This window comes from Macaca thibetana, chromosome 12, assembly GCF_024542745.1.
Source record: "Macaca thibetana thibetana isolate TM-01 chromosome 12, ASM2454274v1, whole genome shotgun sequence".
Taxonomy (NCBI): domain Eukaryota; kingdom Metazoa; phylum Chordata; class Mammalia; order Primates; family Cercopithecidae; genus Macaca; species Macaca thibetana.
In genome coordinates this window covers 126,166,712-126,238,800 of record NC_065589.1, presented here as the reverse complement: position 1 = coordinate 126,238,800, position 72,089 = coordinate 126,166,712, and the positions used below count along the sequence as shown (strand labels likewise).

The 72,089-nt window shown below is 49.1% G+C and overlaps 1 long non-coding RNA gene across 2 annotated transcripts; it reads right to left on the bottom strand.

The window, feature by feature from the left end:
- Positions 1-25,801: 25,801 nt before the first annotated feature.
- On the bottom strand, positions 25,802-68,480 carry LOC126932101 (uncharacterized). 2 transcript variants are annotated; one of them, XR_007718112.1, is made up of 4 exons: positions 68,271-68,480; positions 31,289-31,431; positions 26,904-27,623; positions 25,802-26,762 (listed from the first exon to the last, which is right to left on the bottom strand). It is a non-coding gene; the product is annotated as an uncharacterized LOC126932101 (long non-coding RNA). The 2 variants fall into 2 exon arrangements; XR_007718111.1 differs by lacking the exon at positions 68,271-68,480 and adding an exon at positions 31,551-31,683.
- Positions 68,481-72,089: the final 3,609 nt, after the last annotated feature.

Genomic DNA, 72,089 nt, shown 5'->3' with positions numbered 1-72,089 from the left:
GCCTTTCCTCTCTGAATTTGGGCCATCACTTCTCACATGCCTGACATACGACAGGCTTGCCTCCCCACCCCAATCTCAGAGCACCACCCAGCCCAGCATCTTTCAGGGAGTCAGCCCAGCGTGGCCACACTGGGAGCAGCATGTAGACGGTGCATGCTGGGCAAGGAAGGGAGGGGTGGCCAGGGCATGGCCACTCCCCTGTGCTCAGTCCCCCAGCCTTCCATTGATGCTAGGGTGAGTGCTCTCCCTCAGCAGGAAGCACAGAACAGCTCAGGTGCGGGATGTGGCAGGGCTCAGCACACACCCTGGGCAGAGGGGGTGCAACTTGCTTCCATCCATTTCCCCAGTATCTGCAACCCTTAGCACGGAGGCTGCTATTGGTGATCTCGTCTGGCTGATAACAAACCCTAGCCAAATTCCACCTCAGCCCCATCGGTGCAGGCTCTGCCTTCACCCAGCACTGAGGCCCTCTGCACTGTCCCCCTTACCGCCTTTGTGATTAGTGGGACGAAGCAAACCAGACCCTCGCATGGTGCACCCCCTTCATGCATGTATCCTGCGTGGCTGCAGCTCACAAGGCCAGAATCTTCTTGAGGTCCGGCACCTTCCTGTTGTCTCTTTGCCCACATACAGTATCCACAAAGTGATTGTATTAGTCCATTCCCACACTGCTATAAAGAACTACCTGAGATTGGGTAATTTACGAAGAAAAGACGTTTAATTGATTTCACAGTTCTGCAGGCTGTACAGCAAGTACAGTCGGGGAGCCTCAGGAAACTTACAATCATAATGGAAACAAACGGGAAACCAGACTGTTTTACCGCAGTGGAACAGGAGAGCGAAGGGAGAAGTGCCACACACTTTCAAACAACCAGATCTCGTGAGAACAGCAAGGGAGAAATTTGCTCCCATGATCCAATCGCCTCTCACCAGGTCCCTCCCCCAACATTGGGGATTACCATTTGACATGAGATTTGGGTGGGGACACAGATCCAAACCATACCAGTGTTATCCTATTTCTTCTGCAGTTATCACCTTGGTTTGTAGGTGTTCACTTTGACGTGTTTTCATAACCTATTTGCATGATACCTGGAAAGCCCCAGACCCCTGCCATCAGCAATGAGTCAGAGCCACAGTTCTTGGGTGCAACAGAGCAAAGGGAGCCACACACACCAATTAGGAGAAGGAAGGAAAGAAAAGGCCAGGGTAGCAAAAGGCCTGGTGCGGGAAGGGCCAGATGTTGGGAATGGCACAAGGCCAAGGGGCAGCAGGACAGCAGCGCCAGGTCATCTCCCACGTGGCATCTTCTGTCACACATGAGCTCATCGCAAAGAAGCATCTCGGCTCACACATGGTTCACCCTGGCCAGGTCTGACCCAGAAATTAGTGAGAGGAGCCACTGCTTCCGGGAACTGCTAAGAGGCAGCAGGCAGCAGGATGGCAACTCCAGGGTCCCTCGATGAGGCAGGACAACCCTGGGCAATAATTATGCCAGTGTCCACTGAGCTTTGAGGCTCCCCAGGAACAGGGGCACTGGGCCCTCCTCACAGAGTTGGTTTTAAGACTTTTAAAGAACATATTTTCTTTTATTATTATTATTATTATTATACTTTAAGTTCTAGGGTACATGTGCACAACGTGCAGGTTTGATACATAGGTATACATGTGCCATGTTGGTTTGCTGCACCCATCAACTCGTCATTTACATTAGGTGTTTCTCCTAATGCTATCCATCCACCAGCCCCCCACTCCCCGATACACCCCAGTGTGTGATGTTCCCCTCCCTGTGTCCATGCGTTCTCACTGTTCAACTCCCTTATGAGTGAGAACATGTGGTGTTTGGTTTTCTGTTCCTGTGTTAGTTTGCTGAGAATGATGGTTTCCAGTTTCATCCATGTCCCTGCAAAGGACATGAACTCATCCTTTTTTGTGGCTGCATAGTATTCCATGGTGTATATGTGCCACACTTTCTTAATCCAGTCTGTCATTGATGGACATTTGGATTGGTTCCAAGTCTTTGCTATTGTGAATAGTGCTGCAATAAACATATGTGTGTGTGTCTTTATAGTAGCATGATTTTTAATCCTTTGGGTATATACCCAGTAATGGGATGGCTAGGTCAAGTGGTATTTCTAGTTCCAAATCCTTGAGGAATCGCCACACTGTCTTCCACAATGGTTGAACTAATTTGCACTCCCACCAACAGTGTAAAAGCGTTCCTATTTCTCCACATCCTCTCCAGCATCTGTTGTTTCCTGACTTTTTAATGATCACCATTCTAACTAGTGTGAGATGGTATCTCATTGTGGTTTTGATTTGTATTTCTCTGATGACCATTGATGATGAGCTTTTATTCATGCATTTGTTGGCTGCATAAATGTCTTCTTTTGAGAAGTGTCTGTTCATATCCTTCGCCCACTTTTTGATGGGGTTGTTTTCTTTTTTTAAAAGAACATATTTTCCTAAAAGAAAAGCAGAGCAGAAATTAGCTCGTCCCAGGGGTGTGGCAGAGCACTTCCCACCAGTCAGGAAACCACCACCACATCTGTCGCAATGCCGGACGCCTTCTTCAGTGCCGCCTCTGCACATGCCAGGGAAGGCACAGGCCCACATGCACCGGGAAACATAGCACTTTAATCCGTGACCAGTTTTCCCACGGCAGCCTGGGTCCCGTGGGTTTGGTTTTCTTTGCTATATGCATTTATTTATCATTGCTGCGTGTACTGGGGTCCCCACGAACTCTTTCAGTCAATGCCTTTCTAGAAGGACTCACAGAACTCTGAAAAGCTGGTAACACCCACAGCTCTGGTGTATTACAGTGAAAGGACAAGAGATGTAGATCAGCAAAGGAAAAGGGTGCGTAGGGCAGGGTCCAGGAAAGGCCAGGAATTCCATGGGCAGTGCTGGGTTCTCCAGTTGCCATGCGTGACTGCGTGTATGAAGTGTGCCCATCCAGGGTTCCGGTGGGGTCAGTCACCTAGGCACTGGGAACCCCTATGACTGACCTCCGCTACTGTCCCCAAGCCCCAGAGGCCAAACAATATTCAGCACAGCTCAGGATCCCAGGCAAACAAAAACAGGCCTTCGTCATCACTGTGGGCTGAATTGTCCCCATGCTGAAGCCCTAACTCCAGTGTCTCAGAATGGGACCGTGTGTGGAGAGAAGGACTTTAAAGAGATGATGAAGGTAAAACGGGTCCTAATCCAGAACGCTATGTCCTTACAAGAAGAAGAGGTGAGGACAGAGACACAGAAGGAAGGCCACGTGAGGAGAGGCAGCCACCTCCAGGCCGAGGAGAGAGCCCTCAGGAGAAACTACCTGCCCACACCTCTACCTTAGGCCTGCGGCCTCCAGAACTGTAAGGAAGTGAGCTTCTGCTGTTGAAGCCCAGCCTGCAGCACTCAGCTATGGCGGCGCTGGAAAGCCCTGGACGGCTCAGCTCGCCACAATCACACTGTTAGCAGGGATTCTGTGTGGCCCACAGCCTCACATCTGCAAAGATACACAAAGACCCTCTTCTCAAGCAGACATTCCCAGGCTCAGAAGTTACCCCTCAGGAACCAGGAAAGGGCCAGCTCTGCAGACTTCTGGAAAGGCCAGGGTTTGGGCAACTCACCCCTGCAGAATTAACCCTTTATTGTACACTCCTGCAATGAATCACCACCACTTCAGCGGCTTAAAAAAAAACACAGTTGAACTGGTCTTGTCCCACTGGACCTAAATCAAGGCATTGGCAGGGTTGGTTCTGTACCCTCCAGGGCAGAATCCATTTCTTTGTGGAGGTAGGACGGAGGTCCCCATTTTCTTGGTGGTTGTCAAGCTTCCAGAGGCTGCCCCACCCTTGGCTCATGGCGCCTCCTCCGTCTTCAGCAAACTGAGTCCTTTACAGGTTGCACCTCTCTGACCCTCCTCTTCCGTCTTCCACTTCTTCCACTTGTTTAAGGACTTGTGTGATCAGATTGAACCCACTTGGATAATTCAGGATGCTCTCTCCACTGTGAGGGCCTTAACTTAATCGCAACTGCGAAAGTCCGCCTGAAAGTAAGATATTCACAGGTTTCCGGAATTGGAGTGTGGGTATCTCTGGGGGCATTGTTCTGCCTGCCACATGACGTCCAGCCGAAAGCACTCTGATGGAACAGAAGAAGGGTCCAGGAGTGACACCACATCAGCTCGGGGTTCCCGGGCACTTCCTTCTGGAGACTGTCTGGACCCATACCAAGTGCAATTGACCATCCAATGCCTCCTTGATATTTCTGGGAAACTCAAGGGGCTTTCTCAGTGCTTGGCCCCTCTACCCCTGACCGGCCCCTCCCACTGAATTCTTTCTCTCATTTCTGACTTGCAGCTAACCCATAATCATCGCTTGCCCATGAATGAAACATCAGCCCCTTCCCTTGACCTACACACACAGACAGGTGCATACCACAACCCCGACAGGCCTCCCTGCAGCAGGCTTTCCCTCAGGCCCGGGGAGTCCACCCTGCAGCCCCCGCACACTCGTGGCCTGAAGTCTCTCAGACGGACCACGGCGGCAGAGCCTCTTCTCTCCTGCCTCTCCCCTGCTCTCCTGGGGAGAAAGGTTCAAAACACTCCTCTCTTTCTCTGGGTGTGCATCTGCCTCTGTATCTCTCTCTGTGCTTCCACCTCTGTCTCTTTTTCTCTCTCATACTTTACGTCTGCCTCCAACCCATCAGCAAATCCTAGCAGCCTCTTTGTTGGGACTGAGTCCAGAACTCCCTCCCTCCGCCTTCACTGCCACCATCTGATCCGAGCCACCGCCACCACTCCCCTGGGCTGCCGTGGAACCTAACGAGGCCACTGCTTCCTCACTGCTCTGCGCAGGGACCTCTACTGCGTTTGGGGAGAAAGGTTCAAAACACTCCTCCCATGTGCCCACGGCAAGGCAACCTCATCCCCACGCCCAGCAGAGAATTTCTTGTTGTGCCTGTAGCTTTCAAACACCCCCAGCAAGGGCAGGGTTGGAATTTAAATGAGACCATGAGCCCCTTCTTCTTTCCAGCTCAGCCTGGAGTGGGTGTGAGGGGCAGCACACTCAGGGTGTATTGGGGTACAAGTGACAGAAGAGTAACAGTCACCATTTAGAATATTTGTTGGGTTTTGTCAAGAAAACTGGAAGTGAGTGACTCTAGGCTCTTGGGTCAGGGCCGCCATCACAGGAAACAGGAAGAAAGGCAGGAAGTGACGGAAAGAGCTCCTTCCTGTGAAGCTCGGTTGTTTTATGAGGGGACAGAACGTTTTCCCGGAAGCCCCCAGCCAACTTCCCCTCAGGCCTCATCAATCAGAACTGAGTGACACGCCCACCACTACAGGGGCTCCTGACAGAGAAACAGGATTATTGATTGATGTGAACCAATCATGAAACTCCCTTCTGCCTGGGGGCTCAGCTTCCCTGAGGACACTGTCCATCCTGATACCTGAACGGGATGGGGGTTCTTGCAGCAAGAAAGAGTGGTGTGGGGGAGGCAGCCAGCTCTTCTGCCCACCTGGAAGTGAGGGTGCGGCAGCCTCTCATGGAGTAAGCGTCGCCTGTGCCCCTGCCCTGGGTGCGTCGACCTAGGAGCTGGGTGCCAGTGAGCAAGAGGTGGTCCCTGCCTCGCCCAGGCCTGGGGCATGCAGGCAGACATGTGAGCAGGGGTGCCAGAGAGTGTCAGAGACGCAGTAGAAGTCCCTGCGCAGAGCAGTGAGGAAGCAGTGGCCTGGTTAGGTTCCACGGCAGCCCAGGGGAGTGGTGGCGGTGGCTCGGATCAGATGGTGACAGTGAAGGCGGAGGGAGGGAGTTCTGGACTCAGTCCCAACAAAGAGGCTGCTAGGATTTGCTGATGGGTTGGAGGCAGATGTAAAGTATGAGAGAGAAAAAGAGACAGAGACAGAGGTGGAGGCACAGAGAGGGATACAGACACAGATGCACACACAGAGAAAGAGAGGCGTCCATCCAGAGCAGCTCCCAGGACCCTCCTGGGCCGCTGTAAGGAGCCTGCACTCTGCTGAGTTAGGGAAAGGTGGGAGGAGGGCAGGTGATGTCATAGACGTCCAGAGACATCCAAGTTAGATGCCGGCTCTGGGGCTCAGGGGACAGCTCCAGGCTGGGGACAGACTCTGGTGGTTTCAGTGTGTCCTTGCTCTTAAAATCACGGGCTTGAAGGAGACCCTAGAGACGGGGGAGAGAGGAGGAGCAGGACACAGCCTTGGGCCCCCAACATTCCCAGGCCGGGAAGACACAGAGGCCAGGAGAGGAGGCAGCCCGGGGGATCGTGAAGGCGGGCAGAGCACTGAGAGGAGAGTGGCCAGAGAGTGACCACCCTGCCACGAGGGGGCCTTGGAGAGACGGGCTCCATGGGGAGGTGGGGCTGAGCCTGAGGGAGTGGCTGGGAGGACTGGACAGTGACCGGAGAGCTGCTTCTCGGAGTTTTGCAGTAAAAAGGAGCAGCAACAGGCAAAGTCTCGGAAAGGAAGGGAGGGTTAAAGAGGCATTTTGCTTGTTTATTTTGTTTTTCTTTCAATGCTAGAAGAAGCTCCTGTCTTGATGTAGAAAGCCTGCACTACTGCAGCAGAAACAGAGAGGTACAGGGAGTCAGGCTCGGCCACCCCCAGGGGACCTGCAGAGGTTTAACCTGGGAGGAGGAGCTCAGGTTTGTGCTCTGAAAGTCATTCTCTTTATCCCCACTCCCACCCCACCCTGGTGCACAAGAGAGTCCGGACCCAGGCATGGTCTCAAGGCCAAAGCCGGACGATCTTGCCAAGCACTGTAACAGGCTAAGAAGTAACAGGCTAGCAAGGCCCAGGAGCAGACTGGCTCTCCCAGAATACAGACCTCAGAATTCTGAAATGCCCTGGAATCCTGGCCAGCAGCACCTACAGGGATTTCTGACCTGCCTGTCCCCAAAACCAGAGCCCCCAGATAGTTTGTGTATCTCAGCCCCAAATCTGGGCAGGTTCCCAGGGTCACCACTATGAAGAAAGGCCTGAAGAGAAAGGGAAACTATCTCAAAGAAATAGATGTAATTTAGTCATGAGATCTCTTCCAATCACTTTTTTTTTTTTTTTTTTTTTTTTTTTTCCAACTGAGTTTCACTCTTCTTGCCCAGGCTGGAGTACAGTGGTGCAATCTCCACTCACCGCAACCTCCGCCTCCCAGGTTCAAGTGATTCTCCTGCCTCAGTCTCCCAAGTAGCTGAGATTACAAGCATGCCCCACCATGCCCAGCTAATTTTGCATTTTTAGTAAAGATGGGGTTTCTCCATGTTGGTCAGGCTGGTCTCCAACTCCCGACCTCAGGTGATCTGCCCGCCTTGGCCTCCCAAAGTGCTGGGATTACAGGCGTGAGCCACCGCACACGGCCTCAACCACTCTTAAAAGAGAGAGGAAAATGTCCAGTTGGTATTCTAGGGAGATTGAAGAAAAGAAGGAAAGCCTCCAAAACAGGCTGCCATAAAAAACAACATATCGGAGAACAGGAAAATCCTCTTACAAACTTAATGCCCAACGCCAAAACCACCAGCTCAATAGAGAAACGGGAAGATTAAAAACAAGAAAATGTCTCAGAATATAGACAGGACCATTAGTGAAATAATGATAAACCCTACAGGGGAACAATCTAACAACTGACCAACAAGAGTTTCAGAAACAAAAGATCAAACAAAACGGAAGCAGGAAAATTTATCCAAAAAGCAACACAGGAGAACTTGCTGGAGTGGAAGGAAAAAATAATTCTTTTGGACAAAAGAACCCATCCCTCATACAGATACAAGCAGCACAGCCAGATGTCGGCCACCCAGATCCTGGGAGGTGACACAGGACGCCGCGAGGTTCCGGGCAGGAGGGTTTCTGTGGCACTACAGTGCCTGGCGAGGGCAGCTGGCAGAAATGTGAGGGCACGACGAACCCTTTTATAGAAACACAGGATGAAAACAGTAACCCTAAGGCTCCCTTCCTTAGAAAGCAGTCGTTAATAGATTCCAGCAAAGTGAGAGGGAACATCAGGAAACAAGACACGGGATGAGGTAACAATGGCTCCAATCCAGAGACCGGTAACAGTAGTTCCAGGAGGGCAGCTACGGTCTGAGGACAGGCCCCAGGAAGGGACGGAGGACAGAGGCAGAGTTTTTAGAGGATGTAGAGAACTTTCAGAGAATGTGGGGGCTTTTAGAGAGTCCCTAGAAAAGCTACAGAAATCTTGAAAACTCCTGGGGGATGTAACAAAGACGGAATGCAAAAAGTCAGCTGGGACAATATAACAATAACAATTAAACAGCACCAGAAGCGGCCGGGAGTGGTGGCTCACGCCTGTAATCCCAGCACTTTGGGTGGCTGAGGTGGACGGGTCACCTGAGGTCAGGCATTAGAGACCAGCCTGGCCAACATAGTGAAACCCCATCTCTACTAAATTAGCAGGGCTTGGTGGTGGGCGCCTGTAATCCCAGCTACTTGGGAGGCTGAGACAGGAGAATCGCCTTAACCCAGGAGGCGGAGGTTGCAGTGAGCTGAGATTGTGCCATTGCACTCCAGCCTGGTCAATAGAGTGAGACTCCATCTAAGAAAAAAAAAAAAAGCACCAGAGGCTAAGAAAAAAACTTAGAAGAAAGGCATGGTCCAAAGGTGAAAGAAAGTCAAGCAGAGTGTGGTGTGATCTGAGCAATCATCAGAGTGAAAGGGGGTTCTGCCTGCCTGGCACCCAAGCTCCCCTGCCACTGACCTGCAGAGGGCCCAGCGGGGGCCACAGAGAAGGGACAACCATTCCAGCATAGAACTGGAAGCGTCCAGGGGAGGCAAAGGCCAGGCATTTGTTCTCAACTTTTGAATGTATGTGTGTACCAACATCACAGGAGCTTCACTCCTGGGTGAAGACAGATCTAGCCGTGGGTGCAGACAGGTTAAGCTGAGGAGGTGCGGGGAGAGCCAGTGTCCTCAGCGCCCCTGAGTGCAGCCTGAGCAACCTGCTTACGGCAAAAGAGTGACCAGGAAGGCTCCGGGACTTGGTCTGAGACCACAAGGGGCGGTCTGAGGAACTGAGAACAGCAACAAGGGGAGCAGGTCTTAGAGCTGTGAGTTCCTAAATCCTCAACACGCAAGGCTTCAAGCTCCCAGGGGGCTCTGTCAACCTAGACATGAGAACTGAAAACAGGGTGGCTTGGCGTGGTCTCCCAGGAGCAGGCAAGCCCTCCTTCTCCCCACTCACTCTTGGCAACTGGGGCAGGCAGGACTTGCATTGCCACTACTACCCCCATGTCCTACAGCGCTCTGCCACCTGCTGCCTCCACCGAAGCTCTGTGGTCCACACTCATTCCTCCATCAGCAAATCTGGGGGCTCTGCCCTTCCAATACCATAGACCCAGATCCAACCCCTTCTTCAGCGCTGTCCTGCTGCCAGCTGGTCCACACCCGCCCTCATCTCCTGCCTCCGAACGCGTGTCCATGCTTCGACTCTCCACACAGAGTGTCTCCCGCACCACAACGGCCAGAGTGATCATTCTATAAGGCAGGCCAGACCAGCACCCTGCTGGGTCTACACACGGGAGTTGCCATCTCTCTCAGAGTGGGGCCCACGTCCCCAGGCTGCCTACAAGGCCTGCACTTCTCCTGCCCCCTCCCCAGGACTTCACTCTGGCTTCCTCACTGCTCCTGAGACAAGCCTCAGGGCCTTTGCACTGGCTGATCTCCCTTGAGACAGCCATTTGCCCATATATAACGCTCAGGGCTCATTCCTTGCCTCCTCCATCAGTCAGCAATGTAGTGTCAATTCATCAGCAGGCGCCAGCTCCAAGTGCCCCTTATCATCCTTATTCGTGGAAATAAGATTAACTGGGAATAGCGGGTCTGTTTCCAGGGCAGAATATGGGAGCTGTCAAGAACCAGCAGTTTTCCACACCTGAGGGTGTGTACTCTCAACAGGAAAGCCTGGCCACACTCACTCGAGGCCCCGCCCCACCATTCCTTGGGAGGGGTTGTGGGGCAGGACGTGCCCCCGCGCTGGGCTGCGAAAGACCTCCCCAGCACACATTCCCATGCACCCGGGTGCACCCGGGACTCCCCAGCCCCAGGGCACTGCTGGTTTTTAGGCAGGACTCTGAGTGGAAAGGGCTGTGCTGTGCCAGGCTCCTGGACTTGGTGCCCTCAGGGCCAGGGATGATTGCTCTGCACCCCCGGGGCGTGCCAGAGTGACCTGGGACTCCATGCCTGGCTGAGAAAGTCCTCTCCCCAGTGCCGCTGTCAGTGCCCGGGCTTTGCCAGGCTTCCACACAGGCTGGCAGGCAAAGGTATTCTCAGCTGAGAAATCGCTGCGGCAACCATGGGAGGAGAAGGAACAGAACACGCAGGCTTCGGGCCGTCTCTCACCTCCCCCGCCCCCACAGCGCATCCCCGCCCCCCAGTCTGTCTGCCTTTGGGGTGTCCTCATTTCCCCCAGTGCCTCTCCCTCCCGCTCATTTTCCACCCTCCGCTCCTCCTGCTTAATTTCTTAAAATAGAAGAATTTTGAGAAACAAATTACAGCCTAATGGCAGTGTCAATTCCCATGAGCTCAGGAAAATGTAGAATTTAATTTTAAGTCTGAGAGAGCTTATTTACAGACTGCTTTTTTCCTTTGGATCCCAACAGCATTAGCGAGCTCAGTATGCCCGAGGAGGGAGTGGTGCAGTAGAGGTGCTGATGAGGCCGGGTTTCAAAAGCCCACTCCCTCGCCCTGAGTGGGCGGCCACAGCCCTCACTTCCTGCACTCTTCAGTCAATTTCAGAAGGAGCCTCAGCCACCTGCACCGGGCCCAGCAAACTGCGAGCTCCAGAGAAGCAAAGAACAACCTGAAGCCCAACAACCTGAAGAGGAAGTCCAGCCAGACCCTCTTATCCAACTCGGCTGATATTGGACCTCACGTTTTAGGAGCTTTTCCAGAAGTCTGTGACATTCCTTCCTTCCTTCATTCGCTCCGGCATGCATTTGATGTTTACCAAGCCTTGCACTGTTTTAGCCCCTGGAGGTATAAAGTGTCCGCCATCAGCAGCATATATTCTCCTGGGATGAGACAGAAGCAAAGCAAATAACCAAATAAATACATGTCCGTTGCAATGAACTGTCAAGAAGGAAAACAAAGCAGTTAGTAGGCGTTCAGGACTGGGGTAGGAGGGCTTATTCAGAGAGGCTGGCCAAGGAGGACCTGGACCGTGTAAACTTGAGCTGATCCTGGAAAGGAGTATACAGTGTGTCTGGGGAAGGCTGTCTGGGCAGAGGGAGCAGTGAGTGCAAAGTCTCCGGGCAGGAGCCTGCTCAGCACGTTCAGGAAACAAGAGGCCAGTGTGGTCAAAGCAGGTGCGAGCCTGGGCCTGGGGTTTCCAAGAGAAGTGGGAGCCGCTGGAGGGTTGGGGCAGAAGAGGGGCAGGTCTGACTTGGCATTTGCTGTGGAGGAGGAAGAGGATGGGTGCAGCTCCAGCCATCCCACCTGAACTCCTGCACCAGGCCTGGCACCCCCTGCCCCTCCTGGACTCCCATGCTGTCCCTGCTCAGGAAGAGGGATCTGGCTGTGCTGGCCTGGGAGAAGGAGGATTTTCACAACAACTTTCGTAGGAGTCTGTGTAATGACCTCAAAGATACCCACATGCTAATCTGAGACTAGGACAACAGAACCTAAGAATGCCACCTTCCATGGCAAAAGGGACTCTGCAGGTGTGATAAAGTCAAAGGATCTTGGATGGGGAAATTAATGGGCTTAAGGAAATAACCCAATATAATCATAAGGATCCTCATCAGAGGGGCACAGAGGAGCCAGAGGAGATGCAGGACAGAAGCAGAGGTTGAAGGGATCTGCTTTGAAGATGGAGGGAGCTGTCAAGAACCAGCAGGTTTCAACACCTGAGGGCGTGCACACTCACCAGGAAAGCCTGGCCACACCTAAGGGCGTGCACACTCACCAGGAAATCATTTCCACGCCTGAGGGCGTGCACACTCACCAGGAAAGCAATTCCACACCTGAGGGCATGCACACTCACCAGGAAAGCCTGGCCACACCTGAGGGCATGCACACTCACCAGGAAATCATTTCCACACCTGAGGGCGTGCACACTCACCAGGAAAGCCTGGCCACACCTGAGGGCATGCACACTCACCAGGAAAGCCTGGCCACACCTGAGGGCGTGCACACTCACCAGGAAAGCGATTCCACACCTGAGGGCATGCACACTCACCAGGAAAGCCTCTCCACACCTGAGGGCGTGCACACTCACCAGGAAAGCCTCTCCATAACTGAGGGTGTGCACATTCACCAGGAAAACCTCCCCACACAGGGCGTGCACACTCACCAGGAAATCATTTCCACACTTGAGGGCATGCACACTCACCAGGAAAGCCTGGCAACAACTGAGGGCGTGCACACTCACCAGGAAAGCCTGGCCACAACTGAGGGTGTGCACACTCACCAGGAAAGTCTCTCCATAACTGAGGGTGTGCACACTCACCAGGAAAGTCTCTCCATAACTGAGGGTGTGCACACTCACCAGGAAAGTCTCTCCATAACTGAGGGTGTGCACACTCACCAGGAAAACAATTCCACACCTGATGGCGTGCACACTCACCAGGAAAGCAATTCCACACCTGAGGGCGTGCACACTCACCAGGAAAGCCTGGCCACACCTGAGGGCGTGCACACTCACCAGGAAAGCGATTCCACACCTGAGGGCGTGCACACTCACCAGGAAATCCTCTCCACACCTGAGGGCGTGCACACTCACCAGGAAAGCCTCTCCATAACTGAGGGTGTGCACATTCACCAGGAAAACCTCCCCACACCTGAGGGCGTGCACACTCACCAGGAAATCATTTCCACACTTGAGGGCGTGCACACTCACCAGGAAAACCTGGCCACAACTGAGGGTGTGCACACTCACCAGGAAAGTCTCTCCATAACTGAGGGTGTGCACACTCACCAGGAAAGCAATTCCACACCTGAGGGCATGCACACTCACCAGGAAAGCCTGGCCACAACTGAGGGTATGCACACTCACCAGGAAAGCCTGGCCACAACTGAGGGTATGCACACTCACCAGGAAAGTCTCTCCATAACTGAGGGTGTGCACACTCACCAGGAAAGTCTCTCCATAACTGAGAGTGTGCACACTCACCAGGAAAGCAATTCCACACCTGAGGGCATGCACACTCACCAGGAAAGCCTGGCCACAACTGAGGGTATGCACACTCACCAGGAAAGCCTGGCCACAACTGAGGGTATGCACACTCACCAGGAAAGCCTGGCCACAACTGAGGGTATGCACACTCACCAGGAAAGTCTCTCCATAACTGAGGGTGTGCACACTCACCAGGAAAGTCTCTCCATAACTGAGGGTGTGCACACTCACTCACCAGGAAAGCAATTCCACACCTGAGGGCATGCACACTCACCAGGAAAGCCTGGCCACAACTGAGGGTATGCACACTCACCAGGAAAGCCTGGCCACAACTGAGGGTATGCACACTCACCAGGAAAGTCTCTCCATAACTGAGGGTGTGCACACTCACCAGGAAAGTCTGGCCACAACTGAGGGTATGCACACTCACCAGGAAAGTCTCTCCATAACTGAGGGTGTGCACACTCACCAGGAAATCATTTCCACACCTGAGGGCGTGCACACTCACCAGGAATGCGATTCCACACCTGAGGATGTGCACACTCACCAGGAAAGCCTCTCCACACCTGAGGGCGTGCACACTCACCAGGAAAGCCTGCCCACACTTGCCAGAGGGCCCCGCCCCCGTTCCTTTGAGGGGCCTCTGGGGCCTGATGTGCACCCCGCAGGGCCGAGAAAGGCCTCCCCAGCACACGTTCTCTGCATCCAAGTGTACCCGGGCCTCCGGAGACCCAGAGCCTAGGAGCGGGGGTGGCCTCTGGAACTGAGAAAGCCAGAGAACGCTCCCCTTGAGTCCCAGAGGAAACCAGCCCTGCTGACTTCTTTGCATCCACTGAGCCTCGTTTCAGCCCCTCTGGCCCCAGGATGGTGGGAGAGCAAATCTGTGCTGTTTCAAGTTGTTTCAGGTTGGCAGCAATTTGTCACAACAGTGATAGAAAATTAATACAGCCCTTAGATTGGATTCCCTAGAAGCAGAGCCCGGGGCTGAGATCTGCAGGCCCAAGGTGTATTGACAGTGAGCTTTTCAGGAAGCACCATGAGACAGAGCAGAAGCAGCACAGGCAGGGAAGAGCCCAGCAAGGCGTGAGCTCAGGTGAGGCCAGTCTCCACCCGTCAGGCCTGGGGAGGCTCTGGGCTTGAGGACAGACTGCTCTGAGGGGTTGGTCTCTCCTGGGTGGGAAGCTGTTCTCTGGGATCAGCAGACAGCAGGTGGGTGTGTGCAGCTCAGGGGCAGGGGCATAACCTCCCAGGCATGACAGTGCTTGCTCCAGCAGTCCTGGAGAAGGGGCAGCTATGCACACATCCTCAACAGCAGCCAGGGGACACTGACCCTGATGGACACCTGCACCTGGCACAACCGTACAATCACCTCCGTCCACCAAGTAACTATGCACTATGATCCAGGCCCAAGTCTGGCAAAGAAGGTACAGGACTAACTTCCCTGGCCCTAACCATACTTCTGGGAAGCGAGAACTGTTAATACCCCCATTCAGGTGAAGAAACTGAGGCATAAAGAGGTTAGGTAAGCTGCCCAAGTGCTCATAGTTGGTGCTGGAGTGGGGTCCGCACTGGCAGGAACCCTTGATCCCTACGCTGGCCGCCTCCTGCAGGTGGGCAGAGGATGGCACGGCCTGTGCTCAGGACGAGCTAGGGTGGGCACCTTCTTTCAGCGCATGATAATTCCTTTTCTCCTCAGCTAGGGAAATAGAACCACAGACATCCCTCGGTATCCACAGGGATAGGACGTGGGACCCCCGAGGATACCAAAATCCAGGGATGCCCAAGTCCCTGATACGAAATGGCATAGTATTTGCATGTAACCTACACCTACCCTTCCAAGTTCTTTAAATCATGTCTAGATTACTTGTAATACCAGATACAATGGAAATGCTATGTAAATGGTTGTTCTATTGCATTTTTATTTGTATTATTTTATTGTCGTATTGTTGTTTTCATTGCTTTTTCCTGATATTTTTTGTCTGCAGTTGGTTGAATCCATAGATGCGGAACCCACGGATAAGGAGGGCCAACCGTACTTGTCTTAAAAGACTGATTCTTGGCAGGGCGCGGTGGCTCACGCCTGTAATCCCAGCACTTTGGGAGGCCAAGACGGGCGGATCACAGGATCAGGAGATCGAGACCATCCTGGCCAACATGGTGAGACCCCGTCTCTACTAAAAAATACAAAAAAATAGCTGGGTGTGGTGGCGCACACCTATAATCCCAGCTACTTGAGAACTGAGGCAGGAGAATCGCTTGAACTCAGGAGGCGGAGATTGCAGTGATCTGAGATCGCGCCACTGCACTCCATCCTGGCGACAGAGTGAGACTCTGCCAAAAAGAGACAGAGAGAGAGAGAGAGAGAGAGAGAGAGAGAGAGACTGACTGTTTACAAAGGAAAGAAAGAGACTCGTCAGGATGTAACAGAGGTTATCTCTGAGTGGATGGGTTACAGGTGATTTCTATTTTCCCTTTATACTTTTGCAGAGTTTCCAAATGTCCTTCAAACAGAGATTTGGAACACAGACCAAAACAACGCATGTATGTGGTGTCTCTGAATGGAATGGACAGGGCAGGAGAGGCCTCCCTTTGGAGAATCCACCGGCACCCTCTCCGGGACCTCTGTCCCTCGCCCCAGCTGGGCTCCACGTGCCTTCCTTGGGCTCTGGCGTGGGACCTGGAGCAACCTCCCTGGGTGCCTGGGCTGTGAGGGGCGACTCTCAGGTGCTGCCTGCCACGTCCCTTGTGAGGACCAGAGCAGGAAGGAGCCTGTGCAGGAATGAGAAGAAGGGTGAGGGAAGAGGCCTTCGTGGTCCTGCTGGGCTGGACCTGAGATGCAGCCATAATCCTGCCTTGAGTGTCCCCTAAACCCTCAAAACCAAGTTCGTTTTGATTTATTTTAGTCTACCTACTTTCCTGTCACATCTGATCCAAGCTATTTCTCATCCAGGGAGAGAGAAGAGGGCCACATGCTACCCACCATGTGTGCAGAGCCCTGGGCTGGGCAGTGGACAAGCGGGGATGTAGCTGTCCAGGCATCAGGTGTCTCAACCATCCTGAGAGAGGGGGCTGTGGCGTGGCCCAGGCAAGGACACTGAGGCTCAGAGAGGTCAACAGAATAGCCACATGCACCCCAGCGGGCAGTCCTTTCCTGTTCCCTTACGCTCCCCTGCTCCAGGGACTACCCCTGGTTCCCCAGAATCACTGGGGTCCGGAGCCCTCCTGAAAGGCAGTCTCTGAAACCCTCACAGCAGGCTTCACCCGCAGGTTGAGCTAGACCAGCCACATGGGCCTGAACATGGGCGGATGGCTGCGTGCCAAAGGCAGGCGCTGTAGCCCGGCCCTGGGGTGTGCAGGCCACTCACTCTGTGCACCACATGTCACAAGCAGGAAGACACAGAGGAAACGGGGAGGTCAGGGCTGACGTCACAATGGGAGACCCGTGCAGTCACCCAGGGCCGTGTGCTCAGAAGGGCCCACAGGTGGTTCCTTGCTGTGCTGTCACCGTCTTGAAATTTGTAAGTTTTTGAACAAGGGTCCCTGCTTTTTCATTTTGTCCTGGATCCCTCAGACTTTACAGCCAGTGTGGGTGAGATCCTCAGGCCTCAGGGCCGTCTGCTTCAGCCCAGTGAGGATCACTGGGAGACAACACAAGCACAAGATGGGTGGTGGCTGTTTTCTTTCTTCCAAAAATGGACACAGCGATTCCAGTTAACAAAAGCTGCCCAGCCTCCCATTCCTGAAGCTTCCTGACAGGTTGGCTTCCAACCGTGCTGTGCAGGCTGCGTCCCCGGCTGCAGACCGGCTCCGCGGCAAGGTCCCAGGCAGACCAACCGGGCCCTGGGCCTCCTCCGCTGTGTCAGGCCAGAAGCTTGGCTCTTCTGGGCTTTGGCCCCTCACTGTGCGGCCTGGGAAGCTCAGCAACGTGCTGGCCATGGCGGCCACAGGGCAGGCGTTGGGTACAGTCCACATCTGTGTCTCGGTCTGTGAACGGCAACCTAGCAGTTCCACCTGCCTGACATCTGTAAAACAGTCCTGGGACCTCCTTCCCGCCAATGTCCCTCTCCCTGTTCCAGAAATGGACTGAGGTGAGCGCACCTCGGGAAATAGCACCTGTGGAGGCTGGGCTTCGAACCCTGACCCCACCCACCCACCTGCCGCCTTGTCTGCTGAGGCCAGAGGCAGGTCCTGGAGGTAGGCGGACACCCACCCACTTCTCCTGGCTGTTCGGCCCCCACAGCAATCCCCATGTTCTCACCAGCCCAGACGCCCCTGAGACAGCCATGCCACCCTCTCCACAGCTCACCTTTTAATCCACATGTCTTGATTTTTAAATTTCTTACATTTTAAATCTGCACGTTCCTCACATTTGAGGCCTAAGGTGGAGGGAGAATTATTCTATCCCAACACCGGCTCCAAGATGGGCACCAGACCGGCCCCTCGGCTCCCTGGGCCTCAGCTTCCCTGCTGTGAGAGGATGGTGGTGTTGGAACATCAGAACCCACTGAGTTCAGCCAGACATGTCAGGAGCAAGTCTGGCAGGGCAGGGTGGACAGAGCCCCCAGCACCAGGGCATGGGGCCAATCTTATCCCCCTGCTGTGCTCTAAGTCCTCTGTAGTGTCCGGCTTCCTGCCCTCTGCTCTCTCTTGGTCACAGTGGCCCCAGCCAGCCTGGGGCCAAGGGGAGGAACATAAAGGGACCCCTGTCCCTTCCACGCTCCCTTGCCCCCAGCCCGTCACACCGTGCCGGAAAGGAAGGGTCTTCACACAATACCTATGGAATGAATGAATGAATGAATGCCAGAAGTGAGTGTGCCTCCCTGTCACATCCCAGAGGGAGTACTGGCACTGCCGCCCTCTCAGACGGGCCCTGCAGACAGACAAGAACATACCACGTACCTGGCACACTCAGGCCTCAGGTTTTCTCTGAGTCTGGAAGCCCAGTGTCCAGGGCCCCTGGGAGCCAGACACTGAGCCTCGAACACACCCTTCTGTGGACCCTCCAAGTGCCAGGATCATTGTATTCCAAGTGTCTCTCAGAGCGGCAGCACTCAGCCGGTCCACATGCATGGGCCCCAGGGTCGCACATGCTGTCTCCGAGCCTTGCAGGGCTTTTGCAGCTGACTGTGCTTGCCAAGGTGGACAGCCTCAGACGGGCAGAGAGCAGCTGCCTCAGCCCCCTACTCACCTGGTGGCAGCGAGAGTCCCCTCTTTGGTCTGCAGTACTGCCTCTGGTTTCCCCCAGGGGGACCGACGATGGTGGTGGAGCTTCCCCTCCTCAAAAGCTCCCACAGGAAACTAGGCCGAGTGCAGGGTCTGGATGCCACAGCAAACAGCTCCCACAGCAGCGAGGGCGTGCACACGCCGGACAGGCTCACTCCCTCGGGGATGCTTCCTGGCCTGGTCTGCAGGGTCCTCTGGCCCTCCTTAGCTGCTTCTACAGCACCACCCCTTATCTGTGTGCACACATCCTCAGGGGCACCTGTGTGTGTGCATCCTCACAGGCATGTGCTCGTGTGTGCCTTCTCATGAGCATGTGTGCATCCTCGCAGGCAGGGACATGTGTGCATTCTCAAGAACATGTGTGCACCCTCTCAGGCAAGTATATGTGTGCCTTCTCATGAGCGTGTGTGCATCCTCGCAGGCATGTACATGTGTGCATTCTCAAGAGCGTGTGTGTGCATCCTCATTGCATGTGCACGTGTGCATTCTCATGAGTGTGTGTGTGCATCCTCACAGGCATGTACATGTGTGAATTCTCAAGAGCGTGTGTGTGCATCCTTACAGACATGTACATGTGTGCATTCTCATGAGCGTGTGTGCATTGTTGCAGTCATGTACACTTGTGCATTCTCATGAGTGTGTGTGTGCATCCTCACAGGCATGTACATGTGTGCATTCTCAGGAGTGTGTGTGCATCCTTGCAGGCATGTACACGTGTGCATTCTCAAGAGCGTGTGTGTGCATCCTCACAGGCATGTACATGTGTGCATTCTCAGGAGTGTGTGTGCATCCTTGCAGGTGTGTACATGTGTGCATTCTCAAGAGTGTGTGTGTGCATCCTCACAGGCATGTACATGTGTGCATTCTCAAGAGCATGTGTGCATCCTCGCAGTCATGTACATGTGTGCATCCTCGCAGGCATGTACATGTGTGCATTCTCAAGAGTGTGTGTGTTCATCCTTGCAGGCATGTACATGTGTGCATTCTCAAAAGAGTGTGTGTGCATCCTCATGGCATGTACATGTGTGCATTTTCATGAGCATGTGTGTGCATCCTCACAGACGTGCACATGTGCATCTTCATACACCCCATACACACCAAAGTTGCATGTGGACAACTTTGCAGGCATGTGTGTGTGCATCCTCATGAGCATGCCTGCACATGTATGGAACATGCACCCATGCTGGGCAATTAATTGATTCTAGGTATCACCATGGGAACAATATGTCTCTCTGTGTGGTCCAGAGTGTCCAGGCCTCTTGCAGCTATGCAGCTGTGGCTCGGCAGAGGCAGAAAGGGGGAGGGAAGGGACTGAGCGAGTACTGCGCGTTCACTAAAGCATCTGCACGGCTTCCACTAGCATGTCTCCTTTCACCTCACACAAACCCTAGAGCCAGACACTGGTCTCCACACTAAAGATAAGAGACTGAGACACAGCAACTCTGTAGTTGTCAAAGTTACAGACAAGGAGGGGCTTTCACCCACATTTATAAGACCACAAAACAATCCTCTCTCCATGACAGCTCACACCCTCCCACGCCTCCCCGAGGGCTCCTTCTTCCCCCAAACACTTCTTAATCCTAAATTGCTGCCATTTCTCCTCTTTCCTTTTTTAATAACAATGTTAAGACAGGAAAATATTTATAAAATATTAACAAATGGCTAAACTTTGGGAAGTGAGACTCTAACTTGGGTTTTTGACAATAAATGTGGGCTCCTTTAATCAGGTGGATAAGACTACTTAACCCAATAAGAAAAAAAGTCTCCCTTTTCTGCCTGTTTTCCCCTTGCCAAAAGCACAATAGAAGACTTCCAAATACCAGAGGTGACTCTATAGCATATGAAATAAATTATGCAGTGGGGTGGAATAATTGCAAGGGTCCTCCCTCCTTCCTTCTGCCCTTAAAATGCATTCTGTTGAGTGTGCTTTATTAAAGTAATCAAAATGCACTCAAATCCATTAGCCAGGTGCTCTCAAAATGTCAAAGACCAATTCTCTGATTAAAGCCATTTCTGCTGATCAACGCAGGGCCTGGGCGTGGCTGCTGAACACCCAACTGGGCACCTGAGCGGAAGCTGCCAGGCCTTTGGCCTCTGCTGACACTGCTGTAGCTGCTGACCAAGCTCAAGCTCTTGTCTCTTTGGCTTTGTCCCGTGGAGGTGATATAGCAACCACCAGTCCGTGGCTCACTTTGCAGCAGGCAGGAGTCTCCACCTGCCCCAGGAGATGAAGCATCTCCTGGACCTCGCTGCAGAGTCATGAAGACACGTTTCTTGGTGCTGGGCTCAAGCACCTCACAGCCCAGTGTCTACCTGCACATTGCCCGGCACACACAAGGGTCTGAAAAACGTCTTTGGACTTTGTTCATGCTTCACAGGGCTGAACCTGACTTTCACCACCCCTTGACAAGACCGGAACACAGCTGCTCTTCAACAACAAAAACATAGGCAGCAAGAATTTCCATGTAATAAGCCCTGCTTCCAGCCAGCAATTTACAAGCATCACTGGGTGCACATGCACTTAATGTTCACAATGACCCTCAATCCCGGAGATGCCTGTGCTGACAGGCAGAAGCACTCTGCCATTTACTGGCTCTTGGTCAACTTGGGCCTAATTTGTTATGCATCAGTTTCCTCAACTGTGAAATGGGCATGATAATATTCTATAATGACACAGCTGTTTTGAGGAATAGATTGATTAATATGTCAGGCACATAGTAAGTTTTCAACGTGATGAAAATTATAATAATGATGATAGTGATAATAACCATTATTGTGATGATGAGGTGATGAGCATGATGATAATGATGATGATGTAATGAGGTGATGGTGGTGATAGGAACGATGATGGTGATGATAATAATTATAGAGATGGCAATAATGATAGTGATGGTGATAGTGATGGTGATGATGATGTGATGATGGTGACGGTAATGATTATGGAGATGGTGATAATGACAGTGATGGTGATGGTGCTGATAGTGATGGTGATGATGATGTGATGATGGTGACGATAATGATTATGGAGATGGTGATAATGACAGTGACGGTGATGGTGAGGATAGTGATGGTGGTGATGATAATGATTATGGAGATAGTGATAATGACAGTGACAGTGATGATGATGTGACGATGGGACAATGATTATGGAAATGGTGATAATGACAGTGATGTTGATGGTGGTGATAGTGACAGTGATGATGGTGATGATAATGATTATGGAGATGGTGATGATGACAGTGATGGTGACGGTGATGATAGTGATGGTGGTGATGATAATGATTATGGAGATGGTGATAATGACAGTGATGGTGATGGTGGTGATAATGATGGTGGTGATAATAATTATGAAGAAGGTGATAATGACAGTGATGATGATGGTGGTGATAGTGATGGTGGTGATGATAATGATTATGGAGATGGTGATAATGACAGTGATGGTGATGGTGGTGATAGTGATGGTAATGATGATAATGATTATGGAGATGGTGATAATGACAGTGATGGTGATGGTGGTGATAGTGACGGTGATGATGATGTGATGATGGTGACGATAATGATTATGGAGATGGTGATAATGACAGTGACGGTGATGGTGATGATAGTGATGGTGGTGATGATAATGATTATGGAGATAGTGATAATGACAGTGACGGTGATGATGTGACAATGGTGACAATGATTATGGAGATGGTGATAATGACAGTGACGGTGACGGTGATGATAGTGATGGTGGTGATGATAATGATTATGAAGATAGTGATAATGACAGTGATGGTGATGGTGGTGATAGTGATGGTGATGATAGTGATGGTGGTGACGATAATGATTATGGAGATAGTGATATTGACAGTGATGGTGATGGTGGTGATAGTGATGGTGGTGGTAGTGATGATGGTGATGATAATGATTATGGAGATAGTGATAATGACAGTGACGGTGATGATGTGACAATGGTGACAATGATTATGGAGATGGTGATAATGACAGTGACGGTGACGGTGATGATAGTGATGGTGGTGATGATAATGATTATGAAGATAGTGATAATGACAGTGATGGTGATGGTGGTGATAGTGATGGTGATGATAGTGATGGTGGTGACGATAATGATTATGGAGATAGTGATATTGACAGTGATGGTGATGGTGGTGATAGTGATGGTGGTGGTAGTGATGATGGTGATGATAATGATTATGGAGATAGTGATAATCACAGTGATGGTGATGATAGTGATGGTGGTGATGATAATGATAATGGAGATAGTGATAATGACAGTGATGGTGATGATGATGTGATGATGGTAACAATGAATATGGAGATGGTGATAATGACAGTGATGGTGATGATAGTGATGGTGGTGATGATAATGATTATGGAGATAGTGATATTGACAGTGATGGTGATGGTGGTGATAGTGATGGTGACGATAATGATTATGGAGATAGTGATATTGACAGTGATGGTGATGGTGGTGATAGTGATGGTGGTGGTAGTGATGATGGTGATGATAATGATTATGGAGATGGTGATAATGACAGTGATGGTGATGGTGGTGATAGTGATGGTGGTGATGATAATGATTATGGAGATGATGATAATGACAGTGATGGTGATGGTGGTGATAGTGATGGTGGTGATGATAATGATTATGGAGATGGTGATAATGGCAGTGATGGTGATAGTGATGTGATGATGGCATGGTGATGGTACATGATAGTGATTACAAAGGTGGTGATAATGATAGTGGTGGTAGTGTTGATGGTGATGATGGTGGTGGTGATGATAATGATGGTGATAATGATGATTATGGTGATGATGCTTATAGATCATATTATCTGTACCTTGTAAAATCCAGAGATATCAATAAATTTCCTGAAGTTCTCAGAGCTGGTGAATGGATGAGGTCTGGCTTAATTCAAAGTCAGTGCTCTTTCTAAACACCCTGCTGCCTTTTCCTGGTTTTCATTTCAAATGTCAACTCGCTTCTCATTCTTCTTATTCCCTCAGCAGCTTGACACAAGTCCTTCCCCGTCCATCACAATTTTATTCACTCTTCCTTTTTCGAGCATCCTTGCCTCTGACCTTCCTTACACAGCCCCGGAATAATGAGCTGCTGCAGGGGCGGAGCACCGGAGTGTGACTAGCAGAACCTCCTCACATCCTGAACATCTGGGCCTGCCACACTCTGAGGAGTTAATGAAATATGCAGAGGCCGCATGCTACAAATTGGGATTCAGAGGTCCCACCCTCCCTTTCCTTTCAACTTCCTTTTTGAGAATTTAGTTCTCCAACATCAATTTCTGTTTGTGATAAATATTTAAGCACTTTGCCTGCCAGGCTTATAGCTCAAGGATGCTCTAAGCCAGCAGGCCTCAGAGCCTATGGCCACCCCACGTGGCCATCCTGGGCCCCACCCAGGGAAGACTTCTCCAGGTTGGCTAAGCTAGGTGGCTTCTAATGTCCTCTATTCCCACAGTTGCTGTAAAGGACTCCTCCCTTTGGTCTGTCCTCCATGTCTAATCAAGGACCACACCGCAGCCCTGAGTGCCTCCCAAGTAGCTCTCCACCCCTCTGGTTACTCCCTCCCCATTGCTGAGCCACTGTTCACTTTGCTAAGCTGGCTGCCCCGTCTCCTTCTCAGGTTCCATGCCTCCAGCCAACCTCCCTGCAATCCACGCTCCTTCAGGTGTCACATCCAAATCTGACCATATCACTCCCCAGCTTGAAGCTCCTCTACAGCCCCCCTCTGCAAGAGAAAGTTTAAACTCATTAACACACTACCCAGGCCCCTGTGTGACATGTCTCATCTCCCAACTCCACGCTGCCCTACCTCGTTGCCCAACATTGCTGACACACACACAGGTTGCACTTCTGGGCCTTGTTCTGCCTCCTCTCCTGGGCTTGCACCACTGCTGCCAGTGCTCTGGGCTGGCCAGGGTCAGTGCCTCCAGGAGACCTCCTTGACCTGCTTCCACTGGAGATCTCTGAGGCTAGACTGAGGCCTGCCACTGCATCTTCTAGCGTAGCCTCCCCTGAATAGCACAACCCCGGCTCCATCTCCCTCACTGACTAGGCTCACCAAGGGCCCAGTGGCAGGTCATTAAGTGGTTGCCGAAGGAACCAGAGCAGGAGCACCATAGCAGCAGGCTGCAAGGCTGGAGAAGACATCCTGGGAGCCGAGCCCAGACTAGCCTGGTCTGGAGCCCAGTTTCACTCCCTCCCTGCCTCCTGATTCCTCAGGGCTGCTCAGGGCTCCCGGCCTGGGCCCACTCTACCCCAGACTTTCTCTCTACCCTTTGTAGAAGAAACGCATCCGGGATGCTTTGAATCCCCAGAAGTCTGCTCTGGGCATCACAAGGCTATAGGAGCAGAGCCCATGGCTTGCGGCTGACCATAGAAGGACATTTAACCACTGGCACAGGAAGGGCCTGCCTGCCTGCATCACCCAGTGGCTGCCCCGTCCAGAGGGATTCCGGTCAGGACTGTCTGACTCTGGACCAGGGAGCTAAAAGGCCCCTCGTCACAGCCGCACAATCCCGGTGCAGCCCATACAAAACCCAGGCCATCAAGCTTGGAGAACAGGGCTGCATCTGTCCCAAGAACAGAGCAGGGTGAAAAGGTGACAGCCCCTCTTAGAGAAGGCCATCCCGGCCACACTCACTTTGTCGGGGTGTGGGACGTCCCACCACCCAGCGGTGCCCCGCCATCAGGAGGGTCCCTAGTGAGCCTGCCCATAGGTCACCAAGGAGGTGGAGCCTGCCGGGCCCTTCCTGGGCAAGTACCCGTACTGCAAACCCTCCAGACTCTTCCTGCCAGGCTAGGTCCGCAGAGGCTCAGGCCTCAGAGCTCTCCACCCTCATTTCCTCCTCTCTGAGACAGGGCAGCCTGCAAGTACGGCTAAGTGATGGGAAGGAAGTGGCTGCCGGAAAGGTCAGATGCCTACATGCCCTGACATGCCCTCCTGAAAAGCAGCTGCAGCTCTGCTCCACCATCAGTAGGGAAAGGAAGGTGGCCCAGCTCCCAGGAGGGCAGTGCGGGCTTGAACCCCAGCCCCCCAGCATGCCAACGGCTGAGGGAGGAGTCCCCTAACACCAGCTGCTCCCTGGTCCTCTGAAGGTCGAAGGTGGGGAAGACCAACCGGCCTCACAGGGCATGAGACGGAGATGCCAGCCCTTTGCACTCTTACTTTCCCGACAGCCATGCTGGGAAGGTCAGATGAGGCCAGAGAAGGGCCTGCAGGAAGCTGATTTTGCACATCCCACCCTGCCTCTGCTGAATTCAGGAGCGGAGACCTCTGGGATACTTATGACCCAGAGCACTTGGCTCAGGGATCCAAAAGAGAAATCCCACAGGGCAGTGACACCTGGGGACAGAGGTGTGCTGGTCCCGCTGTCCCATCCACTTTGGAGATCTGTCCATCCACATTACTATTACTGAGGGAGGTGTGTCATTATCCCATTTAATAGATAAGAATATTGAGGCCAAGGACCCCGAGCCCATGCTTGAATCTAAAAGGTGCGTGGCGGGTGGTAAGAAGCTAGGGTTGCCATTACTCGCTGTGTACGGCTGGGCCGTGGAGCTCCCACGGTCTGGACTGCATGGCTGCCATCGTAGGTGACCTCACAGGTGCCACCGAGCGCACACCACCACCCACGGGGTCTCTGCCTGGAGCTCTGGCTGTGTCGCTACATCAATATGTTCAGCAGAGCTCCATGCTGGGGACCCTGTAGGCACTGAGGATATAGCTGTTGACAAAACAAACAAAACACTGCTCACATATTCACCGTGCAGCGGGGTAGACTCAAAATGCAAATGAACCAGGAAATATAAGCCAGGCCAGCTACGAACAAGTGCAATGGAGAAAAACAATCAGGAAAAGGCAAAAAGGAGGGCTGGGGGCCATGAGCACAGGTGGGACCTGACGTGACTCGGGTGTAGCAGGTGTAATCTGACAGGTGGGAGGCCCCAAGGTCATCCAGGCGAGAAGCTGGACGCTTGGCCCATGGGTGAGTGGGGAAGGCAGGAGGGAGCAGAGGCCCAGTCCTGGCTGTATATGCTGATGGGGAGTGAGGGGAGAGGAAGGCCAAAAGGCTCCGGGCTTTGGACCTGAGCCCTTGGAAGAACGAGATGGCTTCACTGAGAGGAGATTCCTGGGACCCACCGCCAACACCCAAGATCCTGTTTTCTTCCTTCTGGAAACCTGGAGGGGCCGTCAGGTCCTACGGTCATCCGAGGGGGTCCCATGGGGCATGCCGAGAGCCCCTGGCAGAACGCAGGGCCAGGCCCTGTTGTCAGCCCGGAGTCCACCACAGCCTCCCTGTGGGACTTGGCCATGACACATCTTCTCAGTGTGTGGCTTTTGGAGCTCCTCCTGGGCCTTGGAGCCACTGACACCAGGTTTGTGTGCTGGGGGGACACAAATGGGACAACCACTTCATCTTTCTGAGCTGCCGCGGTGGGATGAGTTCCACGAGACCCTCACCGCCGACCATTCCAGGGCCAGGGATCCTGGCTTCCGCCAGCCCCAGGTCCCACACCTTGTCTTACCTGAGAGGGGGCCTGAGGAGGACAGGTACCAGCCACAGCTGACCGAGTGCACGAAGACCAATGGCCTGCCTGGAAGGGGCCACCGACGGGCAGGGTCCACCAGGGACAGGGTCCACCCAGGGACCGGGTCATTGGGCTTCAGGTCACACAGTAAGATGGAGAGGGCGCTGAGTTCACATCACACTCAATCTCAGCAAATGCTTATCTCTACTGAAAATTCCACAAGAGCATTCGTGTTCTGCCCTTTCCCATAATCGGCTCAGTGTTTTGCAGCCACGGCTGAGGCGGTGAAATGCTCTGGTGATTAGCTGCATGACTGGGGTAAAAGGTGAATGGCCTGTGTCTCACATCCCATAAAGCCATCGCAGTCAGGGAAAGTATAAGCCGTAGCCCACAGCTGCTCGGGTGCCCAGGACACCTTAAAGGCAGGAGCGTCGCCAGCCCTGGGTGACCACTGGACTCTGTCCACAAAGTTTCCATTTACCTCCCATGCAGCTGTTCCTGGGGCTGGGTTGCTGGAGTAGAAACGAAAGGAAGGCAGCCACCGTCACAGCCAGATGTGCGGTCCTCCAGCCATGCGCTGATCGGCCGGACGTGGGCCAGGCCTGACTACAGGAGTCTGGCTCTGCGGCTGGGATTGCTCCTGCTGCTGGGGCCTTCTTCTCCAGAATCTGCCCTTCCCCCTGAGCCTGCAGAGGGCTCAGAAATCCCAGCCTGTCTCTGTAGAGTAGGAGAAGCACAAACACAGGCCACGGAGCCAGTTAGGCCAGCTTCATTTTCAGGGCTTGAATCTGGGTGGGTTTTCCTTGAAAGCTAGTGTCCACTTCTCCAGTTTCCAAGCCAACCCCAATCGCTCTCCTCTGGGCACCTGGCGCCTTCAATTCCTGAGCCTTTCTGGGTTTTGTATCAATTCATAGATCTTAGCTTTCAGCTTTCTCAGGTTTGCAAAGTCCTTTACTATTTATCTTCCACTTTCAGGTTTTCAAAATTTTCTGAACTTTTTTTAACTTATATTTTAGGTTCAGGGGTACATGTGCAGGTTGGTTATATGGGTAAATGGTGTATCGTGGGGGGTTGCTGTACAGATTATTTCATCACCCAAGTAATAAACATAGTACTCAATAGGTGGCTTTTCAATTCTCACCCTCCCCCCATTCTCCACCCAAGAAACAGGCCCCATTGTACACCGGCCTCCTCTTTGTGTCTGTATCTACTCAGTGTGAATATTTAGCTCCGACTTATAAATGAGAACATGCAGTGTTCGGTGTTCTGGTCCTGCATTAGTTTACTTAGGACAATGGCCTCCAAATTCATCCTTTCCACCAAGGACAAGATCTTGTTCTTTTTCATGGCTGTGTAGTATTCCATCGTGTATATGTACTACATTTTCTTTATCCAGTCTACACTTGAGGGGGATTTAGGTTGATTTCACGTCTTTGCTATTGTGAATAGTGCTGCAATGAACGTATACCTCCATGTGTCTTTATGGTAGAATGATTTCTATTCCTTTGGGTATATTCTTGTGTCTAATATGTGTCCTCCCTGCTCTTTTTGTGCTTCTGAGTTTATACCCTTTTAACTCCTGCACTGTTACTTAAATGACATTTTGACAGGAGACAGGACGTGCCTATGTTCAATTCTCCGTGTGTGAAAAGAATCCTCGTCCTGCCTTTTGTTAAAGGTTTCCCCAAAGATTTTTCACTGTTGTGTTGATCCATTCATCCATTCACTGCACAGGTATTATGTGTGCACTGTGGGCCCGGCCTCGTGACACGTACAAGGGCAAATTGGGGGTAGACCAGATACAACCAGACCCAGCCTAGGAGGTAGAGTGGACAGGGACAGGTGGCTTAAAGGAAGGCAGAGGGACAGAGAGCTGCAGAGGGCACCATGCAGCACAGGGCCTGCCCCTAGCTCCACCGACTACCTAAGCCAGGCAGGAAGGGTCTGCACAACCCACTCTTCCGGGTCGGGAAACTAAGGGCGGCAGTGGCCGAGCCAGGTCCTGGCCCTGTTCTCTGGCTTCGGGCCCCTCTCTTGTTATCTCTGAGTACCCCTCATCCCCTCGCTCCCCCGGGTCCCCACACCCCCATCTCCTCCATCACTCCACTTTTCCTTCTTCCCCCAGAGCTCCCAGTGGATTCTCGTCTTGTCGACACAGCAGCAGATGCCTGTTCCTCTGAGAATCAGGGGCTTGGGCCAGACCGTCTTGTCAGCCAGGGCCCTGCTCTGTGGGGCTGCATCCCGGGGACTCCTGGGAGGCCCCCAAGCCTGCATGCCCCCCTCACCCGCCGGGGAGGCCCCAGAGGCAGGTGCTGTGAGCACAGTGCCCAGTGTCATGGAAGTGAGCCCTTGCCCACCCACCAGCAATATGGGTTCTGGTTTCTAACAGGGAATGGCACTGGCTTCAGGTCACCCTTGACTTTCATCCCAGCCTCCTCCACTGCACTCTGCCCTGCCTCACCCTTCTAAATCCATGGCTTGCCCTTCTCCCTCCTCACTCCCACGTTCTCTAAAACCAGCAGAATGCTACTCCCTCTTCCTCTGGAAGGGAAAAACGTATCATCTGTAGGCGAGAAAGCCAGTTCCTCCAGACAGCGCAGGCAAAGTGCCTGGGCTGCCTGTCAAATCTGATTTCAAAAGACAATTCTATTTTGAGCAAACGAATAATGAAGAGATATCCCCAGCTGTCCTGGAAAGAACTCTCTTCTCTCCTCCCACCAGCCTGCGTGGCCTGGCCCGCCAGCATCTCTGCAGCCACATCCAGCATCCGCTGCGGCCACAGGTCCCTGTACCTCTCCCTGTCGTGCCGCCACTCCCCAAGCACTCACGGGGCAGCCCCCGCCTGGAATGGCTTCTCTCCTCCTTTTCCCATCTGAAGCATATCTGACTTCCAGGGACTATTAAGCCACCTCCCCTTGGTGCCCTCGCAGAGCCCCTACCCCTCCCACTCATCTCTCCATCGCAAATGAGGATGGCTGGCCACAGCCCACAGGCTCCAGCATGTCTGGCACGTGCAGTGCAGGGGCTTGCCCGCTCAGAGATGGCACATCCGAGATGCTCAGCACCTACGGAATGGATGAGCCAGAGAATGGACCACCTCGTGCCAGGCCCCAGCAACAGGGGAGGAAGGCAGGATTTCCTGCTGGTAGGTAATTGAGGATGGAGGTGACAAAGCTAGTGGTGGGTGACACTGGCATCCACGCTTTGTTGCAACCAGGTTGCAGCTTTCCAGGAAACCCTGAGGAGCAGGGAGGACTCGGCATCACTGCCCCGTGGCAGGAGCTGCGATGCAGGAACACCACCAACCAGCCACAGAGCCCAAGCCCCAGCTTGTGCCTCTGAGCCTGCACCTGCCAGAGAAAGGGATTCCTTCCATCCGATGCATGCGGTGGAACCCAGGCAGGAGGCCCTTTCCTGAAGGCTGAGGAGTCTGTGTGTGACACCCTCCAGGACATTCTCCTGTGAGGAAGCCCAGGACTGCCCCCTGTCCTCCCAATCCTCCGTCCATGCCCAGCAGCACTGATGAGACAGCCCCAGAAACTCTTCCCTTCCTGGCATTGCCACTGTCTGCTCACCCTTCTCCCAGAGCCCATCTTGAGCATCCCTGTGCGGGGATTACATACCAGAAAAGGCTCCCATGCATCAGGGAGAGACCATGGGGTAACCAGGGAGGCTCGAGCCAGGGAGAGGTAGGATCCAGGTCAGTGAGGGCCCGAGGCCCCACTACATTCCCAGGCCCTCTCTGCTGTATTTTCCCCAGTACACTCACCACCTTCTGATACCAACACAATGAGGACGTGGAGTTTTCCTACCGTCCTGTCTGCCTCTAACTCCTCTAACAGCGCTCAGCTCCCTGAGGGCTGGGAGTTTTGTCTGTTTTGGTCACTGCTCCATCCCCAGGGCCTAGAACACTGTGGCTACTCAGATAAACAGCCCCTCTGTAAAGAGGGATGGGTGGAAGTGTGGATGCTTGCCTGGCCTGGTGGGAGCCAGGCGGGCCAAGGCAAGGACTCTGCTTATTGCATGGCACCCCAACTTTTTACTAGGTCTCAGTCAGCTCACGAAACACCACAGCCTGGGCGGCTTAAACAGCGGAGGTTGTTTGCGCACAGTTCTGGAGGCTAGAAGCCCACCGTCAAGATGCTGGTAGATCCGGCTCCTAGTGAGGGTCCTCTTTCCAGCTTTCAGACAGCTGACTTCTTGTTGTGGCCCCACGTGGTAGAGAGAGGGAGCAAGAGGGAGAGAGAGAGCAAGAGATGCTCTCACTCACGCCTCTTCTCATGAGGACACTAATCTCATTCATGAGGACTCCACCCTCATGACCTAATTACCTCCCACGGACCCCACCTGCAAAGACCGTTGCACTGAGGATTAAGACTTACACATTTTGGGGGGACGCACAGGCAGTCCATAACACCAGGCTTTCGAAAGGGTATGCTTGAGTGACATTCCGGACCAGCCCCAAATGATGCTGAGAATTCCTCATCAGTTGTGCGTAGCGTCTCCGTAAGGGCAGAACTCGCCACTGTGTAAGAGCAAGCACCGCATTGAGGACCAGGAGAGACAAGCCTGAAATCCAGCCTCACCCCACCAGCCCAGAACCCCAGTCAAGCCACTTTCCCTCCCCAGGCTGTGCCCACTCACCCCTCCTCCAGCCCAGCAGGGAGCTGGGGCTGCTCCATCCCTTGACTCCCTCGAGATCTTCGCTGCTCTGAGGAGCTGTGACTCCATAACCGTGCTGGGGAGGCAGACCCACCACTGGAGGAAGTGTGTTCCCTGAACATGGTGAAATGCTGCCCCAAATACTGACTATAGGATGTTGCTTCTCTATCTACCCAGTGTGCATCCACCAAGGGATTTCAGTGTATTTCAGGGGAAAAAAAAAACAAAAAACAGATTTCCCATTGTTTGTGGCTTACTTATTTCAGCCAAAAGAAATTATATAAAATAGGAGAAAGGGGGTAGCTTCCAGTGAGGATGGGGAATGTTTCGAGAAAGGGTCATATACACAGACTGACGCCAAATGCAGAAGGAGCCCGGAAACCGAAGTACAGACAGGCAAATCCAGTTTGCCGGGAGAGGAGGATTTACTGGGGAACTTATGGACAGAAGCGTGGTCTTGGGCAGCTGCAACACAGGTGGATCTCCACGCTGTCACCACCCCCCAGGCCTCGGCTTCTGTAGTAAAGGAAAAGGGCTTACAGGCACTATCACGGTGACCTTCCAGGAAAAGACAAGAATGCTGTGTACGTCATAGCCAGTAACTTCCATGATAACATTAAGGTCGTTTGGGCCTAAGGGCAGCGTTTACGGTAAGTACACATGCGCTAATACAAGGAACGATAGGTAAACTGGAAATCTTAGAGGCGTTCTCAGAATTAGAGTTCATCAGAAGTCAACATGGCAGATCCGCTCCTGAGACAGAGTCACTTTAGCCTCCACCTAGCAGAAGGGAGAAGAGGGCTGTCAACACCTACTAAATGTCCCTGCACTTCACATATCTCATTTAATGCTTACTAAGTAGGGGCTGAGAGGAAAGAGAAGCTTGATTTACAGGGCTGGATTCAAGAAAGCCACTTCTGTCTTATTCAAAATTCAGTGTGCTTTTCATTCTCTTCTTCAACAGATATAAATATGAGGCACTGTGTGTGTGTGTGCCAGAAGTGAGCAGTTAAATGTATTTACAGTTTGCAAATATAACATTTACCAAAGCGATACTTTTTATTCGTGTGTGGTGAAACCACTAGTTGAAATTTGTAACGACTCATTGACAAATTAATTGCACTAAAGGTAAAAGAAAATTTGAAATCTCAGTGGAAGAATGATGTTCTGACTTCCAAGGAACGAACTAAGAGTTTAAAGGGCTTTTGAAGCTGAGCGTATATTTCTGCTGAGACAAACTGAAGAGAACGAGAGCTTGAATTTCTCAGGAAGCTCCCCTCAGTGGTGTGTATGCTTAAAACCAGGCTTTAAAATGGGCAGAACAGGGATCTCTGTTAATGCCAAGATTAGGTAATAAGGACTGCTTTACCCTTTCTCCCGAAATGAAACAACAATAAAAACTGTGCCGGGTGCGGTGGCTCATGCCTGTAATCCCAGCACTTTGGGAGGCCGAGACAGGTGGATCACCTGAGGTCAGGAGTTCGACACTAGCCTGGCCAACATGGCGAAACCCCGTCTCTACTAAAAATACAAAAATTAGCCGGGTGTGATGACAGGCACCTGTAATCCCAGCCACTCAGGGGGCTGAGGCAGGAGAATCTCTTGAACCCGGGAGGAGGAGGTTACAGTGAGCCAAGATCACGCCACTGCACTCCAGCCTGGGCGACAAGAGTGAAACTCCATCTCAAATAAATAAATAAATAAAGCTGACCAAATAAATGAAACAAAGACTTGGAAGACGCCATACTTAAGGCAACTAGTACAGTCTGGACATCTGTACCCTCCAAATCTCATGTTAAAATGTGATGCCCAATGTTGGAGCGGGGGCTGAGTGGGAGACGTGCGGCTTGTGGAGGCTGGTCCCTCATAAACAGCCTGGTGCTGCCCTAGCAGCAAACTAATGAGTTCTCATTCCATTAGTTTCCAAGAGAGCTGGTTGCTAGAAAGAGCCTGGCGCCTCCTTCCCCACGTTTTTGTCTTCCTTCTTTTCTCTCCATGTGACACCTGCTCCACCATGAGTGGAAACGGCTTGAGGTCCTCACCAGAAGCAGATGCTGGCTCCATGCTTCTTGTATAGCCTGCAGAACTGTCAGCCAAGTAAACCTCTTTTCTTTATAAATACCAGCCTCAGGTATTGCTTTAAAGCAACAGAAAGAGACTAAAACAGCAACAAAGGATCACGATCACTGAAAGATGGGAGAAATGAGGTGAGCCCTCAAATTGCCCCAGTTTGTTATCCTGAGGATTTCCAGGCCAAAACCCACGGACAGTACGTTCAGGAGGAGCCTGGCAGACTCCCTGTTGCAGAGATGAGCTGAGAGCCCAAGACATCTAAGGCCTCCAGAGTCCACAGAACAGAGTGCTGAGAGGGAGAGAGCTGCTTAGGAAGAAAACTCCTCAGAGAGGATCTGCTGCAAGTCTTCAGCTGAGACCTGATCAGCGCACACTTCAGAGTAAACCACGAGAGGCCAGGGACAGTAACACTCCGAAGAATCAGAGGTAACCGTTCCCATCAACAAGGTAACAAGGCTGGGAATAGTGCCTGGGCCCACCAACCCTCCTGAAAACCACAAGATTCGTGGGGCCTTAGTCATGGGAAACACCGGGCTTAAAATGATCAATGCTCCTAACAAATCTCAAAGTCAAGGCCCAAAAGGATCAAACTGTTTCCAAGTACTTAACTGTGTCCCCAAACAAAGCTCAAGACTATGTGTAGGAGTACAAAAATATCCAGCACCTAACAATGTAAAACTCACAAAAATCAGCGGGTATGCACAGAAACAAGAAAATAGAAGTGACAATGAGTAGTTCAACCAGTCACTCAAAACTGGCCCACAACTGACACAGCTGTTAGAATTAACAGGTAAGGACATACAAACCAGAGCCAGAACTAGGATGAGGCATGAGAAGCACAAGGGCACAACATTTTAAGAGGCACAGACTCTCAGGCTTGTGCAAATACAGACCATAAGTCAAAAGTGTACAGTCATGGACAGCATGAGGATGTCCCGGTCAATGATAGACCATATATATGATGGGGTCTCATAAGATTATAATGGAGCTGGGAAATTCCTATCACCTACTGATGTCTTAATAATCCCAAAGCCTAGCCTGCGTAGATCTAGGCCAATGTGTGTGTTTGTGTCTTCGCTTTTAACAAAACAGTTTCAAAAGCAAAAAAAAAAAAAAAAAAAAAAGAAAGAAAAGAAAAAAGACAATAGCTTATAGAATAAGGATATAAAGAAAAAGATATTTTTATACAGCTGTATGATGCATTTGTGTTTTAAGTAAATACATTATACATTACAAAAGCGTTAAATTAACTTTAAAATTTAATATTAAAATTAAAAAGTTTATACAGGAAAAAAGTTACAGTAAGCTAAAGTTAGTTTATTATTGGAAAAAGAAAAAACATTTTTATAAATGTAGTATAGCCTAAGTGTAGAGTGTTTATAAAGCCTACAGTAGCGTAGAGTAATGTCCCAGGCCTTCACATTCACTCAGCACTCACTCACTGACACACCCAGCACAACTTGTAGCTCTGGAAGCTCCGTCCATGGTCAGTCCCCTATACAGATGTATCATTTTTTATCCTTACAGTATTTTAACTGTACCTTATCTATGTTTACACCTGTTTAGATAAATGCTCACCGTTGTATTACAATTGCCTACGGTATTCAGTATAGTAACCTGCTGTACAGATTTGTGGCCTGGGAGCAATAGGCTCTACCATATAGCCTAGGGGTAGGTGTGTAGTAGATTCTCTCACCTATGTTTGTGTAAGTACACTCTATGATGTTCACACAATGATAAAATCGCCTAATGATGCATTTCTCAGAACATCTCTCTGTTGCTAAGTGATGTATGACTGTACACTATAAAACTTAAAGCAACCACAAAAATAACAAAACAAAGCCAAAATAGTAGACAACAAAATTACTTTTTAGAATATTTAATATATCCCAAAGAAGGCAGAGAAAGAGGTAAAAGAGACCAAGAATGGATGGGACCAACATAAAACAGATTTAAACTTAACAATGTCAATAATCACATGATATATAAACGGCTTAAATACCCCCAATTAAATGGCAGATATTGTCAGATTGAATAAAAAATCAATACCTAACAATATGCTGCCTATAAGAGATATGCTTTAAGTAAAGACACAAATAAGTTAAAAGGACAGAAAAAAAGATATGCCATGCTACAGACACTAAGAAAAAGAAATCTGGAGTGACTATATTAGTATCAGATAAAATAGGTCTCAGGGCAAAAATATCTACATTACTATGGGCTAGAAAGTTTATCTTATAATAATACAGTGGTAATCTCATCACAAAAACATAAAAGTCATACCCATTTTTGCCTTCATAGCAGAGTTCCAAAGTTACATAAATGAAAAACTGATAGAACTGCAAGGAGCAATAGATAAACCTACAGTTATAGTTAGACATTACAACACTCCTTTCTCAATAACTGATCAATTAAGCAGAACGAAAATTAGTAAAAACGTTGATGATTTGAACCACGCTGTCAACCAAGCTGACCCAAACGCTACTAACAGGATGCTCCATGCAAGAAAAGCAGAATACACCACATTCCACTCAAGCACACTCCAAACATTTCCTATACATATTCTTCTCAACCACACTCCGAACATTCCCTGCACACATTCCTCTCACGCACACTCCCAACATTTCCCGGATCCGTTCCTCTCAAGCACATTCGGAACATTCCCTGTACACGTTCTTCTCAAACGCACTCAGATCGTTTCCTGTACACGTTCTTCTCAAATGCACTCAGATCGTTTCCTGTACACGTTCTTCTCAAGCACACTCCGAACATTCCCTGTACACGTTCTTCTCAAACGCACTCAGATCGTTTCCTGTACACGTTCTTCTCAAACGCACTCAGATCGTTTCCTGTACACGTTCTTCTCAAACGCACTCAGATCGTTTCCTGTACACGTTCTTCTCAAACGCACTCAGATCGTTTCCTGTACACGTTCTTCTCAAGCACACTCCGAACGTTTCCTGTACACGTTCTTCTCAAACGCACTCAGATCGTTTCCTGTACACGTTCTTCTCAAGCACACTACGAACGTTTCCTGTACACGTTCTTCTCAAACGCACTCAGATCGTTTCCTGTACACGTTCTTCTCAAGCACACTCCGAACGTTTCCTGTACACGTTCTTCTCAAACGCACTCAGATCATTTCCTGTACACGTTCTTCTCAAACGCACTCAGATCATTTCCTGTACACGTTCTTCTCAAACGCACTCAGATCATTTCCTGTACACGTTCTTCTCAAGCGCACTCCGAACGTTTCCTGTACACGTTCTTCTCAAACGCACTCCGAACGTTTCCTGTACACGTTCTTCTCAAACGCACTCCGAACATTCCCTGTACACGTTCTTCTCAAGCGCACTCAGATCATTCCCTGTACACGTTCTTCTCAAGCGCACTCAGATCATTCCCTGTACACGTTCTTCTCAAGCGCACTCCGAACATTCCCTGTACACGTTCTTCTCAAGCGCACTCAGATCATTCCCTGTACACGTTCTTCTCAAACGCACTCAGATCATTCCCTGTACACGTTCTTCTCAAACGCACTCAGATCATTCCCTGTACACGTTCTTCTCAATCACGCTCCGAACATTTCCTGTACACGTTCTTCTCAAGCACGCTCCGAACATTCCCTGTACACGTTCTTCTCAAACGCACTCAGATCATTCCCTGTACACGTTCTTCTCAAACGCACTCAGATCATTCCCTGTACACGTTCTTCTCAAACGCACTCTGAACATTCCCTGTACACGTTCTTCTCAAACGCACTCAGATCATTCCCTGTACACGTTCTTCTCAAACGCACTCAGATCATTTCCTGTACACGTTCTTCTCAAGCACACTCTGAACATTTCCTGTACACGTTCTTCTGAAGCATACTCAGAACATTTACTCAGATAAACCGTGTTCTGGACCAGAAAACACATACACATCTGTATCAGTTTAAGAAGTTTCAAGGAATACAGTCTGTTCTCTGACCACAAATAAATCATGTTAGAAATCAAAAGCAGAAAGACATCTGAAATTATTTCAAATATCTGAAAACTAAGCAACACAATTCTAAATAACATAAAACAAAGAATAAGTCAAAAGTTAAATTAGAAATTTTCAACTGATGAAAATAAAAACAATATATCAAAATTTATGGAATGCCACTTAAGAAGTACTGACAGAAAATTTGTAGCACTTTATAAACACCCATAATACCAGAAAATAAGAAGAGTCTTAAATCAATGATTAGCACCTTGAGAAATTAGAACACAAAAGAAAATTAAGCCCAAAGTAAGTAGAAAAAAGGAAATAAGAGAAATACAGAAAACTATATATATATATAAATTAACAAAACCAAAATTCAGTTCTGTGGAAAGACTAATAATATTATCAAACACATAGCGGGAAGAGAGAAAGTCACAAATTACCAAAATCACGAATGGGAGAAGGGACATTATTCATAAATTAAAATGATAATAAAGGAATATTATTGTACTGTGTTAAATAAAATTCCAAAAAAATGTGTGTATCTGGAACCTGTGAGTATGACATTCTTTGTAAATAGGATCTTTGCAGATGTAATCAAGTTAATATGAGGTTATACTGGAATGGAATGAATCCTAAATCCAATGACTGGTGTCCTTATAAGACAGGAAACTTTGGACACAGAGAGACACACAGGGAAAATGCCACATGAAGATGAAAGCAGAGACTAAAGTACCTAGGAGCCACAGAAGGCTAAGGATTTCCATAAACCACCAGAAACCAGGAGAAAGGTGTGGAACAAGTTCTGTTCAGAGCCTCTGGAAGGAACAAACCCTGCCCATACCTTCATTTTGGACTTCTAACCTCCACAAACATGAGATTTCTGTTGTTTTAAGCCACTCAGTTTATGGTAATTTGCTACAGAAACCCTAGGAAAGTGGTATAATTATAAACAAATTTATGACAATACATTGGAAAATTTAAATGAGCTGGACAAATTTATTGAAAGTAACAAAAACTACCAAAACTCACACAAAAAGAAATAACCTATCTATCTCTGTATCTATTAAGAAAACAGAATTATAGTAAAATGTTTTCCACAGAGAAAACTCCAGGCCCAGAAAAATTAACTAATTCTACCAAACATTTAAGGAAGAAATAAGACAAGTTCTACTAAAAAGTTATTCCAGAAAACAAAAGAGGAAGGAATACTTCTTAACTGATTATGTAAAGCCATTATTACCTGATTCCAAAGTCAGGAAAAGGCATTACAAAAAAAAAATAAAACTATAGATCAACATCCCTTGTGAACATAGATATAAAAATTCTTAACAAAATTTTAGTAAATCAAATCCAACAATGTATAAAAAGATCAGTACATCATGGCCAAATTTATCTGAGGAATGCAAGATTCATTTAGCATGCCCAGATCAACCAATGTAATCTCCATATTAACAAACTAAAACAGAAGAAATATATTTTCATCTCAATCGATAGAGAAAAAATGTTTGAGACAATCCAGCACCCATTCTTCACAAAGGCACTTAGCAAAGTATAAAAAGAAGGGAGCTTCTTCAACCTGATAAAGGATGTCAAAAAAAAAAAAAAAAACCCTACAGAAACATCATACTTAATAGTGACAGACTGAAGATATTCCCCTAAGACCAGGAGCGAGATGTCTGCTCACCACTTCTATTCTATTCAACACTGCACTGAAAGATCTCATCAGTACAATACAATAAGGCAAAAAAAAAAAAAAAAAAAAAAAGAAAGAAAGAAAGAAAAGAAAAGCATTCAGGTTGGAAAGGAAGAATTAAAATTCTCTATTCACAGATGCCATGATCATCTATGTAGAAAATTCAGTGGAGATTCTTAAAATGCCTCAAACTGATAGGTGAGGGTAGCAAACTTGCAGGTTACAGAGTCCTATTAAAAAAAAAAAAAAAAAAAAAAAAATTGTATTTCTGTATGCTAGCAATAAAAATCATACATTAAAATTCTTTAAATACCGTGAAAGTAGCATCACAAAATACGAAATTATGTGATAAACCTGATGAAAGATTTGGAAACTACAAAACACTGTTGAGAGAAATAAAAGGAGACATAATCATGTTCTTGGGTGGGAAGACTCAATAGTATTAGGATGTCAGTTCTCCCCAAATTCATCTACAGTTTCAACATAATCCCACTCAAGCAGATTTTTTTGTACATAATAACAAAATGATTATAAAATTCATATGTAAATGCAAAAGACTTTTTTTTTTTTTTTTTTTTTTTTGAGACGGAGTCTCACTCTGTCGCCCGGGCTGGAGTACAGTGGCCGGATCTCAGCTCACTGCAAGCTCCGCCTCCCGGGTTTACGTCATTCTCCTGCCTCAGCCTCCCGAGTAGCTGGGACTATAGGCGCCCGCCACCTCGCCCGGCTAGTTTTTTTGTATTTTTTTAGTAGAGACGGGGTTTCACTGTGTTAGCCAGGATGGTCTCAATCTCCTGGCCTCGTGATCCGCCCGTCTCGGCCTCCCAAAGTGCTGGGATTACAGGCTTGAGCCACCGCGCCCGGCCATAAATGCAAAAGACTTAGAATATCTACAACAACTTTGAAAAAAAAAAGGACAAAGAGAACGAACACTCCTGATTTTAAGACTGGCTACAAAGCTCCAGTAATTATATGACAGAGTGGCACTGTCATAAAGACAGTCAAATAAGTCAAGGGAACAGAAGGGAGGTGGAGCCCCTCTACAGTAACCTTGCACAGCCCCTCCAAAAGGCTGCAGGCCAGCCCTGAAGCCCTACCTGAGCTCACCTGGGAATGGGCACCTGTGAGCTCTGCCTGCTCCAGGCAGCCTCCACACAGGTGCAGCTCAGACACCTCTGTACCCTCCTTCTGGATGGGCCTCTTCCACCCAGATCATCCCCAGTGGCCAGGGACACCAATCAAACTGCCTCCTTTCCTTATTTTGTCACCTACCCAAGGTCCTGTAGACTTGACTTTCAGTGTCATTGGCCAGCAGTTTGTCCTAAAGTCCTCTGTATTCAGAGGCCAAGAGACTAGCCTGACCCCGGTAAGGCTCCAGGGAGCTGGCCTGGCCTGGCCTGCCAGTCAGTGTTCCTGTGACAGGCACAAGGTGAGCACCCAGCCCATTCCTGCAGAACCCACCTGCTGTAGCGACACACAGGAAGAGGCAGCGAGGGACTGATTGAAAGCCCTGTCCACAGCTCTGTGGCTAGAGGCAGGTCACTGGCCTCACAGAGCCTATGGTGGGAGGGACACAAATGGGTCGACAGGTGCCCACATGGTTGCCAGGAACATTTCAGAGTGCAGGTGTGTGGTGCCCAGGGAGCCAAAAGGCCTCACCTGGCCAAGGTGGACCACAAGGCAGCCCAGAGGAGGTGGCTTCAAAACAAGTCCTGGAGGACAAGCAGGAGTCAGCTCTAACTCTATTTAAGTCCTCTGTGCAGAGTGTTGCTCTCTGGGGTCAATTACAAGGATGAGGATGAAGCAGAGGGGATGGGAGTGTGTGGTGGAGCCAGGTAGTCTGGTTCCAAAGTAAACAGCGTTCCCACCCCAATGCCAGGGAGATGTGGCTGTAAAAGTGGAGACCTGCCCAAAGAAAGCAGCACAGTGGCCTGCAATACTGTCCAGAGACCACTGTCATATACCCACGTCTGCTTGCTGCCCCAGCCTGGCTGCCATGCCCCACTACAGAACTATGCCTTGAACAGTTGGAATTAGCACCAAGGCTTGCATTAGGGCTTGTGTTAGGGGTGTGTGGTCTAAGGCAGTGCTCCCCTGGTCCTGTCAGGCCAGCTGGGCTTGTGGCTGGCCTGGTAAGCCTTTGGAAGTCCTCAGCCCCTCAACTGCTTGCTTGGACTTTGGGGACACCTAGCCATGTAAAGAGAGGGCTCTGCAGTAAGCCAGCCCTTTAGACTCTGGGTGCAACAGGCTCCCTGGGCAAGATGAGACCATTCCTGTGGTGGAAAAGAAAGGGTCCTGCTGTGATATGTGCCTGTCCTCACTGTCTCAATGGCTCAGACACAAAACCAGATATAACAGAGCCTCTGGCCAAGCAGTAGCAATGAGGGAATGATTAAAAAACAAACGCAGACACCTCAGCTAGGTGCAGTGGTTCACGCCTATAATCCCAGCACTTTGGGAGGCCAAGGTGGGTAGATCACCTGAGGTCAGGAGTTCAAGACCAGCCTGGCCAACATGGCAAAACCCTGTCTCTACCAAAAGTACAAAAATCAGCCAAGTGTGGTGGCGGGCACCTGTAATCCCTGCTGAGGCAGCAGAATCGCTTGAACTCAGGAGGCGGAGGTTGCAATGAGCTGAGATCGTGCCACTGTACTCCAGCCTGGGTGACAGAGTGAGATCCTGTCTCAACAACAACAACAAAAAAGCAGGTGCCTTTGCCCAGGCCATGTGGTCTACCTTACTTTATTCACAGCATGTTCCCTGGGCATGGGTGTGAGGATGGGCTGTCTCCAATGGCGTTATTCGGCAGGCACTCTGAAGTGCTTCCCCAAACCCTGTTGTCTATTTTCCTGGACTTGAGTAATGGTGCTATTAGTGGCTTTATTTGATCTTCATTAAATTTGGGAATTGTTCTCACCAACTCAGTCAGAGATAAAATATTGTTTTTCATATTTCCAAAGTTTCTTACAATAATGGTCCAGGGCTGGAGTCTGGGATTTCCTCTCTCATCCTTTCCTGATATTGGGTTTAAATTTTGAGAGAGTGAGTTATTTGTTTGTCTGCCTCAGGCATCGGACATTCTTCACTAACAGCACGAAAGATGAGAAGGCTGCTCTTCCCTAAGACCATGTTATTTGTGGTAATCACTTCTGATATCTTATTGTTTGAATATGGTAGGTTCTTTTGTGTCATATTTTATAGACAGCTTTTGTGATCAATATTTGATATCAATTGGTAGAATTATTGTTTCTCACTTTGCACAAGTGTCTAGCATAGATTATGCTTCCAATATAGATTAAAGAGCAAGTCTGGATTTTTTTCTTGCCAAATTATTGCTGGCAATGAGGCATCTGGGACACCCGGATGGAGGTGGAATCCACTCACCCTCTCCCTACACGGCAGCACAAAGAGGCTTGGAACAGGGTGCGCATCTGGTACCGGCTCTTCCTTGAGGCCCTGTGGCTGAAACTGAGAAACTCCCGCCCTGGTCTTGGCCCCATGGACCAAGCACCTGGGAACCAGCATCCACCAGACTATTCTTGCCTGGACCCCATTGCTGAGTCCTAGGGAAAGGAACTGAGTGGAAATAAATTGGTGGGACATGGAATGTGATTGACAAGGGGCAATTCTTTCTCAGTCAGGAGAGAGGCAGTTACAATTCCAGATTTGCAGGGCGGGCAGTTGGGCGATGGGGACCCTGGACTCATACCGATTAAGGAAGAAGACAATGATATCACTTTTGGACGCGTTGGGGCTGGCTTGCTTGCTCGTGGCACATCCCAGCGATGCCAACTAGCACATAAGCTGTCAACCTCAAATAATGAGGTTCAGAAAATATGATTAACTATAGCTTATTTGAACACAAAGCTTGCAGATGGCCACCCGGGAGACCCCAACTTCGAACGAATGAGGTCAGTGTCCCAAAGTGAAGTTAAGGTTTCACTTACCTAAACAGAGGCAGGGAAATCTTAGCAGGAACAACATTTTCCATACAAGACAAACACACAGGGTGCGGGAATTGATTGGTTACAGACTGCTGCTTGAGGAGGGGCAGTGACTTGAGGGCTACTTGGTCTTGGTCTTTATTATTTACAGGGGAAAAAAGGTAGAAGTTGCAGCCGTGTGACTCGGGCTGCATAGCCACATTCCTCTCAAGGCTCAGAACAATTTAAAAGTCCAACAGCTTTAAGTTTGAATTCTTCAATTTCACAGAGCCAAAGAGGTCAGATATAACAATACAGATTTCAGAGTCATTAGTGCTCATCTGGCTCACTCCCCAGGCAAACATTGATTGAGGGCCATCTGGGCATAGGACAAGAATAGGAACTTCTTGAATAAGAAACCATAGTCGGCCGGGGTCCAGGCGTTGGGGGCAGCTCAGAAGGCAGAGGTTGGAGGGCTGGCAGGCTGGAAGAACTGTGGAGCTCTGGAGAGCGTGGTGGGGGTAGTGAAGGGCCAGCCATGGACAGTGAGGGATGGATTCCTAGGGCTAAGGAGTCCAGCAGTACCACAGCCAACTTTGGGGGAATTGTGGGTCTACAGCTTGGGAGCTGCTGGCAGTGTTAGGAGGTGATCAGGCAAAGGCTTAGTGAATCAGGAGGAGGGGAGACCACCCACGGGTGGGGAGCCTCAGAGGAAGGGAACCTGCAGGTGGCATAGGGGCCGTGCCCATCGCCAGGCAGCACTGTCCTCTGCTCTGTGCGTGCGCTGTCGACAACCAGGAGAAACAGCTCAGGGACAGGGTCCAGCAGGAGCAGGGCAGGTGGGAGGACGGCCACTAGGGCGGGGCCAGAGCTCTGCCCAGGGTCTTCCGGCCACCTGGATCTTCGGGTGACTGTGGAACATGAGGTGATGGAGAGGAGATGGAGGGACTCACTTTACACCTCACTGCCTCCAGCAACTGGAAGCCACACAGCAATTTAAGGAGGGTTATTCTGCCGTGGAGTTTCTCTAGAGTGGAGGGGAGGGAGGGAGAAAGGAAGCAAACTCACTTTGCCCTTCCCCGCCTCCAGCATGCATAGACAAGAGGTTGATTCTCTAGCTGACCGAATGTCTTGCTTTTTATATGATGTTGTCACGTCCAGTTAGCACAGTCTTCATCTGTTATCCAAGATTCCTAAGAGAGATTTATTCCTTTGTTTTTAATAAGTGGTCAAAAAGCCTTCAGGTCATTAGATAATATGAAACTGTTTTCTGGGTGTCTGACTCAGCCTGGCCTGCTGCAACAAAATGCCGTGAGCGGGGTGGCTCATAAACAATAGACTTTTATTTCTCACAGCTGAAGAGACTGGGTGCCAGCATGGCCGGGTTCCGGGAAGAGCCCTCCTCAGAGTTGCAGGCTTTCAACTTCTCACTGTACCCTCACATGGTAGAGAGACAGAAGCGGCGAGGTCTCTGGGGTACCTTGTAAAGCCCTCTACCTCAAGACCCACTCACCTTCCAAAGGCCCCACCTCTTAACACCATCACACTGGGGGTTAGGTTTCAACATAGCAATTTGGGGAGGACACAAATATTCAGACCATAATGCTGGGTCCAGAGTAAGGGAAAATATTTATTAGTATCTCAGGGCAAGACGACATACCTTATTAAGCTAGAAGGTCTTTTTCCCACTTATCCTTAATTGCAAAAACGAACTGACTCCCCACGCATGTGCTACCTGTGGGAAGAGACAGGGCCCTGGGGAAGATGCTGCAAAGCCTTGATACTCAGACCAGCAGCGTCAGGTGAGCCGTGCCTGGAGGTAGAGGATCTCAAAACGCAGGATCTCCGGCCCCACCCAGACCTACTGATCCCAGTCTCCATTTTGATGAGACCCTCCAGGAGATGACAGAGCACTTCGTAGTTTAAAAGCTTTGGACCAGACTCTGTGTACATCCCTGAACAGAATGCCTGTAGCTCCAAGGCTTCCAGGAGAAAACTAGTCCGGAAGTGCAAACTTAATCCTCAACAGTTCTCAGTCATAACCCTAATTACCATCAACAGTGTTGATGGCTGTTGATACGCCTGCATTTGGTAATCCTCCCAACCCTAGGAGCTGACTATATTATTATGGTCCCCTGGTCCAGGTGGAAATTCGGAGGCTCCTAGAAGTAAGGGAACTTGTTAAGGTCACCCAGTTTGTAAGAGGCAAACCTGGTCAGCCTGAATCCCCAGATGCCACAGATTTCCGGGAATGTAAAGGTATTCACGGGGTCCATGATACAGGACAGCTCAGTGACGCTCCTGAGCAACGCTGGACCGTGCAGTTAATGGTTTGCTGCAATCATATAATGGAATGATATTCCATATGCAACAACGATGTTTTTAAAACCACCAGTGATACAGAGGAATCCTCATTTTGAAATAGTTCTTGAAAAAATATAACGTAAAAACATATACAATACATACACACATACAGAGACAGAGAAAGAGAGAGAGAGACCAGTCCAGTAACTCAAAATGTCCACACTAACTGAAGATGTGACTCCCGTGTGACTGAATGATTCTACCCCTCTGGGGAGAGGTTCAAGGTTACACTAGAGACATACGCATGAAGAGTCCTCATGTGCACCATTTTAACAGCAAAATATTGGAATAAACTCAAATGTCCAGTGATCACAGAATGGATGAATAAAACATGGAATATTTTCAGTCAGTGAAAGACTATCCAGCATGTTAATAAAAACCAGATCTGGCCAGGCGCGGTGACTCATGCCTGTAATTCTAGCGCTTTGGGAGGCTGAGGCAGGCAGATCACCTGAGGTCTGGAGTTCGAGACCAGCCTGGCTAACATGGCGAAACCCCGTCTCTACTAAAATTACCAAAAATTAGCCGGGTGTAGTGGCAGGCCCCTGTAATCCCAGCTACTCAGGAGGCTGAGACAGGAGAATTGCTTGAACCCGGGAGGCGGAGGTTGCAATGAGCCAAGATCTTGCCACTGCACTCCAGCCTGGGCAACAAGAGTGAAACTCCATCTTAAAAAAACAAACAAACAAACAAACAAAAACTAGATCTTTATGAAAGAGATCTTCTTTTTTTGAGAAATATCAATGGTGCGCACCTGTCATCCCAGCTACTCAGGAGACTGAGGCAGGAGAATCACTTGAACCCGGGAGGCAAAGGTTGCAGTGAGCCATTATTGCGCCATTGCACTCCAGCCTCGGCAAAAAGAGCAAAACTCCATCTCAAAATATAAAAAAAAAAGAGAGAAGAAATCAAAATCACTGAAAAATCAATGGTGCGCACCATTGATATTTCTCAAAAAAAGAATGTTTAATCAAAAAGGTGTGCTGAATAAAACTTTTAGTATAATATCATTTATATGCATTCTTAGAAACATAAAAAACAATCTTCCAAATCACTCATTGTTACACCCATATAGACTGAATAGGTTGAAACAGACTGAGAAGATACACATTGAATGACTGGCTGTTGCGACGGGCCTGGGGCAGGAGTGGCGGGCATCCAGGGGGCCTCAAATCTATACTATGTTTTAATTCCTTAGAAAGCAAAAAAGATTTGCGAGAGATGTAATCTATATTAACAGTTGTTAGAACTTCTCTGTGGTAGATATACAAGTGCTTGTTATATCTGTAGTTTTCTGCAATTTTAAGATTTCTATATTTGAATTTATATATCCCATTGAAAAGGTTGGAAGAAAGTACGTAACATATTAATGATGCTGTCCTCTGGGTGATTTTGATTTCTTCTCTTTTTTTTTTTTATTTTGAGATGGAGTTTTGCTCTTTGCCAAGGCTGGAATGCAATGGCACAATATTGGCTCACTGCAACCTTTACCTCCCGGGTTCAAGTGATTCTCCTGCCTCAGACTCCTGAGTAGCTGGGATGACAGGTGCTCACCATCATGCCTGGCTGATTTTGTATTTTTAGTAGAGACAGGGTTTCACCATGTTGGTCAGGCTGGTCTCGAACTCCTGACCTCAGGTGATCTGCCTGCCTCGTCCTCCCAAAGTGCAGGGATTACAGGCGTGAGCCACAGCACCGGCCTCTTCTTTAAATTTTTCCGTATTTTCCAAATTTTCTGTTAGAATCTGTAACTTTCATAATCAGTAGATAAATAGATCCACCTCCCAATTTTCCAAGAACAAACGCACTTCCCGTCTCTGGGCTTTTGATACAAAGCAGAGCATACTGTTGTAGCCAAGCATAGTGGAAAATCAACAAATGAACAGTGCTGGTATCTGACAGCACATTTTCTTAAAGAAAACAACTAGAAATTCAGGAGGTGCAAACTGTTGAGATGAAAGAATTTTAGCGCAGCTTCTCTATCCCTATTCAATTCTATCTCATGCCTATTCTGTGGCAAAACAAAGGCAGGGACTACTTCCTAGACATCTGGGTGCTTCTTGCATGCAGTTTATTTTTACCTCTGAATGCTAGAACTGGGCCACGCATTAGAGGTTATCTAGTGACACCCATCATTGTACCATCAGGGAAACTGAGGCTGAGAACGACGAATAGGCTTGCAGGAGGTCAGACTGTGGCGGGAAGCTGAGTCTGACTCTTGTTACACTGCCACACTGAGTGCTGCTCAGCATACCGTGGACAAAGGGGGTGAAATCACACTCGCGCCTAAATATGAGAAATAAGATAAATGTCAACCAAGCAATGAATTCACATTCTCTTAAAAAGAAGTAAACGTAAATTGCGTTGCAGGGCAAAACTAACATAGTTCTCTTCATTAGGCCCAGATTCCTATTTCTGTCCTCAAAGTCTAATTGCCTACTTGAGTAGGAGTCTCCTCCTTTACTGAATTCACTTGGTCCTTGATGATGCATCTGGATTTCAGCAGGTGCAGGTAAATTACACAGCTGCCTTTCCACCAAGCTTTCACTCGCGCCATGCAGGACTTCCAGAAAGTGACCTGCATTAAAGCAGAGGGTCTCACTGAGCGACAGTCAGGGAAGGAGGACCCTTCACCACTTCTGCTCATTCCACGCAGGATGCCCGGGCGGCTGCTCTTCACGTTTCCATAGGCGCCTCGGAGAGTTTTAAAGAAATAAAATAATGCAGCGACGGTTGAGGTTTGCCCTGTACCCCTCCCCTGTCCCACTCCCTTCCCAGCAAGCAAAGTCCTCTCCTGAAGTTAGCACGCATTCCTCCCATCCTGAGAAAATACTTTAATCTGGTTGTGCATCTAAGGAGTGCAGAGTGATGCTTTCTTATTACTATTTACCCCAAGTCACACTGAATTTATAACACGGAAACATGCTTTCTTCATTCACCATTGTTGCTCTAAGTACTCTTGGAGTGGAGACATGTAAATCTAGTTCATTTATTTTCATTGCTGTTAGAATGTGTGCATAGGAATATACCATAATTTATTTATCTAATTCCCCCCAGTGGGCATTGAGATATTTCCCTACTGTAAACAGGGCTCCTGAAACCTGTTCCTATCTTCCCCTCTCATGGAGGTGCTGCCCTGGGGAGGGTGCCTGGTGATAGACCCTCCAGTAGTACTTATTCAGCCTCATCAGGGCTCACCTGGCTGTTCTCCAAGGCCGGCTGAGGTCCTCTCCTCCCAGCAGCACAGCCTGTGCTAGCCCAGCCCACGTCCCTCTTGTCACTGCTGCAACCTGTCCAGGGGTGTCCCGTGGCTATATGAATGGGCACTCCCCAGCCCCAGCTGGGGTAAGCGAGCGTATTTTTCCATGCGTATTAGCCACTAGGTATTTTTCTTCTGTGAAATGTGTGATCATGTCCTGTGACCATTTTTCTGGAGGATCATTTGTCTTTCTTCTGTCCTTGGGTGACAGGCTCATACCTGAGCCTAGGACTGAGGGTTTTTTAATCTTTTTAAAATCTTTCTTTAACAGGCCCCACTGTGAGATCCACACAGCTCATCATACCAAAGCAATGTCCTAAGTGGGCTGGGTGGGAACGCTGTCCCCTCAGGACAGAGGCAGACGGCAGTGTGATAAGGGCTTGTGTCTTGCATTTGGAGCTCTGTGGCTGACTCTGCTGTCCCTGGCTCTTCAGATAAAGGAGGGATAGTGAGCAGCCCAGCCCATCCGAGGAGCCCTGAGGCGCTGGGATAGCTGAGGTGAGCCAGAGACTTGACCCAGCCTTGCTAACTGCAGCCATTGTGAATAGCTTGTGTCACATCTGATCAGTATTAAGTGAATACAACTTGGCTCAACTTATTATGAAGTAGAGATACCCTCAACATAAATTTCAGAAAGTAATGATGAAAAACAGGGAGAGCTGAAGTGAGGTGGAGTCATCATAGTGAGGCTCGGCGCAGTTCTGTGTAGCTCCCTACAGACCCACCGTGGGAAACAGACCCGCAGAGAGGGCAGGGGGAGCCCTCCAAAACACCTAGAGTGGAGGGGGGTGGACATTGAAGACAGCATGCCTGCAGAGGAGCTGTGGGAGAGGAGGACTCTGATTTGAATTAAAGTCTTCCAGCAGAAGAGAACCCTAGTGGAAACAACTTCCCAATGAAATAGCAGGGCAGAGGTATTCTTGGATCCAGATTGGATCTAAGAGTGGGCTGACCACAGCCCAGCACCCCCACCTCCCTCCGCACAAGCCCCATATCCAGCTACAGGAAACCATGACATGCCTAGCCCTCAAAGTGAAACTCTGAGGGGAAGAAAAAATAACATCCAATAAGATGCAAAGCGAAGCCAGGAGGCATTTCCCACACCATGTTGAAACCAATGGGAAGTCTTTTTGCGTGTGTGTGAGGAGTCTCACTCTGTCGCCCAAGCTGGAATGCAGCGGCACGATCTCGGTTCACTGCAACCTCCACCTCCCGGGTTCAAGTGATTCTCCTGCCTCAGCCTCCCAAGTAGCTGGGATTACAGGCACCCACCACAACGCCTAGCTAATTTTTATATTTTTTAGTAGAGATGAAGTTTCACCCTGTTGGCCAGGCTGGTCTCAAACACCTGACCTCAGGTGATCCACCCATCTCAGCCTCCCAAAGTGCTGGGATTACAGGTGTAAGCCACCGTGCCCAGCCAACCAATGGGAGGCCTTGATGGAGCTACGTACATTAAAATGAAAAGAGATGGCATAGCTATGGAGGGGTCCTCAAAAAGTTGATGGACAATGTGTATTATTTAAAAAAAAAAAAAAACTATGCAGGGATTTCAAATTCTTTTGTGCCAAAATAAACTTGTACTAACTTGTTATAACATGTCTGAACAGAATCTAGTTTGGGGAACTAGGAAAGATAAGACAACAATTTCAAGAGTCTCCATCAGAGCAATATGAATCTGCTAAAATTGAAGCAAGAACAAACAGCAAATTTCCAGTGAAACTTGGGTGGAAGAATAACAAAATCATGGAAGCTTTAGGAAAAGCTTATGAGGACAATGCTCCAAAGGAATCAGCAGTTCACAAATCAATAACTCTTTTTAAGAAGGAATGAGATGATGCTGAAGATGAAGCCCACAGCACCAGACCATCTACATCGACATGCCAGGAAAAAGTTAATCTTGTTTGTGCCCTAATTGAAGAGGGCTGGTGATTAACAGCTCAGATAGCCAACACCATAGACCTCTCAATCAGTTCACAATTCTAACTGAAAACTGAAGGTTGAGCAAACTTTCCACTTAATGGATGCCAAAACTGTTGCACCAAGATCAGCTGCAGACAAGAGCAGGGTTGCCAACGGAAATCTTAAACAAGTGGGATCGAGATCCTGAAGCGTTTCTTCTAAGAATTGCAACAGATGAAATATGGCTCTGCCAGTATGATCCTGAAGACAAAACACAATCAAAACAGTGGCTACCAAGAAGTGGAAAGGGTCCAGTCAAAGCCAAAGTGGACTTGTCAAGAGCAAAGAACTTGGAAACAGTTCTTTAGGATGCTCGAGGCATTTTGCATGTTGACTTGTAGAAAGCCAAATAACAATAACATCTGCTTATTACGAGAGTGTTTTGAGAAAGCCAAAGCTTTAGCAGAAAAACACCTGGGAAAGCTTCATGAGAGAGTCCTCCACCACAACAATGCTCTTGTTCATTCTTCTCATCCAACAATGGCAATTTTGTGAGTGTTTCAGTGGGAAATCACTAGGCAGCCACTTTGTAGTCCTGATTTGACTTCGTCTGTCTGCTTTTTGCTTCCTAACCTGAAAATTTATTTAAAGGCACCCATTTTTCTTCAGTTAACAATGTAAAAAAGTCTGTACTGATATGGTTAAATTCCCAGGATCCTCAGTTCTTTACCGATTAACTAAATAGCTGGTATCATCACTTACAAAAATGCCTTGAACTTGATGAAACTCACGTTGAGAAATAAATTTTATATATTTTAATCTTTTAGTTCTATCTTTCTCCCAACTTTTTGAAGTCAACTCATATAAGATCACAAAAATAAATAGATAAAACATTAAAACATTCTAGGAAAGAAAAAAAAAGATGAATAATCAACCCTTGCATGGAGAGGGAAGGAACAAAAAAATGGTAGAAAATTCCAAGAGTGCTTCATGTTAAAGAAAATCTTCCACAGAACAGAAAGGCAATGAAAGAACTCAAAAACAGATGATTCTGCTAGCGTATCTGGAGGAAGCATACTGATGTCTGCAACTTTGAAATGCAAGGGATTGAAGAATGGAAAGAAAGATTTAGAAAGAAAGAGAAATAGTAAAGCAAGTGTAATAAAATATTGGTTGTAGAATTTAGGTGTTAAGAAGATGGGAGTTCACTGTAAAATTCTGTCATCTTTCCTGTATGTGAAAAGTTTCTATAGTAAAATACTGAGGCAAGAAGATAATATCTATTCTTTAAAATTGTCATAAGGATTACATGAGATAAATGTGGAAGGGCTCTGTACACTATGGCAGATTTACAGATTTTAAAGATGATTAAAATGGTAGAATGACATAACAAGGGGAGATGAAGGAGCTAAGGAAACAAAGAGCCTTTACAGAACTAATAAGTAAATTAGAAACAGAAGAGAAAAGACATGACTGATTACCAAGTTTCTGGCATAGAGGAAATACTGAATATAATCAAAATTAATGCAGAATGAAAAGATAACATGATTAAAGTAATTAAACAGATATCAGCGGACATGAAAAGCAAACAACTAGTATCCAACTTATGGATAAATGGTATCCCTAAATGAGGGAACCTACCAAATGGAAATTAAAATATCCAATGCAAATGAGAAAAAAAATTACTGAAAAAAAGGAAGAATTTATAACTAAAGTTGAATGGACACACATATTTCAGAAGATAATGATACAGGAAAATCAACATCAAATCATTTGCTAGGACAAAGAAGAAATTCTTTAGGCATCCAGGCCCCCCACTCCACCCCCACACACACACACAAAAAAGTTCCTTACCTAGAGAGAAATCAGGCTGCCTTTAGGTTTCTCCTAATACCACCAGATTCCAGAAAACCACAGAAATCGGTTTTTGAAATTCACAGAAGTAAGCTATGACCAAAAACTTCCTAGTAAGTCACGTTCAGCAATGGGCAATCTTAAACATACAAACATTCAGAATATTGGCTACTGAAAAAAAAAAGACAATAAGTGTTGGCAAGGGTTTGGAGAAAAGGAAACCCTTCTACATTGTTGGTGAGAATGAAAATTGGTACAGCCATTGTGGAAAACAGTATGGAGATTCTTCAAAAAATTAAAAATAGAACTACCTTATCATCCAGCAATCCCACTTCTGGGTATTTATTCAAAGGAAAGGAAATCAGTATCTCAAGAGATATCTGGACTTCCATGTTCATTGAAGCATTATTTACAATACCAAGATATGGAATCGACTAAATATTGGTCAATGGATGAACGGTCAAAGAAAATGTAACACACACACACACACACACACACGTGCATAACTATATGAAGTGATGAATATACTAACTAGCTTGATTGTGGCGTATATTTCACAATGTATACATACATCAAATCATCAAATTGTATGCCTTAAATGCATCCAATTTTTAATTATCAAGTATACCTCAATAACGTTAGGGGAAAAATCCCTCAGTATAACGTAATATTAAAAAGATGATAGAAGACCAGACTTTCTTGATATATCAACAAGTATGATTGAATAGACTCACATTTTAAAGATTACATTTTAAAAATTTGTTTGCTGAAAACAAAGAGATCCATCTTCAGCAAAGTCACTGAGAACCTGAACGTGAATGGCTGGGCAAAGCCAGACAGAGTGAAGCCAGGGCTGTGATGGGGGGTCATCGGTCAAGGCAATCCGAGGGAAGGCACTGTGGAAAGGAGAAAAGCGCTTCCGAATGATAAAGACTGTAATACACAATGAAGTTCCAACTGTCAGGAAAATATATATGCCCAATAATAGGGCACCAAATTATAAAAGGAAAAACTACAGTAAATACAAAGAAAATAGAAATTCAACAGTAGCAAACAGATTGCACTCGCCTCCCTCTGCCTATGACCAATCAATCCTATAAACAACTACAATGACAAGAGATTAAGGATGGGGGTCCATGTAACAAATTGAATAATTACATCTCACATTATGCCCGGCGAACAGAATGCCACCTGCTTTTCGATATCTATGGGACATTTACAAATGCTGGGCCTCAACCTTGATGGCCGACCTGCTTACAGAATGGTGGGCAGGGTGAAGGGAACCAGGGAGTGAACCTGAGGCACCCAGAGAGCAGCAGCGGCCACAAGCCCTCCCCACTCTAGGAATGAAGAAGCAAGAAACCTGGTGAGGGCAGGAAATTCCAGCAGAGCGACAGGCAGGGTGATCTGGAAGGAGCCCCTCCTCCTGCCCTCTGCTCCCCTCCCCCATCCTGCCTGGAGCCCACCTGGAAGCCAGCCAGCAGCAAGGTTGCTCAGGTGACACAGCCACAAACACCAGCCTCTTGGGGCCCAGAACGGGGCAGAAAAAGGAGAAAAACAGATTGGAGAGGGGCAAATGGAGAATTCAAAGCACATCATTCCAATCGAATCAGAAAAAAAAATTGTAAAACATAATAGAAGCATATTTTGCTCAAATCTATGCAATGCACATAAAACCTGGAAGAAATGAATTACTTTTCAGGAACATACGAGTTATGCAATTCGAATATAAGAAAAAGTATGTAGAATGTAGAAAAATAGTAGATAAGTTACCATAGGAAAATATCTCAATTCCATTATTTTTGTTGAATCCCCTTGTTTTACCAGTAAGTTTTCACTAAATTCTACTTTTTTCAGGTATACAATTAAGCCACCTGAAAATAATGATAATTTTGCTCCCTCCATCCCAGCTTTTATATCTCATTCTTTTTAAATTTTCTAGCTGTACTAGTTAGTCCTTCCCACACAAGCTAAAATAATAGTGGTGGAAATAGTAGTAGAAATACTATTATACACTATAGAAACAGTAATGGAAATAGCCTTATTTCTGCCTTTAATGGCATATTCTCAGCATTTCCCTATTCAATAGGAAGCTGGTATCTTGTTTGAGTTTGTTTCTCCTGATACGTTAAGGAAGTATTTAGCTATTCCTGTTTTAGGTATGACTAAACACTTTTATCAGATACCATTTTGGCTTTAATGGAGATCGTCATGGGTTTTTCCCCCCTCTAAGGACTCCTTAATATGGGAAATTATTTCCTAGGTTTGGGGGAGTTTTTTGAGACAAGGTCTCACTCTGTCACCCACACTGGAGTGCAGTGGTGTGATCTCAGCTCACTGCAGCCTTGACCTCTGGGGCTCAAGCAGTCCTCCCACCTCAGACTCCTGAGTAGCTGGGACTACAGGTGTGAGCCACCATGCCCAGCTAATTTTTGTGCTTTTTGTAGAGACAGAGTTTTGCCACGTTGCCCAGGCAGGTCTTGAACTCCTGGGCTCAAGTGATCACCTACGCCTCCCAAAGTGCTGGGTTTACAGGGGTGAGTCACTACGCCTGGTCCCCAATCTTTTTTTAGTACTAATTATTTCCAAATAGTAAAACACTTTTGCATTTTTGAAATAAGCCTCTCCTGATTGCATTGCATTGTTTCTCAATTTTATTTATAGATTTGATTAGCTAACATTGCATTTCAAGTTTTTGCATTAATTGATATGAGTTTTTATTTCTGTGTTCTTTTTGTCTGGTTTTGGTGTGAATTTTGTGCTGACTCCATCAAATAATTCTGAAGTTTTCCTTTTCTCTCTAAATTCTTGGAGAGCTTAAACGTGCATTCAAATTATATCCTTTGATGATATAGAATTCAATCTGGGTCTGGTGGTTTGATATACAAATGGGGAAGAAGAAAGGAAAATTATTATCATTCATATACCTGGAGGAACCAGAAGAATCAATTGAAAAACTATTTGAAAACTAAGAAAATTCAGTAAAGTGCCTGAACATGGAATTGATATTCAAAAATAATATCCATGTAGCTAACTATTATTTTTTAAATACAATGGAAAGAAAACAAAAGCCTTTCCCCAAGTAACCTCTTCCCACCTCCACCTTACTCACCACTCAAGGCAACCAGGACAAGCAAAAGCACACACAGGTACACGCTCTTATGCATACATGAGAGATTATTGTGGGCTTCTCTATTAATATGTGATAACATCTAACACTATAACATAGAACACTATGAACACTATGCACAATTATCTAAAGATCTGTTTATTTTAAAATCTATTTTAAATTATACATAATATATTATATATATATTTATATATATATATATATATTTTTTTTTTTTTGAGACGAAGTCTCACTCTGTCACTCAGGCTGGAGGTCAATGGTGCCATCTTGGCTCACTACAACCTCCACCCTCCAGGTTCAAGCAATTCTCCTGCCTCAGCCTCCCGAGTGGCTGGGATTATAGGTGCCTACCACTGCACTGTCTAATTTTTGTATTTTTAGTACAGACGGGGTTTCATCATGTTGGCCAGGCTGGTCTTGAACTCCTGACCTCAGGTGATCTGTTCGCCTCAGCCTCCCAAATAAAAATTATATTTTTAAAATTTATTAGTGATGCAAATGCATAAAATCTAAGTAGCTCAGCAGTGTTCCCATACCATCATGTGGACGCAAAGACGCCCCAGGAGAACAATGCCCATTCCAGTACTTCCTATCACATCTGCTTTCATTAGTAGTAGTATCATTAATCTGCAGTTTACGGGCAGAAACATTTTAAGGTGATTGTTGATTTTATGAGGAAAGTTTAGACATAGTTCAAATCATCTGTAAATTCATTTAACTGGGCACACAGGTCTGCCAAACAGATCAGAACACGGAACTCCACACTGCCTGGAGAAATCTGCCCTGCAGACAGGCCAGGTAACAGTGCCTATGTCAACTTTTCTAGAAATTACCACTAAATATCATCTAGCCCATGTGCACAGTCTGGGTGTGTGTGGCCCAGCACACTGCAGCAGCTGAAATGAGTAGCATCAGGCAGGGTTTGGTGAGGAAAATGGAAACCACTTGAGATCTCCATTGTGAACGGAAATGGTTTTAACAGGTGGAATTCAAAGCTTTCACCTGTTGGAAGGCTGGGGTGCAAGGGTCAACGAGGCCACCAGAAATTATCTCAGCTGCTCATAGCACCAAACAGGGGATCCTCAAAAGCTGCCATCAGCTGCCACTGGCTTCCCTTTCTCCTTCATCTTCCAAATCTCATATGAGTGCCCCTCCTTGGCTGACTCTACCCAGACCTTGAGGAAGGAGATTACAGGAAGTGGCAGTTACAGGCTCCTCGCCGGCAGCCATGCAGAAAAGAATGTGGGGCAGTGAAGCCGAGTCACCAACAGGCAATCTGGCACAGCCAACACCTTTGCCACCTCAGATCCCTACACCTGTACCAAACCTCCAAACAGCCAGAGCAGCAGTGTGCTGTGTCTTGCACAATGCAGCCATCCCTCACGCCATCAGTATAAATTCAATCCCTCCTCAAAAAGGGAAGGTAGGTATCCCCCTCGGTCAACTAGGTATCCCCCTCGGGAGAACACTCATCTCATTTCCAGCTGAGTCATGACCCCCGTTGGAGATCCTGTAACGTGTGCTTCATATTAGAAAGGAGTGGACAGGGAGATAAGAGAGAACCGAGTAAATATATACAAATACACGATAAAGCAAGGATGACTTCACACAGAGCTCTTACAGCCCTGGTGGGCCTTGACAACCTTCTTTTCATGTCCCTCACCACAGCCCACACCTTGGCTGATCATGGTTCGTTACCTGGCAGGGTGACCCAAACCTTCGTTCCTAAAGGAGCTAAACCATGACCTATACTGGATTGCTGTATCCTTCCACTCGTTTTTACCATGTACTAGCACAAAGAGGCACCCCGTGTTCCAGACACGTTCTTCTCCGGGTCCAAGCACCCAGCCAATGTGGAAGTTCTCTGCTTTGCTCACTGGACAGTGACGTCATGGATCCAAAGCAGCCCAGTGCCATTCACAAATTAACTTCCATGAGGCAATTGTCATATTTCTTCCTTAGGAACCAAGACTTTGATGAAAACAAGCAGGGACCATGACTGTGGAACCAGAAGCAGACATTGCAAGAAGGGCCTTAGCAATCACAGAAAGGAGCCCTCCACGCAGCCACCTCTTGGTTCTCAGACCCAGGTGTCCTGGCCCTAGGAGAAACTGCATCCAATCATGGTCATGTTCAAGCCATACATGGATCCTGAAGGCAGGACTCCAGACCCTTAGCTAGTGCTGTTCCCAAGGCTTGACGGGCCTTCTCAAGTTCTCTCAAGCCAGCGGCTCTGGGTGGGGGGCACAGTGAGATCCATGTGTGTCATGAGAATGAGCCGGCTTGTTTCTTGTCAGATCACTGCTAAGTGAGAAAGCACTTAAAACACCCATGCATGGTGGCGCTAAGAAATAGCAAACAGGGAAGGCCAATTGTATTCAGAAAGATGTCCAGCCGGGTGTGGTGGCTCAGGTCTGTACTCCCAGCACTTTGGGAGGTCAAGGCAGGTGGGTCACCTGAGGTCAGGAGTTCGAGACCAGCCTGGCCAACATGGCAAAACCCCATCTCTACTAAAAATACAAAAATCAGCCGGTGTGGTAACACCCTCCTGTAGTCCCACCTACTCAGAAGTCTGAGGCAGGAGAATCACTTGAACCTGGAAGGCAGAGGTTGCAGTGAGCCAAGATTATGCCACTGCACTCCAGCCCTCCAGCTCAGGTGACAGAGTGAGACTCATCTCAAAGAAAAAAAAAAAAAAATGTCTGTTGCAGGGCAGATAGTCACTGTGCTTTCTGCACTTTCCATGACATAAGGAGGCGGGTGGCTGAGTGGTCTTTCAGGGGCCCAGTGTCTGCTGGAGCAGGCTGGGCCCCCGTCACAGGGCAGCGGGATCAGCTTCAAGAGAGAATTCCTGTTGTCGGCCCCTCTGACTCAGCTTCCACAGCTCTTGCTCCAGGAAGTCATTCTGGCCTGGCCTGAGGTCCCACTCCGGGTGAGACTCCACACCCCCGCTTGGTACTCCAAAGCTCCCTGGGCTGGCTAGCTCATTCATTCCTTTGTTGTTAGTTAATTTAGTCAAGGGAGATCCAGCTCCAGCCTTGGAGGAGCTCCCAGCCCGGGCCCATCCCACGCTGTAGCGTTCTCACTGCCAAACCGTGAGCTCCTTGCTGCAAGGGGCTGAAGCTAATTTCCTCTATCGCCCTGTGAAGGGAACAGTGCCCAGCACAAGCTGCCAAATGGAGGACGTGCTCCTCCCCTGGCCCCTGGTGTAGGCAACAGCCTGCCACAGAGGGACCAAGGCAGTGTCACCAGTGTCCATAGCGGAGTTCCCTGTGTTCTGCACCCCCTCCTCACCACTCAGGATCCCAGCAAACAGCAGAGGCAAAATCCTTCTCTACATTTCTGCCTCTGGGCCTAGAATGTTCTAGAATGTTCTTCCCTCTGCTTCCTGTCTTCTTCCCCCATGCAGAGCCAAAGGTCTTCCTGGCCTACTGGGTTTCTGACTGCAAACAAGCAGACATTTCAAGACAATGCCCTGGGCTGGTGGCCTGGTGGTGGCATGAAGCGTAGGGGCTCATGGGGGAAGACCCGGCTTCTTTACAGCCTCCTTAGTTGTGTTGGATTTGAAAATGTCTGGTCCACCCTCAGAGGAGCTTGGTCTCCAAGTTAATATTAGGTCACTCCCACCCCAGACCCACCGTCCCCCAGACCCCACCAGAGGCCACTCTTAACGCACAGACGTTTGGCTCTGTCCAGAGGTTCCTGCAGAGTTGTGTTCATGCAAGCATATGCACAAGAAACTACCATCCTGCCAGTTTTTCAAGGAGAGAGCATGTTGTGTATAGTTTGGGCCCTTTGACTTCCTTATCAGCCTATCTTGGAGATTGTTCATATCGCCATATTTGGAGCTGACTCATCTTTTTTCCCATGGCTATACAACATTCTGTTGTGTAGGAATACTGTGATTTAATTTAATTAACAGTTCCTCTCTTGATGGATAATTAGGCTTTTTTGGTCTTGGGCTACCACACAAATTCTGCAGGGAACATCCCGATAAATGAGTTTTTCTTCCCAATGGCATACCTGTAGAGTAAATTCCCAGGAAATGAATCACTGATTGAAATGTTCTGTGCATTTTAGATTTTAGATCAGCCAAATTGCTTTACCCAGAATTTGCGCCAAATGTCCTCCCAATGGTAGAATATAAGTACTTTTCTCCCACACACTAAAAATGCTACACATCATCAAAGTTTTGCCTTTCCTAACCTGATAGATTAAAACTCCGATACACTTGTTTTAATTTGCATTTTTTAGATTAGTGAATGAGGTAGAATAACTTTTCACACATTTACTGGCTATTTGTGTTGCCTTTTCTGTGACCTGACTCTACATGTTTGTCTCTTTTCCTGTTAGGATTTTGATTTGTTTCCTATTATCAAGTAAATTATCCCTTTATTCATCGTAGTACTGCAGTCGTTCCTTCAAATTTTGATCTTTTATTATTTTGTTTGATGTTTAAACTATTTGCTTGAGCGGGGTTTCAAAACTTTATTTTGTAGTGGAGATGGTCAAACCTTTAAAGCTTCTGGATTTTGTGTCTTGCTTTAAAAGCCCTTCCTCAATGTAAAGTTAAATTTTTAGGCATCAGGTGTTTCTTTTCATGTTTTTAGAGAGGGTTTTTTTGGTTGGTTTTTTTTTTTTTTTTTTTTTTTTTTGCACTAAAGGTCTGATCCATATGTAACATGCTTTGGTTTTGAGGTGAGCTAGGGATCCAGGTTTACTTATTTATTTGTTTATTTTATTTTTCTGCATGGCCACTGAGTTGAATAAGTCTCTTCTTCCATGGGTTTGATACGCCACCTACTTCAAGCCCTATATTTTTATATATACTTGGATTCTTTTCCAGACATTTATTTATGTTCTTTTTTTTTGTTTATCCTTGTGCCAGACACACACTTCTAACTACTGTAACCTTTCTATTTGTAGAGTAGGGTTAGTTCTCCCTTATTATATTCCTTTTAAGACATTTTCTGGCTGTTTTTACATGTTCCCTCCCGTCCCAAAGTGAACTTTAGAATTAGCTCAGAACTTTAGAATGACGTTCATTAGAACCTTGGGATTGCATTGGAGTCATAGATTCATAGAGAGAGACCTGATGTCTTCATTGTAAGAGTCTTCCGGCCGGGCGCAGTGGCTCACGCCTATAATCCCAGCACTTTGGGAGGTCAAGGCAGGCGAAATCACCTGAGGTCGGGAGTTCCAGACCAGCCTGACCAACATGGAGAAACCCTGTCTCTACTAAAAATACAAAATTAGCCGGGTGTGGTGGCGCATGCCTGTAGTCTCAGCTACTCAGGAGGCTGAGGCAGGAGAATCGCTTGAGCCCAGGAGGCAGAGGTGTGGTAAGCCGAGATGGCACCATTGCACTCTAGCCTGGGCAACAAGAGTGACACTCCGTCTCAAAAAAAAAAAAAAAAAAAAGTCTTGCATCCAATATGATATGCTTTTTATTATTCAGGTCTTTGACCTTCAGATGTTAAAGTCTTCTTCCTTTAAACTCATATGCAGATAATTTTTGTGGCTTTTATCAAGTGATTCATGTATTGGCAGCATGCTATGGGTTGAAGCCTCAGGACACAGGGAGCGGTGCTTGCCCCAACAGAGCCTCTATTCTATTGTGGAAGAGAGACCATAGATAAATACATAATATAGTAACAGGAAGTGATAACCACTATGGGGAAAAACACAATCGAGGAAGGCGATAGATAGTCTCAGGACTGTTTCAGAGAGTGGGCCTCTCTGAGGGAGATCTTGCAGGGTCTAGGCTGTTCCAGACGAAAGGACAATGCATGCAAAGGTCCTGGGTCCTGTCAGTATGGCTGGAGTGCAGTGAGAGAGGACAGTCTGGTAGAAAACGGGGTTGGGGGGTAGTGAGGGCTGAGCCCTGCAGGGCCCTGTTGGCCATCCTCTGGCTGTTGAATGTTTTTCTAAGAGAAATGGGAAGATTTGGAGTGGTTTTTCACAAGAGAATGTCATCATCTGATGTACATTTTTAAAATATTCCTTCGGCTGCTCCATGGGGAATGAACTGCAAGGAGGCCACCTTAGGCCCTCCTTGCACATTGCCCTACACAAGAGACCAAAGCCCAGTGCACATGAAGCCCAGCTCCCCCCATGCCCCTGCAGTACCTGCGCAACAGCCAAATACACACAGCCAAAGACAGGCAAACCCCAGCAACTGGCCACCCGCTCAGTTCATGGCAGTGGGCTTCCCCCGAGCCCCTGAAGCTCCACGGTGCCTGCCTTCATCCACACGGACAGATGGTTGAGGTTGAGTCTCACCTGCCCATCTCTCCCCATCCTCACTCTCAGCAGTGATGGTCCTGCTTCACCAAGGACACAGAGGAGATAGAAGAGAGTTTCCATAGGCTGCGTGCATCCCGCAGCCTCGCCCACAGCCTGCCTGCTCCCCTGTGACCACTCCTGCAGGTCTGGTGGGCACCGTCAGCCCTGCATGCCCAAGCCTCGCTGCTGGTCCTTCCACCTCTCGTCCAAAACCCACGCCTCCCACGGCCTTGCCATTCCCCTCAATGACCAGCGCCTGGGCTTCCAATTACTCACCTCAATATCTTGGAGTCAACTTTAACTCCTCTGAGACCCCACGACCTGGAAATTCTGCCGGCTCTCCCTCCAAACTACATCCAGGATCCAGCCACTTACCATCACCCTCACAGCTCACACTCCCATCGCCCTCAGCATAGTCCTCCCAGCTGTCTTCCCACTCTGTTCCTCCAATCCCAGCAAGGCTCCTGCCTGTCTCAGAGAGAAAGCCCAAGTCCTCACAAAGGCTCGCAGGGCCCAGGCATCTCTGACCCTGTCCCTCCATGGTGACCTCCATTCGCCACGTCACTGTGTCCCACTCTGCCCTAGGGCCCTTGCACTCGCTGCCTCCTCTGCCTGGAACATTCTCTCCATAGACACGTGTGTGCCAATGCCCCCAGCTCTTTCAAGGCTGCACTGGAATATCTCCTGCTCATTGAGGCTTACCTCGGTCACCCTATATAAAATGACAGTCGGCACTCCAATCTGCTTAGGCTGTTTTACTTCGTCTTCATCACCTTCCACCACACTGCATGAATTACAAACGCGTCATGGTGATTGTTTAATTTCTCCCCATCCTGCAAGAATGTACACTCCTCTGAGCGGGAATCCCAAGCACCTAGAACAGGCCTTGCTCTTAGGAGGGGCTCCATAGCTATTTGCTGAATGAGGAAACAAGTGAATCATCATCACAGTTTACAAAGAGTCAACACCAGGAAAGAAACTGGGTTATCAGGTGTGGCTTCTGCTCTCAAGAAGCTCACAGTTCACATAGGAAGAGGATCTTGGCAATGAGGATACGGCATGCCTGTGCAGAGTGACTCCATTGGGCTTCAGGAGATCCCATCAGCCAGAGCCCGACTCGCTGCTGCCAATGGCAATGGGTCCCCGATGGGACAGAGATGGACCATGAAGAGTGGGCTGGAGCAGAAAGGAGGCCACCTGTCACCTGCCCACTGCCTCCACGTCCTCAAAGCTTCCCTTAGCTCCTATAGCTGCCCAGCTTTTCCTTGGAAAATGGCTCAAAGCCTATATATAGAAGAGAGGAGTCACGGGCAATGGGTTCTCAAAGGTATAAAATAGGGACTTTATAAGCATCTCAAGCATCTCAAGCCCAGGTCAGGCCATCTTGGGCTTAAGCATGAGTAGATGATGATGTAGTCATTGGTGAGGGAGGAGCTGAAAGATCCCATATGGACCAATGGAAGACCGCACCTCAAAATATCACCCAGAGCCTCCTCACCTCCCTCAGTGGTCATCCACTCACTCACGTCCTCTCAGGAAGCCCACTCACTAGTGGGCGGGGAGAAACCACTGAGCCACCGTTTACAGCATCGTGTGAGATGTGCTGCAATTTGGGGAGGTTAACAGGAGACAGAAAATGAGTTTACATTTTCCGTGCCAGCTTATTTTGATTAGCAATGACTTCCTGGGGTAAAGCACTGCAAAGGCTTCAGAGGGGGTCTCCAGGTCTAGCAGGAAAATCATGCTGGGTTGATTGAAAAGTCTGTCCTGGACACGGGAAGGGGGTGGGGATATGGAAAACTTGGAACATTTTAAAAGGAAGATTTTTAAAAAAAAAAAAACAACTCCTCAAAGTGACTGAGCAGAAACATATTAAAATCTAAAAGGCAATTCAATGGAAAATTATCTGACATTATGTTGGCAATGGATCTTTTAAAATGAGATCTATTACAAATAACAGGCTTAACAGCCAAATATGACCTGCCTAATCTGGCTGAAGAGGAGTTTTATTCTTCCTATTCCAACAGACCACGTGCTCCCTTAATAGAGGCTGAAGGTCCCCCAGGGGCCGCCTTCACGGAGAGATGGGCTGACTCCACGTTCTGTCTGCCCCAATTTAATTTGGAGGGTCATTTCATAACTGAGGACTTCTAGCGTCCCTTTAAGGTCAAATATTAACTCACAAGGGCAGGAAGATGAGTTAGCACAAGTTTTCAGGGAAGCAATTTGGCAATTTGTATCAAGAGCCTTTGTTATAACCCACTGATATTGCTTCTGCAAAATCCCACAGAGGCGTGGGTAAAGACGTACACACTAAAATATTCGTCAAGCATTCTTGTCATAGCATGAAACTGAAACAATCCAGATGTGGGAAATGGTGAAATAATAAATTTGCATATTGATGGAATATTATGAAATGATGAAAAATGTTTACAAAAAGCTGTTTTAAAGGTGCGCAGAAGTGCTTCCAATATAACACTGAACTAAAATCAGAATGCAAAATTGTATTTAAAGTATGGCTCAGTTAAGAAAAGCAAGAAAGCAAGTTTTAAAATACTGGAAAGAAAATCTTGGTAGTATTAACGGTGAATGGAAGAATCGTGGGTGAGTTTTCTGCAGTTACACTTTTGATTTTTCTAACGTATTACAATAAGCACAGTATCAGATAAAACAATTAAAAACTTGTTTTAAGAAATGAAAAAGCAGAAAGGGTGTTTCTACTCTTCAGAAGTGGGAGCCCACACTATAAAGGGAAACCAAGGCAGCCCCCAATTCTTTTTTTTTTTTTTTTTTTTTTTTTTTGAGACGGAGTCTCACTCTGTGGCCCAGGCTGGAGTGCAGTGGCCGGATCTCGGCTCACTGCAAGCTCCGCCTCCCGGGTTCACGCCATTCTCCTGCCTCAGCCTCCCGAGTAGCTGGGACTATAGGTGCTGCCACCTCGCCCGGCTAGTTTTTTGTATTTTTTTTTTTAGTAGAGACGGGGTTTCACCGTGTTAGCCAGGATGGTCTCGATCTCCTGACCTCGTGATCCGCCCGTCTCGGCCTCCCAAAGTGCTGGGATTACAGGCTTGAGCCACCGCGCCCGGCCAGCCCCCAATTCTTTACCTGGACATCAGCCTAGTTCCCTGGGCTCCACAAAGCCAGGTGTAAAGGAAACGGGCGGCTCCAGGCTGAGGGGCAGCCACTGGGAGTGTGCCCCAGCCCTCACTGGCCCTGCAGCTTGGCATAATGAGCCAGGGCCTGGAGAGGGAAGCAATGGTCCAGAGACGCTCAGCTGGGCACAGCAGAGCACAGAAAACCATGCAGCTCCCGCCCCTCCCAGGCCCCACGGCACCCCGACTTACAGAGGCAATCCAGAGTGGGGGCAGGAGCTGGGTCTGGATCGCCAGGTCAGCTTTGAACGTGCTTTGCCACCCTCCATCCCTGGCACCTTGGACCGGTTAATCAAACATCTCTGTACCTCAATACCATCATCTGCATTTTGGGAATGATAATAGTTCCTAACTCAGGGGGTTGCAGAGACCTTGCACATAGTAAGTGCTCAGTTAACATTAGCTTTACTTTTAGTCAGCAAGGTCACTAGCTGAGGGAGTGGAGGTGACATCGTCAAACACCACTAATGTCATATTTGTCCAAGTTCAGCCTGCTGGGGCATTCGTCCATCCTGGCTAGAGACCTCAAGCGTCCGTCTGTGGGCTGTGCTGGGCTGGTGGCCCCAGAGTCACCTGGGAACCTTCTAAAAGCTGTAATGTCCCATCCCCTTGCCCAGAGGCTTCAGTTCAGGAGTTCTGAGAGGACCTGGGAATCTGCATTGCAATAACACTCCCATGTGATTCTAGCTTGCATCCTGCCTTGACTAAGTCCTGCCTTAGTCCATTTTGGTTGCTACAACAAACTGCCATAGACTGGGTGGCTTAGAAACAACAAAAATGTGTTTCTCACAGCTCTGGAGGCTGGGGAGTCCAAGATCCAGACACCAGCAGATGGCGTGTGGTGAGGGCCCACTTTCTGGTTGATAGAAAGCACCTTCTAGCTGTAATGGCAGAAGGAGCGAGGGGTCTCTCTGTGGCCTCTTTCATAAGGGCACTAATCCCATTCATGAAGCCTCCACCCTAATGCCTTAATCACTTCCCAAAGGCCCCACCTCCTGATACCATCACACTGGGGTTAGGACTCAACATATGGATTTTTTAGGGACACAAACATCCAGGCCATAGCAGGGGACACTGACTTCCAGGGTATCCGCCCTTCTTGGAACAGAAGGCCATGTTAGGATGAGCTTTAAGCACTGTGTTCCAGTGAGCAGCTGCCGTTTCTGTTACAGGCATCCCTCTTCTTCCCTCTCCTTCCCCATCCTGCAGTGCCTGCAGTCCTGAGTCCAAGGTATGCCTTCTCTGCCTCGTGCAGAGAAGTAACCCGTCATTGTCAGCAGGTCCCAGGGTTCACTGTGTTCCATTGTTCAACACAGTGAAAGAAACACACCCACAACACTTCACTTCATCAAGAAGGAGCCAAGCCTTCGTGCGTCTCTGCTGTCTGAGTGCATCCATCCGAAGATCACCATAAGAACTACTAACAGGATCAACAAACAAGGGTTCTGGTGCACTCCAGCCCAGGAACCCTCCACCCTCATCGCGTATCACCTCCCCACTTCAGTTGGCTTCCCATGATATTTCCACACTGCTCACAGAGCAAGTTCCTTCCGTGGGAGCCGCTGATTCCTCTGCATAGGACGAGTACCAGGCACGGCATCTTACTAAACTGCCTGTGTTGTCACTCAGTCAAACCCTGCATTTGCCCCTCCATCAAGGTTAGAAGGTTAGCGTTCCTATCGGAAGGCTTGAAAAGTCATTTGACCCAGGAGATTTTGAGACACTAAAACCATCTGTCCTCAGAAGATCAGGCAGCAGTTATTAAGCCTCATGCACTATCCATGTACAGAGTGCCTGATTCCAAGTACGGGGCACCGCAGCTGCCCTCCTTGGGCGGGGCTGGAGGGGAGGGAGACACCTAAACAAAAGCCTCTGGGGGCAGCCACTCAGGAAGTGTGGGGGGTGCTCCGACCCCACCCCACTGATCCTGAAGTCCCTCCCCTCTGCGTGGTGTGCAGAGTGGCCTCAGCCTGCTGCATCCCTGCCTGCCCAGATCCCGTCTCCCTGCTGGGCCTGGCACAGCTTGCTCCTTGCTCTCAGGAGTCCCTGGGTCTCCCTGACTGATACCCTGGCAGCGCAGAGTAGGATGGGGCTGTCTGGATTTAAGCCTCACAAGTGAAAAGATCAGTGTGCAAGTTCAGGGTGGGTGGGGGCTGGCCAGGCAGAAGCCCAGGGAAAGGCCTGGGAAGGTTTGGGGTCTTCTTGGTTTCTGGTTTGTACCCATTTGTTTTGGGCACCAGCAGCATATAGGCATTGGTTCAAACACTGGGTGACTATTTCTTGTGCACCCGCCACAGGGTCTAGTGTATAGTACCTGGGGATCCTCACGTGGGCAGAGCAAACTCCCAGCCTGGGGGTGCGGTCAGCTTTGTCCTGAGAGCTGTACTCTCTGCACCCCACCACACTGCCCACTCCGGGTCAAACCAAGCTGGGGTAAGAATGATAGATTTTGTGAAATTTCAGCCCAAATACAAAAGGCCCTGCTACCAATAAGGAAGAAGCTGGGCCCTGACCCAGACGCTGGCGTCTAGAGGCGTAGGACATCTTACTGCTCCTGGGGGAGGCGCTTTTATTATCCCAATGTTTGAGTCAGGAAAGCTGAGGTGACACAGGGAGTAGCTGCTCAAGCCTCAGGCCACCAAGCGGTCCTGACTCCTGGGGGTCTGTCCGTCTAAACCACATATAGACGGCGTCTCGACGGCTCACCCACCCCGGGGGGCTTGCGGGTTCCCGTCTGAGGCCTCCTGGAAGAGATCACATCACAAGCACTGGAGAAGGGTGCTGAATTGTGCCGTTGCCAACGAGGCCTGACCGCTGGGGGCCCTGATGCTGGGCCACCCACTTCACCCCACAGCCATGGAATTGAAACCTCTCCAGCCAAGTAGACCCAGGCTCAGATGGCAGGGACCAGACTCTGAGGAGGGCAGTGGGGGCTGGAGAGCCAGCCAAGCCGGGTTCCCAGAGAAGACCAAGGCATCTCCATCCTGAGAACACACACAGGCAGATGCATTCCACACCTGGGGAAACTGAGGCCTGGAGGAAGAATAGTCCAAAGCCAGCCAGCATGAGCTGGGCCTGAAACCTAGGCCACTGACCTGAGAACAACAGGGTGCTGACAGGGAACCACAGTGATGGTGGCAGGTGGCCCAGGGCAGTCTCCTCAGCCAGTCATGGACTACCGGTCCCCAAGACACTGCCCTCGCAGCTGAGGAAAGAGAAGGAGGTCCTTGCTGAACCCTAGAAGAAACAACAATAATATCCAGACGTTAAAGGCAAAATCACTTCCTCTGAAGAGAAATGGTGTTTTTAAGAGACAGATGGCGGAGCACAATGCCAGCCCAGCCCCAGCAGAGGGCCCAGCAGGGTCAGCCAGCGCCCCGCGGGAGACATGCTCCAGGAAAGGTGTGGCTCCCCCTGACGTCTGTGCACCCCACAGCGGCCAAGGAGGGGCTCCTCGTGTCCACACTGGGCTCGGTTCAAGGTTGAACATGACCAGGCCCAGCGGCCACGCTGCCCAGCCCAGGCCAGCCACACATCCAGGGCTGGGAGAGAGCCTGCCACCAGCCAATCCCAGCCCCCAAGACTAAAGGCCATTGTGGATGTGCAGTTGCTGGGCAGCCCCCCACCAATATGGAGGTGCTGATTCAGCAGGCCTGGGGTAGGTCTGGATTCCTACGCAGGTGTCCGGGAATCAGAGACTTCCCATCTCCACCCAGGACATCTGCAGGCACGTGGCTCCCAGCTGAACAAACTCCAGGATAGGGAAGCTCCCAACCTGCAGCCAGCACCTGCACGCGCACAGCTCCTGTAGGCATGCCTCCTTTTCATCAGGGGAACCTGGTGGAAGGCGGGGAGCTGCCTGTCCCTCAGAGTGGGAGCCCACGCAAAGGAGCCTGCGACGCCTGGTCCAGCCTGTACCCCAGCAATTAGAAGAAAGAGAAAATAACTAACAAATGCTCAGAAAATCTCCCTCCCCATACCCTGAGTACTAGTGATCCAGAATTTTCCCTGCCATCACTTTGAGGAGGAGGGAATAACAAGTGATAAGGTCCTACCAGAGGTCCTGGGGTGGGTCTGATGCCACCTCCTCCCCCTGTGGCCAGAGGCCCAGGCAGTGGCCACCGGGCTGTATTCAAAAGTCTGGAGAGCATCCTATTAGTGGATGCAGAGGCAAGAAAGGGCCTTGGGAACCAGGGAAATGTCTCTAACAAGGAAGAAGCTGAAATAGTTTGGGGACATTCCTGGTTAATCAGGAAATCCAGAGCCCTAAATGGCCCTTTCTCCCCAATCCTGGTCCAGCTGTGTTTAGTTGACATGTGATATTCTGAACTTCCTTCTGGATTGCCAGTCGTTGAGAACCTGAACCTGGACTGCTGGCCTGACTACAGCCTGAGACTCGCCACCCTGGGGCTGGGTGGGTCTGCAGGAACTGAACTCTCAGGGACTGAGCCCTCCCTGGTCAGGCCTGTTCAACCTAGCAGGGAGGGTCCCTTCACCCAGCATTCACCCCTCAGCCTGGCTCTCCTGGCCCCTACTCTGTTCCAGGTCCTCTGGTCCCTGAGTGGCTGGGACCCCACTCTAACCAGCTGGCTCTGCCCTCTTCCAGGCCTGGTCGCCACATCTGCTTTCCGAAGGCACCCACATCCGCCAGCAGGTATGAGCCCAGTCACAGCCTTAAGCTCATCCCAGCACCTCCGATCTATGGCAGCTCCTGTGCCAGCATAGATGCCTGGCCCTGCCCCTGCACACCTCAGCTGTTTGGATGCTGGCATGGCAGGAGCAGAGCTAAGGGGAATAGCTTCTCTGATTGAGAATCGGACCCATGAGAACACTCAGGGAAATGCTGGCAGGCACAGCAGAGGAGCCCTCATCCCTCATGGAGGCCGCACCTCCAAAGGCCCAGGCAAGTAACTGCCAAAGAGGTCCCAAAAGACCCCGGCACGCTGGAACCATGCACAGCCTACAGTATTCTTCCAAGAGAGAGGCCCAGGCCTGCTTCCAGGGCACTTCAGACCAGCTCCGTGGTGCTCTACTTACCAGCAAAGTGGGGCAGCCCAGACCAAACAGTGCCCACTACAGCCCAGCCAGCATGCTCTCATCAGCACCCACAATAGCCCCCACACCCTGTAGGACCCAGAATGTTCTACGGCCCTCCCTCCCCCACCCCCCCCCCCCGCCCCTGCCACACACACACACACTCCTGTGACCTTGGAGCTCCCAGGCCTGGGTTCTGCAGGATGGGGCTTTCATGAGCGCAGAGCTCCCTCTCTGTGAAGAACAGGGGCTGCCTCACTGCTCTCTACCAATTGTGAGGAACACAAACCCACCCAGGGAAGAAACCAGGCAGCAAAAGGCCCTTCTTCCCTTCTTTGCACAGGCCGAAAGGGAGCTCAGCTCTTCCCCCACTGTCAGCAGTTACTGAAGAAATTTGTTCTCACCAATTTAACTACTGTCCAGCTTTGTTGATCTTTGGCTCCACCTCAGACATCAGATGACCCTGCTTTGCCAAAAGGAAGGTGCTCGTGAGGAGCTCCAGAGAGACGCGTGAGTTAGGGTGACATCACAGTTTCATTGAGCACCATCGGTGTGCTGGGCATTTTTGTGTGCACGGATGTGAACGTGCCCAGGCCCCACATCCACTAAGAGGAAGAATTGGGAATATAAACCATGTCCCTCTGACGCCAAAACCTCCAAGTTTTCAGCCAGAACCAAGTGGCAATGTGTAAGAAAGCCACAAATGTTAGGTGTAGCCATGTCAGGAACTGAGACACTTCGCAGGGGCAAAATCCCAGGGTTCACTCTCGTAGAGAATTTCAAGGTTCTTAAACAGTAATCCAGACCCTTACATGAGAAAGAGGGAAGGAGGAGGAAGGCAGAGGGAGGAGGAGGGGAAGACGAAAGGGAGTGGGAAGGGAGGGCAAGCCTGGATGTCCAAGCGACTGTCCCCTGCCCTCTTCCTTCCTCAGTCCCTCTTCAGCCTTTCCCAAAAGGAAGCTGTGGGATGGAGGACCACTCAGAAACTGATTTCCACTCTAATTTCAGGAGGATACACGTCTCCAAGCAGACAGCCTCACTGCTGAGCTTCTGTCTGCAGGGAGTTTCTCTGTGAATTTATGAGACGCTGTAGAAATGCTGACGGTGTGGTTTTTGCCACGCCAGCAGGCAGCCCAGTGCCCTCATTAGACTGGCTTCCTGCAGGCGACAGGGACGGATAGGGAAGGCTATGGGGGCACAGGGAGGAGGTGAATGGCTGACACAGGATAGGTGCCGGTGCATGGGGGCTGCCCAGCAGCCCAGACTCCTGGCAGGCAGGAGGGACATGGCTTCTGCACACCCACCACTCACTGCAGTCCCTAAGTTGCTGAACGAGGTCACGCCAGCCCCGGGGTGGGGTGGGTGCAAGGTCCGAGGACCGCAGGGAGCACTGGGACAGGCCACAGGGCAGCGGGGACTTCCACAGGGCAGCTGGACTACCGAGCAGTGCTTGTCCTAAGAATCCCTCTGGTCTCTCTCCTGAAGCTCATTTGCTCCTTTGACCCCAAAGGCAGGACAAGAGATTCCACATGGAAGAAAAGGGCCCTTCCCCTCAGGATCCCAGTTTCCCTAAATTCCTTTCTGATTCGTAAAGTATTCACGTTTCCTCAATCCTGCAACGTCCACATGTTTTCATGTCTTTTTTTAAATGCATAATAATCACCACCAGTTATGGAGGGCTCAGCATGCGGCCGGCCTGTAGTGAGGCATGAGCCTGTGGGCTCACAGTGAAACGTACTCCCTCCCCTCCTGAGAGCAGCCCCTTGGAGGAAGTGTTACAGACAAGGAACCCCAAGCCCGGAGAGACTGAGCAACCTGCCCCAAGTCCCACAGCACGGAAACTGGGCTGAGGCCGGGGAAGTGCTGAGTGCATGTGTGGG